Source organism: Pristis pectinata, chromosome 7 (genome assembly GCF_009764475.1).
Source record: "Pristis pectinata isolate sPriPec2 chromosome 7, sPriPec2.1.pri, whole genome shotgun sequence".
NCBI classification, from domain to species: domain Eukaryota; kingdom Metazoa; phylum Chordata; class Chondrichthyes; order Rhinopristiformes; family Pristidae; genus Pristis; species Pristis pectinata.
This window is the reverse complement of record NC_067411.1, coordinates 11,212,313-11,281,163: the sequence shown is the minus strand read 5'-3', so window position 1 is coordinate 11,281,163 and position 68,851 is coordinate 11,212,313. Positions and strand designations below refer to the sequence as shown.

Genomic DNA, 68,851 nt, shown 5'->3' with positions numbered 1-68,851 from the left:
ATTTGCACATTGCAAGATTTTGCAGGATCTTGTCTATCACCTCATAACCGATGTTTGACTGAGCACCCTTCAGGTACTCCTTAACCGGGTAGAGATTGTGGGGGAAGCAGGGAAACCATTTTCAATCTGACTGATATTCAAGGGGTTGACCTCCAGGTGGCAGTTGCGAGCAATTTTTTAAACTCTGCGTTCATATGATGTGGACATCATAGATTCATAGAGAGATGCAGCATGGAAACAGGCCCTTCGGCCCACCGAGTCCATGCCAACCATCAACCACCCTTTACACTAATCCTGCTTTAATCCTACATTTTTTTTATTCTCTCCACATCCTCATCAACTAACCCCAGATTCGACCACTCACCTACACACCAAGGGCAACTCACAGTGCCCAACTAACCCACCAACGCACACATCTGTGGGGTGTGGGAGGAAACCAGAGCACCTGGGGGAAACTCACGTGGTCACAGGGAGAACGTGCAAACTCCACAGTCAGCACCCAAGGTCGGGATTGAACCTGGATCTTTGGCGCTGCGAGACAGTGGCGCTACTACCATAATGATCTGTATGGATGGCATGCAAAACAAAGTTTTCCACTGTACCTCAGTACTTTTGACAATAATAAATCAATTTAAAAACATTGGAAAGTGCCAAAGGCCACAGCGCCAGAGACCCAGGTTCAATCCTTTGGTGCGGACCATGTGGAGCTTGCATGGTTCACCCTTGTGAGTGGGAAGGTTAATTGGTCACTGCAAATTGTCCCCAGTTTATTGGTGAGTGAGGGGAGTTGATGGGAATTGGGGAGAATAAAATGGGATTAGAGCAGGATTAGTGTAACTGGGTGGTTGATGGTTGGAGTGAACCAAAGGGTCTGTTTCTATGCTGTATCTCTCCATGGCTTTAAAACCCCTCAAAAACCCCTCCATGAGGATAGGTTGAGTGAGCTCGGGCTTTTCTCTTTGGAGAGAAGGAGGATGAGAGGTGACTTGATAGAGGTGTACAAGATGACAAGAGGCATAGATCGAGTGGACAGTCAGAGACTTTTTCCCAGGGCGACAATGGCTAACACGAGGGGACATTTTAAGGTGATTGGAGGAAGGTATAAGAGGGATGTCAGTGGTAAGTTTTTTTACACAGAGAGTGGTGGGTGTGTGGAACACACTGCCGGCTGAGGTTGTGGGGGCAGATACATTACGGCCATTTAAGAGACTCTTAGATAGACACATGAATGATAGAGAAATGGGGGGCTACGTGCGAGGGAAGGGTTAGATAGATCTTAGAGCAGGATAAAATGTCAGCACAACATTGTGGGCCGAAGGGCCTGTAGTGCGCTGTAATGTTCTATGTTCTATGAATATGACTGGCCGTGCATTTCAGATCCTTTTACTCATTCATTCACAGGACATGGGCACTGATAGCAAGGTTAGTATTTACTGCCCTTGGGTTAGGTCCCATTATCAGTTCATTATTAGTAATGATCATGTTTGCAATACAGGATTAAATCCAGTTTCTGCAGAATTTTTTGTGTCTCTGTTATTCTAACTTCCGGTAACCCCACTCCTTCTTTTTCTTCCCGCCCCCCCCCCCCCCCAACTCCTTTGTCTTCCCTTATTCCTGTGGTTTCCTTCCCCCGCCTTGATGACCTGCCCATCTCCTCTCCTCCCCTCTCCCATCCTTTATTCCATGGTCCACTGCCCTCTCCTACCGGATTCTTTCTTCTTCAGCCCTTGGCCTCTTCTACCTATCACCTCTCAGCTTATTACATCTTCTCCCCTTCCCCACCCACCTACCTTCCCCCTCTCACCTGGACTCACCTATCCCCTGCCTGCGTGTGTTCCTCCCCCCCTCATTCTTTCCGAGAATGACCCGTTCTCCCACCTCTAGCCCTCTTCTTCCAGCTGGACTCCCCCGCCAGGCCTGTTACCTTCCCTGGACCTATTCATAGCCAACTGTCAGCGCGACATCAGCCGTCTTGACTTTCCTGCTCCCCTCACCTACTCCAACCTGACCCCTTCTGAACGCTCTGCTCTCCACTCCCTCCGTACTAACCCTGACTGTGTCATCAAACTAGCCAGTCCTGAAGAAGGGTCCTGACCCAAAATGTTGACCGCCTGCTTTCCTCCACGGATGCTGCCTGGCCTGCTGAGTTCCTCCAGCATCATCGTGTTTTTCATCTAGATTCCAACATCTGCAGTCCTTTGTTTCTCTTCCCCCCCACCTTCTTATTCTGGCTTCTGCCCTCTTCCTTTCCAGTCCTGATGAAGGGTCTCGGCCCGAAACGTCGACTGCTTATTTCCCCTCCATAGATGCTGCCTGACCTGCTGAGTTCCTCCAGCACTTTTTGTGTATTGCTCCAGATTCCAGCATCTCCAAAACTTTTTGTGTCTCCTTAATGACTTGAAGGAGTTTTTCCCTCTATGTTCAGCAAAGATATGCATTTCTCCATTCAAACTTCTGCAACTTAAATGCAAAAGGATAATGTTAATGTGAACTAGACACTATGGACACACTGTATTACTTAGGTTTTTATTGTTCAAACTGTGAAAATGAAATTAGGAAGGGTCCCATTTTTTTAAGACAGAGTTAAAGCCAATGATAAAACCAAACACATGGTGGCGCCAACTCCTAACTTCTCACACAGTTCATCGCATCAACAAACAATCTGCTGGAGGAACTCAGCAGGTCGAGCAGCGTCTGTGGGACGAACGGAAATTGTCAATGTTTTGGGCCTTGACCCAAAACATCGACAATTCTTTTCCTCCCACAGAGGCTGCTCGACCTGCTGAGTTCCTCCAGCAGATTGTTTGTTCCTCTATATTCCAGCAACTGCCGTCTCTTGTGTCTCCACTGGGTCAAGATTGACTTCCACTGTGGACATCTCATGTTAAGAGAGATCTCACAAGGGCAACTTCCACTCTCCAAAATAATGTTTGTGACCTTAAATGTCAGAACCCCAACAGTGACAGACCCAAATGTTGCTCTACTGTCGGCTGGGTATTCAGAAACTTTGACATTGACGTCACTGTCCTGAGTGAGACATGATGTCCAGTAGGTGGTCAGCTCAGGAAACAGTGATGGGTGTCCTTTCACTGTAGTGTAGCGCTTAGCGTAACGGTCTACAGCGTCAGCGACCCGGGTTCAAATCCGGCCACTGTCTGTAAGGAGTTTGTACGTTCTCCCCATGTCTGCGTGAGTTTCCTCCGGGTGCTCCAGTTTCCTCCCATGTTCCAAAAAAGACATACGGGTCAGGGACTTGTGGGCATGCTATGTTGGCGCCGGAAGGGTGGCGACACTTGCGGGCTGCCCCCAGAACAATCTACACAAAAAGATGCATTTCACTGTGTGTTTCAATGTACATGTGACTGAAAAAGAAATCTTATCTTCCTGGGACTGGTTTTGCCATTGGGAATGAAGCATTCTGCCAACTACATGTCTTCCCCTGTGGGACAGGCAAATATTTATTGACCATCTGGCTCACTCCAACACAGAACCAACAAATTTTGACCAGCAGTGTGTACACCCCAACCCTGGAAGTGACAGACAGAGCAATGTTACAGACTCAGTGAAAGTCCCTTTAAGATAGAGAGCGTGTGTGTATGTGTGTGTGGGGTGTGCTTACGTCAATAGAAGATAAAGGACGTAATGACATTGTTGAAGAAGTTAGAAGAAGAAGAAGGAGAGAGAGAGAGAGAAGGGAGAGAGACACCAGCCTGCTAGTTTTCTCTATTGATGGATGAGAAACAATAACTGTGTCTGCCACTGAAATCCATGTATGGAAGTTGGAAGTAATCTGGTGGAGTTCACTTTGTTGCTGACCTGTAAAAGGAAACAGATATTTGTGTGTGGACGACCACGATTCGGACGCTTTTCGGGGTGAGAGAGTCACTACCGAGTAAACACTGAAGTGTCATTTGGGGTTCCATCGTGGAACATTTGGATTTCGTATTTACTCTCTCTATGTTTCTCTACGTCTACGTCTTATCTTCAGACAACGGTGGTTGTTGAAGAAGCCCTTGCTCATGTTTCACCTTATGGCTTGCGGAACTGAACTTTAAGAACCATTCCGGAACTTGGAGTTTGGGACTTTGTCAGACACACACACGAAGAGTTTAGTTTTGGGGTTAACGTTCAAAGTTTAACATTTTTGAATTCTAACATACTAACATTTTTACTTTTATTTTACATATTATCATAAGTAGTGATTAATAAAATAGTTTTTAACACTGAATCATGCTCAGTGTGTTTCTTTTGTTGCTGGTTTGTGACAGCAAAGAGACTTTTATTCTGACCTTGGGCAATTCCTGGCCCAGCTCCTGGTGGAAAACAAGCTGAATCTCCTCGGCAACTTCAGTGCCAGAGTCAGAAAGGAACTACGGCACAACTGGCGGGGAAGGGAGGTTTAAAGAAAACACCGGCAGAGTTCTCCTGACAAAAGCATCACCTGTTCCAAGAGAGAACCAAGTCTGAAGCCTCGTGGCAGCACTGCCAATTCTGACATGGGCACCTGAAGGATGTCACCTGCGCCATGACAGGAGTGGATGACCTGACCAAACACCACCCAATGCATACTGTCAACTCCATCAACCTGGCCTCCAAACAGCAGCGGCAGCAAGAACATTGCCACAGGAAAACCAATTCAGAAGGTTTCCAAAACCCCCCAAAGAAAGCTCAACTCAGCTATCACCTCAGGCAAACCAAACGACTCTCAAACCTCAGTGTCTCCATAGTGCCTGAAGTCCAGCATAATTACCCCCTGTGAAGGGACTCTCAGGGTGTCCACCTGAACACAACGTAACTGATGAGAATGACCAGGGGATCCAGGAGCACACATGGCATTCTTGGATTGGAAACACTGTCAACTCTCACTGGACTATCAAGCAGTTACAGTCTATAAGATTCACACAGTTTACCACAATTACAGGAGTTTCATTGCTACATCCCTCAGTGCTTCAACATTCTCTGCATCTGAGCACCGTCTGCACTTATGTTATTCTCCTGTTCACGTCAATACCCAGCCTCTTCCTCCTCTTTATTCATCTGCCTCCCCCAACCCCACCCCCAATTGACTCAAAAGATCCCATAGCAATATTGAAACACCTGAGAAAATCTCTCCCTGTCTCTCTACTCTGTCAACCTCTCTTTCTCCCTCTACCACACACTCTCCCTCCCTCTCTCTTCCTCTCTCCACCACCTCTCCCTACTGGTCTCTCTCCCACTCTTTCTCTCTCTCTTTCTCTCTCACTCCCTCCCTCCCCACTGCGCTCTCTCCCACTCTCTCTCAAGTCAAGTTTATTGTCATGTACACAAGTACATGTGTGCACAGGTGCAATGAAAAAACTTACTTGCAGCAGCATCACAGGTACATAGCATCAGATGAGCAGCATTCACAAGAAAGACAAAAATTAAACATTTATTTTACACAATTTTTACAAAAAAGAACACAATTAGAACAAAAAAAAACAAAGTCCATTTTAGTGCAAAGTGATCAAAGTGGTCATAGTGTTGCTATACTGAGCTAGTGATCAGGGTTGTGTAGGTTTGTTCAAGAACTGAATGGTTGAAGGGAAGTAGCTGTTCTTGAACCTGGTGGTGTGGGACTTCAGGCTTCTGTGCCTCCTGCCCGATGGTAGCTGCAAAAAGATGGCACGGCCTGGATGGTGGGGATCTTTGATGACAGATGTTGCCTCCTTGAGGCAGTGCCTCCTGTAGACACTACCGATGGTGGGGAGGGATGTGCCCGTGATGTATCGGGCAGAGTCCACTACTCTCTGCAGCTTCTTATGTTCCTGCTCATTCGAATTGCCGTACCAGACCATGATGGAGGCAGTCAGGATTTCAACACTATATCTGTAGCAGTTTGTTCAGGTGTTCGGTGACAAGCCAAACTTCCTTAAGCTCCTAAGAAAGTAAAGATGCTGGCACACTTTCCTTATGATTGCATCCATGTGCTGGGCTTAGGACAGGTCATCTGATATGTTAACGCTCAGAAATTTAAAGCTGTTGACTCTCTCCACTGCCAACCCCCCAATGTAGACTGGCGCATATTCACCATCTTCCCTTTCTCTCGCACACACTCTCTTGCCCTCTCACTCTCTTTCTCTCTTCCCCCCCCTCTCTCTCTCACTCTCTCTCTCACTCTCTCACTCTCTCTCTCCCTCTCTATCACTCTCTCTCCTCAATGTCCTAGCCAATTTTTAGCACTCACTCAACTTGGATGATCTACTCACAATGTCATAACTGTTTTTGAAAGCTTGTTGTGGGAAAATTGTTTCTTCCTAAGTTGCAGCAGCAAATACTCTTCAGAAATGGACTTTATTGGCTGTAAAGTGTCGTCTTATAAATACAGACACAAGGTCAGTTGGAAAGGCATCGTTGGCCATGCCTACAACACCCAGATCCCTTGGGAAAGGCTGCCATAGTGAACATTATAACCAGCTAAAGGCTTGATAGAAATGTATAACTGTAAATTCATGAAAATTAAAAAAAAACTGTAGCTGCTGGAATCTGAAATTAAAAGGAACAATGCTGGAAACACTCAGCAGGTCAGGCAGCTTCTGTGGTAAGAGAAGCAGAGTCAGTATTTCACGTGGAAGACCCAGTGTCAGATCTGGGAAGGGAGAAAACAAGTTGGTTTAAGTTGCAGAGAAGGTGGGAGGAGGATGGGTAGGACAATGGGAATATTTCTGATGGCGGAGGTTGTGGTTGCTGTGGGAATAAGTTGTAACCTAAAAATAGTGGTCTAAGGTGTCTTTTGTCTTGTAGCTTTATTTTGAAAGCCAAGAAGTACAAAGGAATGGAAATTATGCCGCAACTTTACAAAGCCCTAACTTGACCACATCTGGAGCACGGTGAGAATTCTGAGCACCACAACGTAGGAAACACAAGAGACTGTAGATACAGCAATCTGGAGCAACAACCAATCTGCTGGAGGAACTCAGCGGGTGAAGCAGCATCTGTGGGAGGGGGAAGGAACTGTCGACATTTCGGGTCAACAATTTGACCTGTTTCAACCTGAAATGTCGACAATTCCTATCCCCTCCCCACAGATAGTGCTTGACCCGCTGAGTTCCTCCAACAGATTGTTTGTTGCTCCACAACATAGGACATTGACAGAGGCACCACAATGTTCATTCACCGGAATGATACCTGAATGCCAAAGGTTAAGCTATGAGGAGAGATGACACAACCGAGAACTATACCCATGGAAGGTGGAAGGCTCAGAACCAATCCAATCAGTTTCAAGATGCTAATGGTAACTGGTAGAGAAGGAAAAATTTCCACTGATTGGCGAGTCTGGCACAGGAATCTCAGCCTAACAGTTTTTCAGCCATCAGCTATAACCACATTGAATGGTGGGGCAGTCTTTTGGGTCCAAATGGCCTACTCCTGCTCCTATTTTCTTGTATTCTTGTGTTGTGTTGTGTGTATGCGGTTAGGAAAAAAATTCTGCTAGTATAGTGTGTTTTAAACATGGAACTTAGTTCCAAATATACCAATTGACGCTGGGTCAATTATCAACTTTCAGTCTGAATCTGGTGGAGTTTATTAACCAAAAATGACAAAGCAGATAGGACAAAGGCAAGAAGATGGTGCTTGGAAGCAGATCTGCCATGATTTGGCGGGCACAGTAGTGTAGTGGTTAACATAACACTATTACAGCGCCAGCGACCCAGGTCCAATTCTGGCCACTGTCTGTAAGGGGTTTTTTTCCTCCCACATTCCAAAGACGTACGGGTCAGGAAGTTGTGGGCATGTTATGTTGGCGCTGGAAGCGTGGCGACACTTGCAAGCTACCCCCCAGAACACTCTACGCAAAAGATGTATTTCACGGTGCGTTTCGATGTACGTGTGACTAATAAAGGTATCTTATCTTATTTCATAACAGGCTCGATGGACTAAATGGCCTCCTCTCATACAGTCATAGAGTCACACAGCACAGAAACAGGCCCTTTGGCCCAAACAGGCCCTTTGGGCCCAAGCTAGTTCCAGTTGCTCGCATTTGGCCCATATCCCTCTGAACCTTTCCTATCCATGGACCTGTCCTAGTGTCTTTTAAATGTTGTTAATGTACCTGTCCCAACCACTTCCTCTGGCAGCTCGTTCCATGTATGTACCACCCTCTCCTTCCTATGTTTCTGGATGTTAGTTCAATGAAATAAATAAAACTTTTCTTTTTATTAAGGATGCACCAAGGAGAGTCTTTAATGTTCAATGTGTGCATACATCAGTGGTGAGACAAAGAAATGTCAGGTTATAATTTTGGCCTCTTGCTCCTCTCTGCGTTTCATCCGTTACCACTGACGGTAAGGCACTCAGCTGCCTTCGCCCTATGATGTGAAATTTCCTCCCCATACTTCTCTTATCCCCCCTCTTTAAAAGCAGCCCTTAAAAACTACCCCTTTAACCAAATTTTTGGTCACCTCTCCTTATGATGCTCAGTGATAAATATCCGCTAATTGCACAATACTTCATGATATTTTGCCAGGTTACCTCAGCCTGGAACACTACGGACACTTGTTGTACTACTATGAACTTGCCTCTGATTGTGTTTTTATTGCACTAAATGTCTTGTCTTTTTGTTTCACTTCACTATCATGTATAGTTTATGGATTATTTATGTGTGGTGTGTTGTCTGTACCTATGTGCCTGTGATGCTGCTGCAAGCAAGTTTATCGTTGTACCTGTACCTCACTGTACATGTGCACATGACAATAAACTCGACTTGACTTGACTTGAGCTGTATAAGTGCGAGTTGTTGTTTTCAATGGAATCCAAGTCAATGTCCAACAAGCAATTACTTACCTGGTGTGGTAGTGATCACTCTGCCAACAGTGATTAGCTGCAGTAGTGTCACCAACGATCGAAACCTTAAAAAAAACATAGAACCATAGAACCATACAGCACAAAACAGGCCCTTCGGCCCACCGTGTCGTGCCGTCCATCAGACCACCCTCACACTACCTAACCCCTTCCTCCCGCATATCCCTCTATCTCACGTTCCTCCATATGCCTATCCAACAAGCTCTTGAACCTGTTCAATGTATCTGCCTCCACCACCACCCCAGGCAGTGCATTCCATGCACCAACCACTCTTTGGGTGAAAAACCTCCCTCTGACATCTCCCCTGAACCTCCCACCCATAACCTTAAAGCCATGACCTCTCGTCTTGAGCATTGGTGCCCTGGGAAGGAGGCGCTGACTGTCTACTCTATCTATTCCTCTCAATATTTTATATACCTCTATCATGTCTCCTCTCATCCTCCTCCTTTCCAGTGAATAAAGCCCTAGCACCTTAAGCCTCTCCTCATATTCAATACTCTCCAATCCAGGCAGCATCCTGGTAAATCTCCTCTGCACCCTCTCCAACGCCTCCACATCCTTCCTATAATGAGGCGACCAGAACTGAACACAGTACTCTAAGTGTGGCCTAACTAGAGTTTTGTAAAGCTGCATCATAACCTCGCGGCTCTTAAACTCAATCCCGCGACTTATGAAAGCCAACATCCCATTGGCCTTCTTAACTGCTCTTTCCACCTGTGAGGCAACTTTCAATGAACTGTGAATATGAACCCCCAGATCCCTCTGCTCCTCCACACTGCCAAGTACCTTACCATTTACTCTGTACTCTGCCCTGGAGTTTGTCCTTCCAAAGTGTACCACCTCACACTTCTCCGGATTGAACTCCATCTGCCACTTGTCAGCCCAGCTCTGCATCCTATCAATATCCCTCTGTAAGCTCCGACAGCCCTCCACACTATCCACAACACCGCCTATCTTAGTGTCGTCCGCAAACTTACTAACCCAGCCCTCCACCCCCTCATCTAAGTCATCTATAAATATCACAAAAAGTAGAGGTCCCAGAACCGATCCCTGCGGGACACCACTAGTCACTGCCTTCCAATCCGAGGGCACTCCTTCCACCACAACCCTCTGCTTTCTACATGCAAGCCAATTCCTAATCCACACAGCCAAGCTTCCTTGGATCCCTCAGCATCTGACCTTCTGAAGAAGCCTACCATGAGGAACCTTATCAAATGCCTTACTAAAATCCATGTAAACCACATCCACCAGACTGCCCTCATCAATCTTCCTGGTCACCTCCTCAAAGAACTCTATCAGGCTTGTGAGGCAAGATCTTCCCTTCACAAAGCCATGCTGGCTGTCCCTAATCAGTCCATGATTCTCAAGGTGTTCATAAATCCTATCCCTTAGAATCCTTTCTAACAGCTTACCCACCACAGACGTGAGACTCACCGGTCTATAATTCCCTGGCCTATCCCTATTACCTTTTTTGAACAAGGGGACCACATTCGCAACCCTCCAATCCTCCAGCACCACCCCCGTAGACAACGAGGACTCAAAGATCCTTACCAGCGGTTCAGCAATCTCCTCCCTAGCCTCTCAAAGCAGCCTGGGGAAAATCCCGTCAGGCCCCGGAGATTTATCTGTCTTGATATTATTTAACAACTTCAACACATCCTCTCTCTTGATATCAACAACCTCGAGAACATTACCCCTACCAGCACTCCCTTCCGCATCATCAAGACCCCTGTCCCTGGTGAATACTGAAGAGAAGTACTCATTCAGAACTTCTCCCACTTCCGCCGCCTCCAGGCAAATTCTCCCACCTTTGTCCTTAATCGGACCTACCTTCACCCTAGCCATCCTCCTACCCTTCACGTACTTGAAAAAGGCCTTGGGATTTTCCTTAACCCTACTAGCCAAAGCCTTTTCATGTCCCCTTCTAGCTCTCCTCAGCCCTTTCTTAAGTTCCTTCCTCGCTACCCTATATTCCTCACGGGCCCTGTCTGAACCTTGCTGCTTATACCTCATGTATGTTACCTTCTTCTCCCTAACAAGTCGTTCCACCTCTCTCGTCACCCACGGTTCCTTCACCCTGCCATTCCTTCTCTGCCTCACCGGGACATATTTATCTCTAACATCCTGCATAAGATCCCTGAATATCGACCACATCCCCATGGTACATTTTCCTTCAAAAAGGACATCCCAATTTACGCTCCCAAGTCTCACCAGTGAGATTTCATTGGTAGAAATTTGAAGGGTTCCTGAATTTCTCCAATAGCTAAATGTATCTCTGTGAGCTACAAGCACATCTGTAGCAGAGTCATGTTAGATATAGGGTCATGCAGCCCTTCAGCCCACCATGTCTATACCAACTATCAAGTACTAATCTACACTAATACCATTTACCAACACTTGGTCCATCGCCTTCTATGCCTTGATGATTCAAATGCTTGTTGTGAGAGAACCTGTCTCCACCATTCTCTCAGGCAGATTGCATCCACGCTCTGTGTGAAACAAATTCTTCTTCAGATCCCCGTAAACCTCTTACTCCTCACTTTAAACCTATACCTTCTGGTCCTAGACACGTCTGCCATGGGGAACAGTTTCTCACTATCTACCCTTTTTATGCCTCTCATAATTTTGTATACATCTGTCGGGTCTCCCCTCAACCTCCTCTACTCTAAGGAAAACAAATCCAGACCATGCAGTCTCTCCTCATAACTGAAACATTCCATCCTAGGGAATCTCCTCTCAGAATCAGAATCAGACATTATCACTGACATATGACGTGAAATTTGCTGTTTTGCAGCAGCAGTACAGTACAAAGACATAAAAATCTATAAATTACAAAAATAAATAAATAATATGAATGAGGGACAATGAGGTAGTGTTCATGGGTTCATGGACCGTTCAGAAATCTGATGGCGGAGGGGAAGAAGCTGTTTCTGAATCATTGAGTGTGGGTCTTCAGGCTCCTGTACCTCCTTCCCGATGGTAGTAATGAAAAGAGGGCATGTCCCAATGGTGAGGGTCCTTAGTGATGGATGCCGCCTTCTTGAGGCACCGCCTCTTGAAGATGTCCTCGATGGTGGGAGGGTTGATAGAGCCGACTGAGTCTATAACCCTCTGCAGATATTGCGATCCTGTGCATTGGAGCCTCCATACCAGGCTGTGATGCAACTAGTCAGAATGCTCTCCACCATGCATCTACAGAAATCTGTAAGAGTCTTTGGTGACATACCGAATTTCTTCAAACTCCTAATGAAGTAGAGTCACTGTCATGCCTTCTTCATGATTGCGTCAATGTGTGGGCTCAGGATAGATCCTCCGAGATCCTGACGCCCAGGAACTTGAAGCTGCTCCTAATTTCCACAGCTAATCCTTCAATGAGGACTGGTGTGTGTTCTCCTAATTTCCCCTTCCTGAAGTCCACAATCAATTCCTTGGTCTTGCTGGTCTCTGCACCCTCTCAAGCACTATCACATCCCTTCTATAGCGTGGTAGCTTGTACACAATATCCCAGCTATGACCTAACCAATATTATACAGTATAGAATTCTACCAAGACCTCCCTGTACTTATATTCTATGCCTCAACTAACTAAGGAAAACATCTCATACACCTTCTTCACCCCCCTATCTACCTGTGCTGGTACCTTCAGGGATCTTTGGACTTTAGACTTGATTCTTAAAAATTAAATTGTCAAAGTTGATCAGCCACTAGATATTTTCCATGTGCCCTTCAACACTGTCTCATTCATTTGTTAATGAATTAGAAACTGGAATTAGATATGACCAGAGCACTGGACATATGCCCAAGGTGAAATCTGAGATACTAAACTTCATTCCCAGAGAATTAATGCTCTCCCAGGAATGAAGCTCCCTTTAAGCCCACATAGCTTTTTACTAAATATTCAACCCACTGCCAATGTCTCAGGCACAAATAAGAACAGCTGTTTCATAGTAGACGGGAGGAGGGTCTCCTAATTGGCTGACTTCATTTGAACACATTGTGGCCTGGTGGTTAAGTTACTGAACCAGAGGCGAGATTTCTGGACTGTGGCAACAGGGACGTATTTGAATCCCAGCACAACAGGTGGGGAATTTAAGTTCAAGTAACTAAATAAATCAGGAATTTTTTTAAAGAAACAAGACTTATTTCTAAAAGAAACATGAAAGCAACAGATTGTTGTACAAACCCATCTGTTTCACCATTTCCTTCAGGGAATGAAATCTACTATCCTTACCCTGTCAGGCTAAGGTTGAATCTTAACTGCCTCCATAGTTCAGGGGGAATTAGAGATGACAATAAATGCTGGCATTGTAGCAACATCCACATCTTGTGAGTCCTTCCCTCCCCACCTGACTCCATGTGCCAGTCAACCCCTCTTCACCTGGATCCACCTATCATCGCCCACTCTTAGAACATAGAACAGTACAGCACAGGAACAGGCCCTTCGGCCCACAATGTCTGCCTCACCCCTTCCCCTCACCTCTTTGTACTGGCTGTCTCTCCTCTACTCAGTCCTGATGAAGGGTCTCGACCCGAAACGTCGACTGTCCATTTCCCTCCACAGATGCTGCCTGACCCACTGAGTTCCTCCGGCACCTTGTTTATTTTTGTTTCACAAAACTAGTTTGCTTCTTAAGGAAACAAAGTATTACCTTCCAATTAAGTTAATTAGCTTCCAAGTATGTTAATGAAAATATCCAGGCTGGATATTTAATCCTGAAATAATATTCATCCAATATATGTGTCAGGGAATGATCATTTCAAACAAGGGATACTCCCATCATCTGGCCTTGGTATTCAACAGCACCATGACTGAAAGTGACCAGAAACTTACCAAGACCAAGACTGAGTATTTTATGAAGACTAACTCACCTCCTGATTCCCAAAGACTTTTCCCAACTACGTCAAGAGTGTGGAAGGCGGCTCTCCCCTTGCTTGGATGGCTGTAGTCTTGGCAACACTCGAGAAGCTTAAAACCATTCAGGACAAAGCAGGCCAGTAGCTTATCTCGCAATCCAGCCTGTCAAGGAGAATTCCAAGTGCAAACTTGAGGAACGGCACCTCATTTTCCGTCTTGGAACTTTGCAGCCTAACGGCATGAACGTTGAATTCTCCCACTTTAAGTAATCCCCACCCCCCTTCCCCACAAACACCACCCCCCCCCCCACCATGCTTCTCTTCTTCCCTTTCCTAGCCTATCTCTCTTTTTTCTAACCCCCTTTTTTCCTTTTCTCTCCTTACCTTTGACCCATCCCCCGGTGGATCTGCCCTCCCCTCCTCCCCCACACCTGCCTATCACTATCTCTTACCTGCATCTACCTATCACCTCCCTGTGCCCATCCTGCCTCCCCTCTTTTGTCCACCTATCACTGCTCTGCTTTTCCCTCCTATATATTGGGCTTCCCCTTTTCCTATCTCCAGTCCTGAAGAAGGATCCTGACCCGAAACGTTGACCGCCTGCTTTTCTCCGCGGATGCTGCCTGGCCTGCTGAGTTCCTCCAGCATCATTGTGTTTTTTTCATCTGTCAAGATTTTACTTGGTGTACTATGGTTAACTATAGAATATCTACATGATGCTTCACTTGAAGGCTTTACAAACCTGCAACTTCCACGACCTAATAAGGGAAGGACACCCAGTGCTTTAGAAAACCAAGCTGCTCTCAAAAGGCACATCCTACATCCTACTTAGGATATTTAGTGCGTTCTTTCATAGTTGCTGGGTTGAATGCAGCATACAGACTACAATGGTCAAAGTAGTACCTTCTCGAATGGACAAAGGCAAATGCTGGTTTTAGCAGCAACACCACATCCTGATGATTAACTTTTAGGAATAGACTTTAATTTGGTTTTAATTTTCCCTTACCACTTAACAATATAAGCATTCAATATTGGGCACTGTGAGTTACCAGTAATCAGCATGTGAATACAAGAATCATAGAAATTTACAGCACAGAAGGAGGCCATTCAGCCCTTTAAGCTTGAGCCAGCCAAAAATTGAACTGCCCAAACTATTCACACTTACAACTCTCAGCCCTGTGGGTTACAGCAATTAATTGATCATCTTTCCAAATTTCTGTCTCCACAATCCTTTGAGGCCGTGGTTCCAAACCCCACTCACCTCCAGATTCTTTTTCTCGTTCTCATTTCTCCTCTAATTATTTTCAATATATGCCCACCCCCTCCCTCCAGTGGTTGACCCTTCTTCCGAAAGAAGTAGGTCCTCCCTGTGGAGGCCTCCAGAAGTTTATACACCTCAGTTAAAATTCTTTGGTAGCTGCATTACAGGAAGGATGTGGAGGTTCTGGAGAGGGTGCAGAAGAGGTTCACCAGGATGTTGCATGGACTAGAGAGTAGTAGCTATAAGGAGAGGCTGAACAAACTCGGATTGTTTTCTCTGGAGTGTCAGAGGCTGAGGGGTGACCTAATAGTAGTACATAAAATTAAGAAAAGCATAGACAGGGTGGACAGAGTCTTTTTCCCGGGGTGGAAGTGTCAAATATTAGAAGTCATAGCTTTAAGGCGAGAGGGGGATAATTTAAAGGATATTTACGAGACAAGTTTTTTTACACAGAGAGTGGTGGGTGCCTGGAACGTGCTGGCAGGGGGGGTGGTGGAAGCAGATATGATAGTGGGGTTTAAGAGGAATTTAGCTTGGCACATGAACAGGCAGGCAATAGAGGGATATAAATCATGTGCAGACAGGTGGTATTAGTTACAACTGGCATCATGGTCAGCATAGACATTGTGGGCTGAAAGGCCTGTGCTGTACTGTTCTATGTTCACCTTCATCTCCAACCAAGCAAGCCCAGTCTATTCAATCCTTCCCCCATAATTAATCTTCATACCACCTACGCTTTCTTCAGTGACACAGTTGTTTACACATGATAAGATTTTTGTATCATCTGCAAATTTTTTAGTCATGTCATTTAGCTCTAAGTTATTACTATATTCTAAGCAAAGGATTTAGTATCAACTCCTGTGGAACCCTATTGTAATCTGCCTTTCAGTCATTGAAACACCTGTCAGCTATCACTCTTTGCTTCCTGACACAGATTTTGTCAAACACCCTGCTAAAATCTATGTAGATAATTTAAAAAATGCTACCTTCATCAATAAGATAAGATAGATATATTTATTAGTCACATGTACATCGAAACACAGAGTGAAATGCATCTTTGGCGTAGAATGTTCTGGGGGCAGCCCGCAAGTGTTGCCACGCTTCCGGTGCCAACATAGCATGCCCACAACTTCCTAACCCATACATCTTTGGAATGTGGGAGGAAACCGGAGCACCCGGAGGAAACCCACACAGACATGGGGAGAACGTACAAATTCCTTACAGACAGCAGTGGGAATTGAACCCGGGTCGCTGGCACTGTAATAGTGTTACGCTAACCGCTACACTACCGTGCCTGCCCATACTCCTAGTTCCTACCTCAACAATTCAATCATAATGGCCACAAACGAACACTTAACATATCTACGCTGATAGACTTTGATTGTGCTTTTCTAAATGATGATTAATGCCATCAGTACTTTTTACCAAAAAACTTTCCCAACAGTGACGTTAGGCTGACTGGCCTCTTTCTGCAACTTTAAACAAGAGTATCACATTATCAGACTTCCTGATTTCTGGTACCACAGCTGTAGCCAAAGGCCATTGGCAAATGATCCTCAGAGCCTCATCTATTCTCTCCCTTGCTTCCCCTAACAAGCTGGAGTGTATTTCATTTTGGCTCAGTGATTCATCTACTTCCAAAAATGCTCATACAATTTCCACTCCCTTTTGAGGTATATTGCATACAGACTAGACAGCAGTACCAATAGGTATCTTCAACAAAATTTCCCACATAAATAATCCTAGACTGACCTCCTCAATTCCCATCATCATACGTATCTACATCCATGGAAAATGACCCTCCAAAGCCACCCCAACCCTCCAATACCACTAAAAGGCTGCTTTGCTCACAACACAAATTTCCAGGCTGAAATGCAGAAGACATTATACTCAAGTAAATATAGCACAGAAGGAGGCCATACAGGCCATTGAGACAGTGCTAGCTCTGTGGAACAATCCAGTCAGGCCCATTCCTGCTCTTTTCACATAGAAAACCAAGAGGGCTTTGGGGAACAGTGACCATAATATGATTTTACACAAAGATAGAAAGTGATCCTTACCTAAAAAAGGATAAGCTAGCATTGGAGGCAGTCCAAAGGAGATTCACTAGGCCATGTCCTGGGATGAGAGGGTTGTCCCGTCAAGAGACACTCTACAGTTTGGCTCTATATTCCTTGGGCTTTAGAAAAACCTTATTCAAACATATAAAATCCGAAGGGGACTTGACAGGAGAGATGTTGAGATGTTTTCACAAGTGGGAGAGTCATTAACAAGGGGACTTAGCTACAAAATAAGGGGCCAGTCATTCAAATATGAGGTGCATAGAAATTTCTTTTCTCAAGAGGGTGGTGAACCTCTGGAATTTCTACTGCTGAGGGTGGTGGAGGCTGGACCATTATATATATTTAAGCTGGAGATAGATAAGCTGGAGAAGAGTTGAGGCCAGCATGGGTCAACCATGATTAACTTGAGTGGCAGGGCAGGTTTGAGCGGATGGTGGCCCACTCCTGCTCCTATTGTTTTGTGTGCTCGTGTATTTTGTTCAATCTGAATCCAGGTCTTAATTCTGAATAAAGCAAACTATGAAGGCATGAGGCATGAGTTGTCTAGGATAGACTGGAAAGCTATATGGTATGACAGTAAACTAGCAATCTGAATCTGAATCAGGTTTATTATCACTGAAATATGTCATGAAATTTGTTGCTTTGTGGCAGCAGTACAGTGCAAGACATAAAGCCATAAAAACTACCAAAAGTTACAAAAATAAATAAATAGTGCAAAAGAGGAATAACGAGGTAGTGTTCATGGGTTAATGGACCACTCAGAAATCTGATGGCTAATAATTAATGAATTAATACATGGTTTCCAAGTAATACATATCCAACAGTGAAGTAGTCCAGTCATGGATAACAAGAGAAGTTGATGTTAATATTAGATCAAAGGAAAAGATTTAATACCTTTGCCAAAACAAAACAGTAAGCTGAAGTTTGGGAAAAATTCAGAATTCAGCAAATGAGCAGAAAGGCATTGATAAGGAAAGAGAATGTAGAATGAGATCACAGTAGTTTCTTTGAGTATATGAAAAGGAAAAGATTAAAATTTGTTAATATGGTCCCTTACTGAGACAGGAAACCATATGTTGGGGAATAAGAAAATAGTGGAGAAATTTAACAAATATTTTGCATATATCCTCAAACATAGAATGTAGAACAGTATTGCACAGGAACGGGCCCTTCAGCCCACAATGTAGCTGCTGACCAGGATGCCAAATTAAATTAAACCTATCTGCCTGCCCATGATCCACATCCCTCCATTCCCTGCATGTTCATGTGCCCCTTAAATGCCACTATCATGTATGCTTCCACCACCACCCCCTGGCAGCCCATTCCAGGCACCTGCCACTCTCTGTATAAAAAGCTCAGCCCACACATCTCCTTTCAACTTTCCCCCTCTCACCTTAAAGCCATGTCCTCTAGAATTTGGCATTTCTACCCTGGGAAAAAGACTCTGACTTCAGAGAAAAGGGCACAGAAAACCCCCTGAAATTAGGGGAGGACCACAGGGCTAGGGTAAATGAGGTGCTCAAAGAAATTACCATCGTGAAAAAAGACTAGCATTGGAGAAAATAATGGACCTGAAAAACAATGAATCTTCATGACCTGCGTTCTGGGATTTCAAAGGAGGTGACTGTGGAGATAGTGTATGCACTGATTTTCATGTTCCAATATTCCATAGATTCAAGAGGAGTTCATACAGGTTGTAAGGTAGCAAAGGTAAGTCTACTATTTAAGAAAGGAGGGAGAAAGACCTTTTTTTGTTCTAATTGTGTTCTTTCTTGTATGGTTTTGTATAATTTAGGTTTGATTTTTTTCTTGTTAATGTTGTCTCTCTAATGCTATGTGCCTGTGGTGCTGCTGCAAGTAAGCTTTTCATTACACCTGTGCATACATGTACTCATGCATATAGTGGTGTTGGTATTGGTATTGGTTTATTATTGTCACTTGTACCGAGGTACAGTGAAAAACTTGTCTTGCATACTGATCGTACAGGTCAATTCATTACACAGTGCAGTTACATTGAGTTAGTACAGAGTGCATTGAGGTAGTGCAGGTAAAAACAGTAACAGTACAGAGTAAAGTGTCACAGCTACAGAGGAAGTGCAGTGCAGGTAGACAATAAGGTGCAAGGTCACAACAAGGTTGATTGTGAGGTCAGAGTCCATCTCATCATATAAGGGAACTGTTCAATAATCTTATCACACTGGGATAGAAGCTGTCCTTGAGCCTTGTGGTATGTGCCCTCAGGCTCCTGTATCTTCTGCCTGATGGGAGAAGAGAGAAGAGAGAATGACCCGGGTGGGGGGTCTTTGATTATGCTGGCTGCTTCACCAAGGCAGCGAGAGGTAAAGACAGAGTCCAAGGAGGGGAGGCTGGTTTCCATAATGCGCTGGGCTGTGTCTACAACTCTCCGCAGTTTCTTGCAGTCCTGGGCAGAGCAGTTGCTGTACCAAGCCATGATGCATCCACTCGACTTTGACCTTGACTATAGACAGGTAGCCTGACATCAGTGGTAGAAAAAAATGCTCAAATCTACTATTAAGAAGTCATCAGAACACTTGGAAAATAATAATCAGAATCAGGTCTATTGTCACTGACTTAAATGACTGAAATGTGTTGTTTTGCAGCAGCAGTACAGTGCAAAGACATAATAAAGTACTATAAATTACAAAAATGAATAAGTAGTGAAAAAAAGGGAAAACGCAAGGTAGGATTGGGCAGAGTCAACACGGCTTTATGAATAGGAACTCATGTTTGACAAATCTATGGGAATTTTTTTGAGGTTGTAACCAGCAGTACAGATGATGTGATGTTCCTGGACTTTCAGAAAGCCCTTTGATTAGGTGCTACACAAGAGATTATTGAACAAAATTAGAGTGGATGGATTGGGAATTAATATATTACATGGATTGAGGATTTGCTAACAGGCAGAAACAGGAAGCAGGAATAAACATTTTCACGTTAGTAGGCAGTGACCTATGTGGTGCCTTAGCGATCAGTGCTGGAGTCCCAGCTACTCACCATCTATATCCTTGATATGGAGAAGTGATTCATGTAATATTTAAGAGGAAAGTACACAGTACATGGCAGGACCCTTAACAGCATCGATGTACAGGGTGATGTTGGGGTGCAAGTCCATAGCTCCCTGAAAGTGGCAAGACAAGTAGATAGGGAGGTAAAGAAGTCATACAGCAAACTTGCCTTCAGCAGTCAGGGTGTTGAGTATAAAGGTCGGGAAGTCACGTTGCAGCTGTATAAAACTTTGGTTAGGCCACATTTGAAGTGTTGTGTGCAGTTCTGTTCACCACACTATAGGAAGGATGTGGAGGCTTTGGAGAGGGTGCAGAAGAGGTTCACTGGGATGTTGCCTGGATTAGCTATAAGGAGAGGTTGGACAAACTCAGATTGTTGTCTCTGGAGTGTCAGAGGCTGAGGGGGTGACCTGATAGAAGTTTATAAAATTATGAGAGGCATAGATAAGGTAGATAGTCATTGTCTTTTTCCTGGGGTGGAAATGTCAAATACTAGAGGGCAAAGGTTTAAGGTGAGAGGAGAGAAAGTTTAAAGGAGATTTATGAGACTTTTTTTTACACAGAGAGTGGTGGGTGCCTGGAACGCGCTGCCGGGGGAAGTGGTGGAAGCAGATATGATAGTGGAGTTTAAGAGGAATTTAGTTCGGCACATGAACAGGCAGGGAATGGAGGGATATAAATCATGTGCAGGCAGGTGGTATTAGATAAAATTGGCATATTGGTCAGCATAGACATAGTGGGCTGAGGGCCTCTTCCTGTGCTGTACTGTTCTATGTTCTATGTTTAATATCTCCAAGTCTGCTGATGATATTAAGGTTGGTATCAGTGTGGGCTATAAGGAGGATGCAGATAGGCAGCCTTAATGGATGGACAAGAACAAGGCAGGTGAAATACAATGCACAAAAATGTGAGGTTGTGCACTCTGGTAGAAAGAAAGGTGGAGTGTTGTTTAAATGATGAGAGACTGAATGCTGTTAGTGTACAGAGAGACTTGGGTGTCCTTGTGTATGAATCACTGAAAGTTAATATATAGATTCAGAAAACAATTAGGAAGACAAAGGGTATGTGGGCCTTTCTGCAAGAGGATTTGGGTACAAGAGAGGAGACATCCTGCTTCAATTATACAGGGCCCTGGTGAGGCAATGGTGAATGGAGGTGAACGCGGCATACATCCAGTACTCTGGATATTTGTAATCCCCATTTCTAATTCATTAACAAAATGAATGAGACAGTGTTGAAGGGAACATGGAAAATATCTAGTGGCTAATCAACATTGATAACTAATTGTTAGGGAGCAAGTCTAAAGTCCAAAGATCCCTGAAGTTGGCACCCAGGGTAGAGAGAGTGGTGAAGGTGGTGTATGGGATGCTTGCCTTCATCAGCTGGGGCATAGAATGCAGGTACACAGAGGTCTTCATACAAGTTTATAAGACATTGGTTAGGACACAGCTGAAATATTGTGTGCAGTTCTGCTAACCACACTATAGGAAGGATATGTTTGCACTGGAGATGGTGCAGGAGAGGTTCACCAGGATCTTGTCTGGGATGGAATGTTTCAGTTATGAGGAAAGACTGGATAGGCTGGCTTATTTTTCTTGGAGAAGAGGAGGCTGAGGGGGAACCCAACAGAGACCTACAAAATTATGAGAGGCAGAGATAGGGTAATCAGCGAGAATCTTTTCCCCATGACACCGGTACCTAAGATGTCAGAGGGCATACGTTTAAATCGAAGCCGAGTTTATTGTTATATATACAAGTCTGAGTATGCACAGGTGCAATGAAAATCAAGGTGAGGAATAAGAGGTTTAGAGGAGATCTGAGAAAGATTTTTAAGCCAGAGGGTGGTGGCAATCTCAGAATCAGAAGCAGGTTTATTATCAACACACACAAAATGCTGGAGGAACTCAGCAGGTCAGGCAGCATCTATGGAGGGAAATAAACAGCTGACGAAGGGTCTCAACCCGAAATGTCAACTGTTTATTTCCCTCCATAGATGCTGCCTAACCTGCTGAGTTCCTCCAGCATTTTGTGTGTGATGCTCCACATTCCAGCATCTGCAGAATCCCCTGTGTCTCAGGTTTATTATCACTGACTTATATGTTGTGAAATCTAGAACACACTACCTGAGAAAGCATAGACAGGGTACTCTCACAAAATTTAAGAAGCATCTGGTCAAGCATGTCAGTGTGCTCTCTGGCCAAGACATAGTAGGCTACAGACCAAGTAGAGGTAAATGGGATTAGTACAGATAGGTACTTAATGGTCAACCAAAGTGCCTGCTTCTGTGCTGTTTGATTCTATGATTATAAAATATCACATACAATGTAAAAATTAGAGCAGACCCTGGCGTCCAGGCCCAAAACCTATCCCTCAATCAACACTTATTAAAAACAATCTGGTTACTTGGTCTTTGTCACATTACTAGTTGCCCTACTGCAGGCATTCCAGGCACTAGAAAAACACCACCAAGGTTGCCTTTGCAAGATCATCCAAATTCCCTCGAAGGACAAGTGAATCAATGTCAATGTGCTCTCCCAGGCCTGTGTTACTCTAAGCCGGTTGTGTTGGATAGGCCACATCGCAGAGTCACAGGGGGATACAGCAGGGAAACAGACCCTTCAGCCCCCCGAGTCCGCACCGAACATGAAGCAAACCATTTTTACGCTAATACCACCCTAACTCATTTTATTCTCTGTACATTCCCACATACTACTTCCAGATTCTGCCACTCATCTACACACTGGGGGAAATTTACAGAGGCCAATTAACCTACCAACCGCACATTATTAGAATGTGGGAGGTGTGATGATATTGAGTGTACCATCCAAGACCTCTAAACTTGTCAAGACATTAAGTTCTATGTGGCATAAGTATCTACGAGTACCCTCACTATAGGGAGATTATACTGTATTAACCTGCACTTCAAGGACTAGTTTACTTCACTACCTTAATCTCTATGGAAGGGTCTAGCTGTCAATAATCATTATTTCGAACGGTGGGTCCCCCTCCCAACCAAGGAGAAGATACTTCCAACTAACGAAGCAGTTTAAACACAGTTTATTTTATTTTGTGAGACACGTTTAATTCTAATAAGTAATTCTTAACAACAAACTTGTAACTTACAAAGGATTTCCAAGCACAAGTACAATTCTTACAAGCTAAAAAGTCATACCAACAAGTTGCAGAAGAACAAGTCATCCGTTGCAAAAACCAAAGGCTGAGGAATGAATTCTAGATCTGTAACCCCCTTCTCTCTGTCATTTTCCTCCTACCCTGGCTGCCTTCTAACATTTGTACTGTTTTTTCACTTAGTTGAAATCATTGGCATGCAATGTTTTTTCAATCACATTTTCAGGCCAGGTAACTGGAGGGTTTAATTAAGTAAATGTGGACCCCATTGTTCTCTTGTTTATGTTAAGAGGCTGAGCAGGGAATATTGGTTAGAAGTTTAACTTAGCAAACAACAAACATCTGGAGCTTTGGACAATTTCTGCTGTTTTCACAAAAGGGATTTTAGCTGAATGAGCAACCACTTCTTGACCATGCTGCTGTGCTAAAATGCTGAGGTTAGCAATAAGACTTTTTGAGGCCTGGAAAGTGAATATCCATTACAGAGGAAAGTGGAGCATCCAGAGGAAATCTATGTCAGCACAGGGAGAAAAGATGAAAAACACGATGATGCTGGAGGAACTCAGCAGGCCAGGAAGCATCCGTGGAGAAAAGCAGGCTGTCAACGTTTCAGGTCAGGACCCTTCTTCAGGACTCACAGAACATGCAGACTCCCCACAGACAGCACCGGAGGTCAGGATCGAACCTAGCTCGCTGGAGCTGTGAGGCAGCAGCTCTATCAGCTGTACCACTGTGTCGTCCCAACACCATCAATTGCAGGCCTAACACCAGACTCCCGAAATACACTCTATTGTGAGTTCGGTTACGGGACGAGATCTCCAGACAGAGGAAAAGATTCGAGGATGTGCTTGAAGCCTCAAAAGTGCAACATTTCCCACTGACTTCTGGGAATCTCCGGCCCATGACCACTCAAAGTGAGAAGGAGCATTCAGGATGTTGTGGAGAACCTCAAGACCATGCATTGAGACACACAGAGGAAGCAGCACACTGCCCTACAAACTACCCAACCACCTGCCCCATCACCCACCTCCAGCCTCACTTGTGGAAGAGTTCCCACATTACCCTAATTATCCACCTCAGAACCACAAAGATGGAGTGGGGGGGTCACTCTCAATCCCAAGAGATTTCCCTAGAAGAAGCTAGTTGTAGGAGCTCAACCCGAAACATCGACTGTCCATTTCCCTCTATAGGTGCTGCCTGACCCGCTGAGTTCCTCCAGCGCTTTGTGTGTTGCTCCAGATCCTGGCATCTGCAGCCTCTTGCATTTCTCATTGTAGGAGCTGTTTATGGACAAATTTGCTGCTGTGGAGACACAAGAGACTGCAGATGCTGGAATCTGGAACAACAAGCAATCTGCTGGAGGAATTCAGTGATTCAAACAGCATCTATGGAGGGAAATATACAGTTGACATTTCGGGTCAACATCGTTCACCTGGACTGAAAGAGTAGAATTAAAATTGGAATTGGTTTATTATTGTCATGTGTACTGAGGTACAGTGAAAAACTTGTCCTGCATACCATTCATACAGATCATTGAGGTAGTACAAGGCAAAACAATACAGAATGCAGAATAAATTGTTACATTTACAGAGAAAGTGCAGTGCAGGTAGACAATAAGGTGCAAGGTCACAACGAGGTAGATTGTGAGGTCAAGAGTCCATCTTATCGTACTAGGGGACTGTTCAATAGTCGTATAACAGTGGGGTAGAAGCTGTCCTTGAGCCTAGTGATACATGCTTTCAGACTTTTGTATCTCCTGCCCGATGGGAGAGAGGAGAAGAGAGAATGTCCCAGGTGGGAGGGGTCTTTGATTACGAAGTGTAGACAGAGTCCATGGAGGGGAGGCTGGTTTCCGTGATGTGCTGAACTGTGTCCACAGCTCTCTGCAGTTTCTTTCTGTCACAAGGGGAGAGAGCCAGTATAAGGAGGCGAGGGAAGGGGTGGAGCCAAAGCTGACAAGTGATAGGTGGATCCAGGTGAGGAGGGGTGATAGGCAGATGGAGGAGGGAAGAGCGGATATAGCGACAGAGTCTGGGAGGTGAGAGGTGGAGGCAACAAAGGGCTGGAGATGGTGGAATCTGATAGGGAAGGAAGGTGGAGCATGGAATCAAGTAAGGGAGGTGGGGTTGGCGGATCGGAACAGTGGGGGAGTGGACCCAGTGGGAGGAGTGTGTGTGTGGTGGGCAGATGGAGTGGGGGAAAGAAACAGGTTGAGGGGAGTGGAGGGGAGGCTATAGCGGGTGGGTAAATCAGGAGGCGTTCAAGTTCCTGGATGGCAACATCTTGGAGGATCCATCTCGGGCCCAACACATTGATGCAATCACAAAGAAGGCACGCCAGCGGCTCTACTTCATTAGGAGATTTGGCATGTCACCAAAGGCTCTGGCAAATTTCTACAGATGTAGGGTGGAGAACATTCTGAGTGGCTGCATCACCATCTGGTGTGGAGGCTCCAATATGCTGGATTGAAAGATGCTGCAGAGGGTTGTAGACTCAGCCAGCTCCAGCACAAGCACAATCCTCCCCGCCATCGAGGACCTCTTCAAGAGACGGTGCCTCAAGAAGGCAGCATCCATCATTAAGGGCCCTCACCATCTGGGACATGCCCTCTTCATATTACTACCATCGGGGAGAAGGGACAGGAGCCTGAAGACCCACACTCAACGTTTCAGGAACGGCTTCTTCCCCTCCGCCATCAGATTTCTGAACGGCCCGTGAACACTACCTCATTATTCCTCTTTTACACTATTTATGTTTGTAACTTATAATAATGTCTTTACGTCTTGCACTGTACTGCTGCCACAAAACAACAAATTTCACGACATATATCAGTAATAATAACCTGATTCTGATTCGGAGAAAGGGACGGAGGGGGAGCAGTTTACCTGAAACTGGAGAATTCAGTTTTGTTGTGTTTTCCAAGCTACAGTGACTAGACTTCAAAATTACTCCACTGGCTTCCAAATCTGAAAATAAAATTGATTGGAAAGGCTTTGCTTGACCTCAGTCTATAGTGCCTGTGCTGCCTGGGTCATGTTCTGTGAGCTTATTCTGCATCTTGCACCGCCAGGAGGCAGCACATCTCTCCAACCCCTCCCCCATTAATAAAAACACAACTCAGCTTTTCCGATGTCTTGCTGAGTTTTCTTTAAGACCCCTTTTCTTCGGAAGATGTCAAATGCTGTATGCCAAACTTTTTTTCGACGGTCTCCGTGCAGTTGGTTTGCGTACAGTCAGCGCTGCTGAACTAGTGCAGTGAAAATGTCCGCACACAAAGCTGGTGTTCCAATTATTAGTTGAACCCAGTGAAAATTGGTTTCTCTTTGGGCTCCATTCTCTCGCTTGTTCAGCCATGAATGGTACCAATTTCCAGCTACTGCCAGAATCTTTTGTTTTTAACATCTGCACCGTAAAGCCTTGAAAATCCAATTCTCCAGTTTTGCTTCGGGGATACAGTTCAAACCCAGCTAGAAGCAGGAATCAGTGGTCATACACACTGGGGAGAAACTTGCAGAGAGGAGATGTCGGAAATTTTAAACCGAAAACACGTGGGCAGTAGGAAACTTCCCCTTTTTCGTTAAAATTGCATTTTTGTTTTTTTTTCCGTTGCAATACAGAAATGTACAATCATAAGAATGCAGGAAGGACATTCGGCCCGCAGGTGGGGTTTGTACTGGCTCTCTGCTTCCTCCTGAAACTATCGTCACTCCCTTGAAAATATTTTTTTTGGTAATTTTGTTTAGATAAAAGTTATCGGTGGAGGAACAAAGCCCAGCTTTCAACTGGATGGATTTTAATGCTGCTTTTAAAACTTAAGCACAACCATGCTTTAAGCAGAAAATACTACATGGCAGCAAGTGGGCTATTCGCAGGGGAGTGGGGTGAGTTTTATATTAGTCCTACTGGTTTTCTTCCCAAAGTGAAGTAATTCTGTCTCTCTGCACACGTATTGCCCCCTCTGAATCCTGACTGTTGAAATGAACTGGTTATTCTAATCCCTGGATAGCTTGGAAGGGGAGGGGGAGTGAGAGACTGGCTGCGAGACTGGGCTACAAAGCACAAAGCCCCGTTTGTAGCTGTGTCTTCGTAAACCAAGCCACAGCGAGAGGTTATAACAGCGAGTTCATAACTAGACGACTCAGCTACCGACTCGCATCCCTTCAGAAAGGTAAGAGACCTCTAAACCACATATTATTTTACTACTTATAAATAAATATTCAATATACTGAATTCAGTTTTGGAGGGGGTGGGAGGAAATACCATTTGCAACAATACATGTTGGCAGCTGAATTCAGATCAATATTACTCCGCTAATTTTCTATATATCTAATTAAGGACTTCTAAATGTTAAAAAAGCAATGATATTAATTATTTTCATTTAGAAGGAGATTGCTGTTAGGGATTTACTGTGTTTCTTTAAAGAAATCTAATATCTGAGTGGCCTTTAAATGTGTTTTTTCTTTTAAATTTTCCACAATTTAACTAAAAAATATTTAAAATACCTAATATTTTATATTTCTATAAATGTGGATTTCTAGGTGAATCGGTTACTAACCCGGGCTGATTTGGATTGACTATCGATTAACCCACAGATCCACTTGGGTGCCAAGACAATTCATCTTTAAAGGGTCTGCTTTGAGTTAGTAATATATAATTCAAAGACATTTTAATACATGCGCAGATAAAACCTTGTATCTGAATCAATAGTGGGAGTTTAATTCATTAATAATGTTAACATTAAAAAATCAATTTTTAATAATTTCTTAGGAAAACAGAAAAGGGAGAGCAAAATGAGCATATCTTTGCATTCAGACTGCTCATTGCATTTCTTTGTGTCTACGGATATACGTGTCGATGAATACTTTGTCTCGCTCTGCAGGCTGTGTGAAGAATGAAGAGATTCATTGTTCTAATGATCCTGAGCTTCTTGCTTGCTACCCAAGCCATGCCTTCTAATCGTATGTCGTGCTACAAAAAGATGCTAAGAGGTCGAAGCTGCCATAATATCCCCCAAGGGACTGATCACTTGCGACCCATTGACCAGGGTCTGGTGGATCACTTCTGGGATGGAGATAGCTGCGAGGTCGTCTGCTACTGCAGCTTTCGAGAGTTGCTCTGCTGCCCCAAGTAAGTCAGTTAGCTCAGCGCCTGCTGTGCCTTACCCTGTGGAATAGTGCACTGAACTGTGTGTGCAAACAGCTTCAGGAGCCACTGAAACCAAGCACTTGTTCCATGTAATTTCATCAATGATATACACCAAAAACTAGAGAACAATAAAGACAATGGATATTTATCAGATCACGGTATAGGCAGTGGCTTCTCTGGAGCCTTGCACCCAGGAATCTTGTATACATTGGATCATCTTTGTAAAAAGATAGAATTTGCATTTCAAGTCAAGTTTATTGTCATGTGCACATGTATGGTGAGGTACAGGTACAATGAAAAACTTACTTTATTTCTTTATTAGTCACATGTACATCGAAACACACAGTGAAATGTATCCTGGGGGCAGCCCGCAAGTGTTGCCGTGCTTCCGGCGCAACATAGCATGCCCACAACTTCCTAACCCGTACGTCTTTGGAATGCGGGAGGAAACCAGAGCACCCGGAGGAAAGCCACGCAGACATGAGGAGAATGTACAAACTCCTTACAGACAGCGGCAGGAATTGAACCCAGGTCGCTGGCGCTGTAATAGCGTTACGCTAACCACTACACTACTGTGTCTGCCCTACAATACTGTGCCTGCCCTCTACTCTACCATGTCTGCCCTTGCAGCACCATCACAGGAAAGTAGGTACAGACAATACAGAATATAAATTATACATGAATTATATTTATCTAGTGCCTTTCATGACCTTTCCTTTTTACAGTCAATGACATACTTCTGAGGCTTAGTCAGTTTTTCAAAATGACAGTCCATTTCCACATGCTAAATCTAATCCCATTATTGGGGTCAAAGGTTGGATGAAAATATATATTAAAAAAACTGCAGATGCTTGAAACGTAAAATAAAAACAGAAAATCCTGGAAACACTCGGCAGGTCAGGCAGCACCTGTGGAGAGAGAAGCAGAGTCACTGTTTTAAGTACAAGACCTTTTGTTAGGATTAGGGTTATGGTTATGATAAACTCCCACAAATAGCATTGTGATAATGATGAGGTAATCTGATTATAGCGGTGTTCGCTGAAGGATAAATGTTAGCTAGCCTGCCAGGAAGAATCTCAAGCTCTTCCTCAAAACAGCCCCAGGAGACCTTTTACAAGCACCAGAGAAGGCAGCCCAGGCTCCAGCTTTATTTAGCAAATAATTCCCATTGTAGGTAAAGGTGAGAGGAAAGCAGTGGAGATCCATGCAGACCTGGAAGAGGGGTGGGGATAAGGGGAGGGGGTGCATGGTGGTGGCTAGTCAATTTACTTATATTATCATGGAATGATGCAGAAAATAAGTAATAATTGGTCATAATAATGACTGTCACATGCCATGAAAGATGCAGTGAAAAGATTTTATTTGCATGTTATCCAGACAGATCATTCCATTACATAGGTACTTCGAGGTAGTGCAAAATGTTAAATAAACAGAATGAAGAATATGGTGTTTCTGTTACAGAGAAAGTGCACTGCAGAAAAAGGTTAATGCCTCACAGGCCTTTATATCTAAAGGGCTGGAGTAGATGCTGCAATGTGACTATATAAAGTCTTCAGGTTGACCAAACCCGGACAACGGTCAGCAGTTCTGAACACCATGTTAGGAAGAAATGAAATGTAGATTTACTGGAATAACACCAGAATACCAAGGGTTAAATTTTGAGGAATGATTACAGAAGCCACAAGGTATTTCCTGTAGTTTAGGTTCAGGGTGGATTTGTTTGAAGTTTCCAAGATATTAAAGTAAAGTGGTAGTTTCCATTGGTTTGGTCATCAAGGACTCAGTAATAAAGTTGGGAAAGATTTCCACATGCAAAGGATAATAGAAATGTCAAACTCCATTCCATGAAGATGGATATCAATTGTTCATTTTAACCATGAGGTTGATAGATTTGTGTTGAGGAAAGTTATTAAGGGTGGGTATCTGGTGTTGGGTTACAGCCATGAGCTCATTGAATAATGAAACAGGCTAAAGGGGTAAATGGTTTCCCGCTGTTCCTATGTTAATGGTTCTTGCTGTATACCAGAGTTGCTTTGCTTATCCATATAAAGACACAGGCTTGGATTCTGCAATCAATGGGAAAAGAACAGCAGTCATCTTTAATTACACTTGCGACTGGCCAAGGACTTTTTGTTGGCTTTTGAGTGGCAATCTGTGGTTCCTAGGCAATGTTTTCAGTGAGGACCCATCTTCAGTGATCCTCACCAATTAGAATGAAGAATCCTCCCCACAACAATTAGTCTTAACCAGAAATTATTGCAAAGAATATTTAATCCATTGTAAAATAATGTACAGAAATAAAGGGAAAAGGAATAAAGAAATATAGAAAAGAGACAAAGAGGAAGTAAATAAATAGCTTTTATTTTTTTTAAATGAATTACAGATCATGCTGGTAAAAATTCACTTATGTTTTGAACAAATCAGAGAATCATTGCAGCACTGGAAGAGGCTGTTCTGCCCATCATCTGTACTAGTTGTGCTCCATCCCATCACTTCCATTCCCTGTCCTTTCCCCATAACTCGCCGAATTATTGTCTCTCAAGTGTTCTATGTTCTAAGTGCCTATCCGATGCACCTTGAAAAGCACTGATTGATTCTGTTTCCACCAGCCCTACAGACAGCGAGTTCTAGATTACAGCTATTCTCCTCGCATTCCCACTCTCTCTTACTCCCTGTCACTGTGTACTTTAGTTCCCTGGTGCTTGAACCATCTGTTAGTGGAACTGCTTCCCTCTATTCACTCGGTATAAACCTGCCATTTGTGCCCCTCTTACCAAAGGTTCACAAGCTGTCATCTATTTCTCACACCAGAGGAGGAGGCCAATAGGCCAGTTGAGTCTGGTTGTTGGCTCTCGTTGTAACACATTCCTTCACACATGCCCATTGACTGCATCGTCCTGCACTTGGTGCAATTTACAGTAGCGATTAACCCACCAACCTGCGTGTCTTTGGGATGTGGGAGGAGACAGGAGCATCCGGGGGAAAGCTGCATGGTCAAAGGGAGAACATGCAAACACCATACAGACAGTAGTGGGGGTTAGAATCAAATCCAGGTCGCTGGCAGTGTAAGACAACAGTACTACCTGCTGCACCATTGTACTGCCCAGTACAGTTCTGGTTCACCTTGAGTGTTTTGTGGGTAAATGCTACAGCCTCAGCCCTCACATTTTTTTAATTTCAAAAATAAACTTTATTCATAATAAAAAATATATATACAAAGGAAGAAACAGTGCAAAAGCAAAACCTTAGCATTCATGGTTGTTACATTCAGGAGTGTAAACTTTAAAGAGAAAAAAACAACAAACAAACATAGCACCATTGTGACTCATGTGGCTCCCTGAGGTGATGCCCCTTTCATTGTTAAAGGGAATTCCCCACCAAGCTCAGCCCCTCCATGTGCGGTAGTGAAGGAGCCCAGACTGTGGTCCTTCCCCACAGAGCTGTGCATTGGCTGCACTGAGCTTCAGTGCGTCCCTCAGCATGTACTTCTGCATCCTGGATTGTGCCAGTCAGCAGCATTCCCTTATAGACATCTCGCTGTGCTGGAAGACCAACAGGTTTCGGACAGTCCAAAGGGCGTCCTTCACTGAGTTGATGACCTTCCAGCAGCGCTTGATGTCTGTCTTGGTATGTGTCCCAGGGAACAGCCTGAAGATCAGACAGTCCTCTGTCACACATGGATTTCAATACATTAATTGCTGAGGTAGTGGTGGGGCAGAGATTGTGCTTGGGAAATTCAGATATCACCACCTAGCTTTTACTTCTAGGTTATATTTACTGGTTTAGATTCCTTACATTGGGATGAAGATTTGTATTTGACTTTGGTCGAGGATACTTGCAGATTCCTGCAGAGAGATTGCTGAACACTTTGACAAGATTTTGCATAGAGAATAATAGCGATCAAAGAATTTCACAGCCATCAATATACTTATTCTCTGATCACTAGTTGTTTATGAGTCCTTCATTTCATCTATCCCTTCAATGATTTGTTCTCAAACTCTTTCTCCAGACCTCTAACTTCACCTCTGAGCCCATTTTTAAAGCACATCACCCCACATCACCTTGCCTTCTGCTCATTTACATGTCATTACTTATCCTCTTCCATCTCCTCTGACAAAGTGCCTTGAGACATTTTCAACATTAGACATGCTGCATGCATGCATACTATTGCAAGTAAGGCATTTTATGACATTTTTGAGAGACAGCGACAAATTTAATAATATATTTTAAATTGCCAGATCATTACAGGTAAAATATTATTAATGATAGTGTCAGCAATAAGACCAGTTAAGACCGTTCCTTTAAGTTGAGTTAGAAGAATGTGAAAACTTTTTAAAGAGTGGGTAGCAGCTGCTGAACAGTGGCAGGTTCATAAAAACCCTCTAGTTAAGGTACAACTGCCACGTATTCTGTATAACAATACAGAGAAATCACAATGCAACACAAGCCTGGGAAGCCAAATGAACCACACAAGAAATAGTTCCTCTCCATTGACTGGAGGCAGTCAAAATCAATCCATGAAATCATTCTATCCTTGCTAACACTGCACTGCTTTTGAAGGAGGTGATTTCTATCCTGAGCAAAAAAAGGATTCAGCTTTCACCTGAAGTAAACAATATATCAGAGTTCACCGTGGGAGTTAGCAGCCTGTCCCTTAAGGTCTGGGAATGGTGCTTAGCAAAGAATACTCAGGTAGTCTGACTGTGACTTGCTACCACCCGCTTCTATAGTTTCTAAGATGACTGATTTCCGTGGGAACTGCAAACTCTTCCACAGGACGAGTTGCCTGATGGGGTGGGCAGGTAGATATTTTTGTGAGGTACTGCCCTCCTCCCACCATTTATGCAGAGCTTCCGTGTGCTCCTGATGCACGGACAAGAGGTTCTTAGTACCATCGAGAATGCTCCTCCACTCAGTAGTCATAGGCCAGAGATTCCCGTGTCGGTGGAGTTGTTGCACATTTTTCGAGGAGGTTTTGTGCATTTCCTTGGATCTTTTTCTTTGATCTCCTGGTAATCTCCTCATGACAGAGCTCAGAGTGCCTGTTTCAGGAGAGCAGTGTCAGGTGCGAATGATCCGGCCTGCGCAGTAGCACTTACTGAGTGTAACTAAAGCCTTGCTTCTGGTGACGTTGGCCTGGGAGGGGTTGATCCACTTATCCTTCGAGTGAATCGTGGAGCCCCAGAGAGTGTTGTAGAACAGAAAGACCTACAGGCACAGGTACATGGTTCCCTGAAAGTGGAGACCCAGGTAGACAGGGTGGTGAAGGAGGAATTTGGTACACTTTCCTTCATTGAGTACAGGAGTTGGGATGTTATATTACAACTGTACAAATTGTTGATGAGACCACACTTGGAGTACTGTGTGTTGTTCTGGTCATGGTAAGGATGTCATTAAGCTGGAAAGGGTGCAGAAAAAATTCATGGGCATGGCTGAAGGGCTTAAGTTATATGGATAAGCTGGGACTTTTTTTCCCTGGAGCATAAGGGGCTGAAGGGTGACCTTAAAGAGGTTTATAAAATCATGATGTGCATAGATAAGGTGAATGCCCACAGTCATTTTTCCCAGGGTAAGGAGTCTAAAACTAGAGGGCATAGGTTTAAGGTGAAGGGGGAAAGATTTAAAAGGGACCTGAGGGGCAACTTTTTCACACGGAGGGTGGTGAGTATATGGAACGAGCTGCCAGAGGAAGTTGTAGAGGCGCGTACAATTACGATGTTTAAAGATATTTGGACAGGTACATAGATAGGAAAGGTTTAGAGGAATATGGGCTAAGTGCAGGCAAATGGGACTAGCTCCAGTAGATGACGTGGTCGGCATGGACGAGTTGGGCCAAAGGGCCTGTTTCCATGCTGCATAGCTCTGACTATGGATCTGAAGGAATTTGTGGGGGACTGATTGCTGGTATTTATCCAGTGGCTTAAGCGCCTGCTATAGATATTCCAGGTCTCAAAAGCATACAGGAGGGCAGGGATCACTGTGAGTTTTGTGCCAGGTCTGAGATCTTGACCCACAAACAGCCTTCTCACCGACTGAGGACGGGCTGTGCAGGCAGTGGTATATTTCATCACAGATGTGGTTCCCAAGATATGAGAAGTGGTCCACATCTTGAGTTGCCTTAGTGACAGAAAGGCTGAGCATTTGATGAAAGAACGTTGGGCTCTACGTGACTGCATAATCCAAACTATGATGACAAACCACTGTTTAGTTATACCCAAGAGAGAATGGTGTCGTAGAGCTTGTGCAGAGATTTATAATTGTTCCCCTAGTCACTGAATATCATCTTGCTGCCTCACTGTCAAACCTTGTTAGAAGTTCAGATGAAGACCTTGGGGTATTTTAACACAGGAGTAATGCTGTATAAATGCAAGTTGTTGGACAAAACGTCCACATGACTTTTAATGGTTTCCCTCTTATTGGAACACAGAGATGTGTTACTGTCTAAGCTTGAACCGGGTACATGCTCACATCCAGGACACTGTGTTCGTTCATTGCTTTGCAAGCTTTTGTGGTTTCCTGTGAGTAATGTTTTGTCTGTACTGTTTTGCTTCCATGATGGATGGCTTTGCTTGGACAATCTTTAAGAAAACCAGTGAGAAATGTAATTAATGAAAGAAAGTCTTTTAAATGAAAACAAAATACGGTTCTGGCTACAGATTACAGTTTGTCAGCCAATAAAATGGAGAAAAATGAGTCTGTTTTTTTGTGATGGTAAGTATACAGAAAGAAAAGCATTTCCATTCAATTATGTTTTTACTTTATTTTAAAGGGGTATGTGGTTGAAATTAAGTTCAGGCTGCATTATTAATGGATCTAATTTAGTTCACATCACAGAAATTCATAGTTTGGTTGAATGTTCTCCCTTGTACACCCATCTTCTGGTGTGATTACTTTTGGCATTGTCATTGAATGGCTTATATGGGATGACACGGAAGATGCACCACAGAAACAGACCATTCAGCCCAAACCATCCATGCCAACGTTTGTGCTGAATTGAGCCTTCTCCCATCTTTCTTCATCTATATCTATCAGTGTGACACTTGATTCCTTTGTTGCTCCAGACCTCTTAAATACATCCATCCCATCAACCACTTCCGCATTCTCACCACTGTTTTGGTTCACATTTTAAATTTAAATTAGAAGTTGCTTCTAATTTCCTTATTGAATGTTGCTATTGCACTCCTTCCTGCTGTCTTAATTTTCAACTGAACTGTAAAAAATGAAGAATAGATTCACAAAGAAAACTTAGATCCTCACTACAAACTTCATGTCACACCATTGGACATATAGCAATAATGGGGGGGGGGGGGGGGGGGGGGGTCATTATACCCATTGAGCCAATCCAGATTCTTTGGAAAACATACCATCCTTCCTCCCAGCTCATTACCAAATGTTTTCTTTCTGTTATTTACATTTAACCAGTTATAAATTACTAAGTGGCACTGAATTAAATCAAATGAGCATTCTTAAATCAATCTGATGCCTTTTGTATATTCATCATGTTGCATTGCATTTACTTTTTTCACTCATGGGATGTTGGCAGCATTTAATCCCATCCAAAATTCCCTCGAGAAAGCACTGTGGACATGTCGTGTTAAAGTACAACAGCCTTTTGTAAAGAAGTTGCTTCCTCAGTTCTGTTGGGCAAGTTTAGCAGCTTGGTAAAACTGAATAGATCATGAAACCATATCAGGGGGCCTTTAAGAGTCAACCACATTGTGGGTCACATATTAGCCAGATCAGGTAAGAACAGCAAATTATTCTCTCTAAGATACAACAGTGAACCAGACTGGTTTTTACTTCAGTCTCTTAGTCACCATGGTTGACACCAGCTTTTCAATTCCAGATTATTTATTTAATGTAAATATCTAATTGCTCTGCTGGTATTTGAACTTTTATTTCCAATTGTTAGGGCAGGTTTCCAGATCAGCGGTACACTAACTTAAATTCTACAATACTATTTGTTGTTCTACTGAGGGCAGCTGTTGGTTTCACGGTGGCATTGACTCAAAAATGTAGCTAGTTCAACAGATTCCATTCTATCAACTCTCATGGTGTAAAAGGTAATTGGTTTATTATTGTCACACGTACTGCAATAGAGTGAAAAGTTTTTGTTTACGTGCTATCCAGACAGATCATTTAGGTAGTACAAAATTGGTTGTTGGTTTATTATTGTCACATGTACCAAGATGTAATGAAAAACTTTGTTTTGCATGGCATCCATACAGATCATTTCAAAACATACGTACATCGAGGTAGTAAAAAGGGAAGAGCGGTAACAGAAAGCAGAAAATAGTATTACGGTTACAGAGAAAGTGCCGGTAGACAAACAAGGTGCAAGGGCCATGATGAGGTAGATTGGGAGATCAGGAGTTCATCTTTATTGTGCAAGAGGTCTGTCAAAGAGTCTCATAAAAGTGGGATAGAAGCTATCCATGAGCCTGGTGGAGTGAGCTTTCAAGCTTTTGTATCTTCTACCTGATGGAAGTGGGGAGGAGAGAGAATAACTGGGGTGGGAGGGATCTTTGATTTACATGGGTTGCTTTTCCAAGGCAGTGGGAAGTGTAGACAGAGTCAAGGGGGAAGGACAGTTTTTGTGATAGACTGGGCTGTGCTCACAACTCTGCAATTTCAAAGGAAATTTGCAGAGGAAAACCAATAACAGAATGCAGAATATAGTGTTAAGAAAAACAACATTGGCATGATAACTAGAAACAGTAGCACAAATGAATCTTTTCCTGGTCTCAAGATGTAACAATTAGTGTGTCAAAGGGATCAGTGCTGGGACCTCAACTTTTCATAATTTGTACAAAGGACTTGGCTGAAGGCATGGTTGCTAAATCTGTTGATGACACAAAGATAGGAAAGTTGTGAAAAAGAACATCATAAGGCTACATGGAGGAAAAGAGAGGTAAAATGATTGGGGGAAAATTCTGGAATATAATTTAGGAAAATATGAAGTTGTTCATTTTGATAAGAAAAATTTAAAAAAACATCTAAATGGTGTGGTATTGCAGACTTTTGATACGGAGGGATTCTCATGGTTATACTTTCATTTTCTTCAACTCCATCCTCAATCCCCTCTCACCCACCTACATTAGAGAGAATTTACAGTAACTTTCTCCTACCAACAAGCATGTCTTTGGGATATGGAGGAAACCAGACCTCCTTGGGGAAACCCACGTGGTTACAGGGAGAATGTACAAGCACCACAGATCAGTATTGAACCTAGGTCACTAGAACTATGAGGCACTGTGCACACTGGTATTCACAATAGGCTAGGACGTGAATGCTGCAAGTAATTAAAGCTAACAATATTGTTGTCATTTGCAACAGGACTGAATACAAAAGAAAGGAGCTTGTACTTCAGTTATACAAGGCATTGGTGAGACCACAGCTGAAGTACTGTGTACAGTATTGGGCTCCTCATTTAAAGAAGGATGTTGACATGTAGGAAGCAGTTCACAGGTTTACTAAACTGAGCCGATTACCTTATGAGAAAGAAAAACAAAGGACTACAGATGCTGGAATCTAGATGTGGATTACTTAAAGTGGGAGAATTCAAATGTTCATGCTGTTAGGCTGCAAGATTCCAAGACTGAAAATGAGGTGCTGTTCCTCCAGTTTGTGCTTGGAATTGTCATGGCAGTGGAGGAGGCTTATGAGGAAAGGTTGGATGAGCTAGGTTTGTATCTGCTGGAGTGTAAGACAGGGAGAGGTATCTTTTCTCTTAACTATCTAGTATAAGATGTATAACTTATATTCTGTGTGTTGTCTGTACCTGCGTGCCTGTGATGCTGCTGCAAGCAAGTTTTTCATTGCACCATACTTGTGCACATGACAATAAACTTGACTTGACTTCATTGAAACATACAAGATCCTGAAGGGTCTTAACAGGGTGCATGCAGAGAAAACATTTTTGTATGTGGGAGAATTCAGAACCAAGATTCCAGTTTAAAAGAAAGTAAGGGGGTACCTATTTGAGAGAGAAATGAAGCCAAAATTTTTTATCCTGTGACTTTCCTTCCAAAAGTATAGTAGAAGCAGAATCCAAACATTTGTAAGCTACATGTAGACAGATAGATACAGTGAGCAAAGGGATGAAAAGTTACTGTGGGTAGTCAGGAAAGCAAGTTTGATCCTAACATATTCCAATATAGGAAGTTACTTGCAAATCACATGAATGTGCACCAGCAGGGTACAGGTTTACTAGAAAATCCAGCCTGAGTACATTTCCTTACAAGTTATACTTCACCACTTTTTATTATTTTCTGACCATAAATAATTTCTCCTCCAATACCTGTTAGATCATGCACCTCATATAGTTTTGAGAAGAACCTGAAGTAAGATGGTCTTGGTACAAAAGTAATACAGACTTATGACCTGTATTTGAACACACCAAAATAATTTGGGGTGCCCCATATAGTGACCCCCCCCTCCCCCCCCACCGATTGGTGGAGCCACATGTTAATGCCTTGGAGCAGGTCACAGGACTTAAACCTAGTCCTGCAACCTGCCAGTGTTCACTGGCCCCCTTCGTTGAACAGGGCCACACATTGATTGACAGATTAGCACCACTCTACTACTTACTGCCAGACACGTCAGTCAAAGTTTTAACACAATCTTTGAAGGAACTGCCAACTTTAAGTGAGTGTGCCAACCTTGTTGTGTTTCAGGGACATTTTCTTTGGACCAAAGATTTCCTTTGTGATTCCTTGCAACTCCCAAAAAAAGGAAATTTAACAGCAGAGGGGAAATAGTTTACCACCTGGAGTCAGATGGAGAATAAAGTGCTTTCATGTATATATAATTTTTTCTTAAACATTTGTAAAAATGTAACCAATGCCATACAATATAAAGGATGCTACTTTCCATGACTTTCTACATCTGTTGATTAACAAAATAATACAATGTAAATGAAAATATACACATTTGCATCATCTTTCTTTCAGTTAACCTGAATCCAGTCTTTGTCTACCCTTTTAAAGACCAAAATATTTTACATGCTTGCTTTATAGAAGTACAATTTTTCCACTGAAAACACATGTTTTTAAAAAGACTTTATCCAAATGAATTACACAGAACCATAGAAATTTACAGCACAGAAGATGTTCACATGGCCAATCATGTCCACACAGGCAACAAATGTACATAGGCTATTCCCAGCTCTTAGACCATATGGTACAGTTTTGCAAGTACTCAACCAGATACCGTTCCAAAGAAAATTATATTGGTGGGGTTTTGGCCTCTCCAAACTTTACAGTCAGCAAGTTCCAGATGGCTCATCATTCTAAAAGGTGAAAAATTTCTTTCTTCTACTTCCCTCAAACTCTTCTGCCAATTGCTGCAAATCGATATTCCCAAGCTAATGATCTCTCTGCTCATGAGAGTAAATCTTTCTGCAACCTAGCTAGGCTTCAGATATATTTATTCACCAGTATTACTTTTGTTCTAATGTTGCACACACTACCATTAGCATCAAGTAATTATTTGAATGCTAAACCTAAGTGATCTATATAAGTTCTGAATTTAAATGTTTTAAATGCAGCCTTCAGGCATAAACCTAGGAAACCATTTATCCATCAAAGGTTTTAATGTTCTTACAATATAATAAGTTTTTTGTATTGTAGTTGTTTTATGATTAAATAAAATTACTGAATGAATTCCAATTACTCTGTTTAATTTATTGCACAAGCATCCCAACTCCAGTTAGTTCCTACACAGTTCATATCAGGGGCATGAATAAAAACACTGACTACAGCTCCCACAACTCTGCAGTGGATTAAGAACTATGTTGAATGTGGAGACAGGACAAAATATAACCAAAGCCTTTCAGAAATAGAGCACATGCTTTAAGTTGGTTTACCATTGTCACACGTACTGGAGGTACAGTTGAAAAACTGACTTGCATACAGTCCATACAGATCAATTCATTACAACAGTGCATTGAGGTAGGTCAAGGGAAAACAATAAGAGCACGGAATAAAGTGTTACAGTACAGAGAAAGCGCCAGTGCAGTAGACAATAAGGTGCTAAGGTCACAATGAGGTAACTCGTGAGGGTCAAGAGTCTATTTTATTGTATTAGGGAAACCATTCAATAGTCATAACAGCGGGATAGAAACAGTCCTTGAGCCTGGTGGAAATACTCAACACGTCAGGCAGCACCCAAGAAAGGGAAACACGATTAAAATCATAGGTTAACATCAGAACTGAGGGAGCTTAGAGATGAAACAGGCAGAGATAAGTGGGGGAAAGAGCAATGTGCAGGTCTGTGACAAAGCAAAGGATAGGAGAGATCCAATTACATTAGTGGTAGGTGTTGATTAGGAGAGCGTGCTGAGAGCGAGTGAATAACAAAGAGTTAACCCTTGGGGAGGTGTAAATAGAAAGGGCTGTATTCAATCTGAACTCACCAGGAGAGGGAAAAAGCTATAGATGCTCCCAACACAAAGCTGAAATGGCTGATTATCTAGCATTGTTACTACTGGAATAAAGTCTTGCTGTGTTTGGAGGCAACACAAATCAAAGAGAGAAAAAAAAAACTCACGACAGACACAAAGCCTGTTGGAAGTTATTATAGAAGTGGAGAAGTACACTTCTTTGCTCCTTTGTCTCCACATTCACCTAATTTTTGTTCCAGCTTTATCCTTTATAGCACTCATCTCCAAGCCAAAGATTGAGGATTCAAGTCTTGCTCCAGAGATTTATAGTTATAGAGTCATGCAGCACAGAAACACACCCTTTAGCCCAACTGGTCCATGCCTTACCAAGACTACCTATCTAAACAGTTACCCATGTTTGGCCCATATCCTTCGAAGCCTTTCCAATCCATGTTCCTGTCCAAGTCTCTTAAGAGTTGCCCCTCAGGTTCTTATTAAATCTCTCCCCTCTCACCTTAAAGCTTTGGCCTTAAAGCTTTCCCTCAACCCCTGGGAAAAAGACCAAGTACATTCACCCCATCTATGCCCCTCATGATTGTTACACACCTTATAAAGCTCAGTGAATGAAGTCCCAGCCTGCTCAGCTTCTCTCCGTAACTCAGTCCCCAGAGTTCCAGCAGCACCCTCGTAAATCTCCTTTGCACTCTTTCCAGCTTAATGGCATCTTTCCTATAGCAGGATAACCAAAACTGAACTAAATATTCTAAATATGGCCTCACCAACATCATGTACAACTGCAACATAATATCCCAACTTCTATACTCAATGCACTGACTGATGAAGGCCAGCGTGTGACACTACTTTCAGGGAACCACGTACTTGTACTCCTAGGTCCCTCTGTTCTACAACACTCCCCAGGGCCCTACTGTTCACTGTGAAAGTCCTATACTCATTTGCTTTCCCAAAGTGCAACACCTCACACTTATCTGAATTAAACTCCATTTGTTATTCCTCAGCCCACTTTCCCAGCTGATAAGGATCCCACTGTAATTTCTGATAACCATCTTCACTGACAATAACACCATCTATCTTAGTGTCATCTGCAAACATACTATGTCTTGTACGTTCTCATCCAAATCGTTAATATAGATGACAAATAGCAATAAGGAACCTGGGGCCGGGGAACACCACAAGTCACAGGCCTCCAGTACAAAAAACAACCTTCCACCATCGTCCTCTGCTTCCTACCATCAAGTCAATTCTGTATCCAATTAACTAGCTCTTCCTGGATCCCATTCGATCTAACTTTCCAATGGCAGCCTACCAAGTAAAACCTTGTCAAAGGCCTTATTGAAGTCCATGCAAACTACGTCTACCACCCTGCCCTTATCAACCTTCTTGGTTATTTCTTCAAACCAAAAATTTATGAGACGTGATCTCTTATGCACAAAGCTATGCTATCCCTAATCAACCTGTCTTTCCAAATGCGTGTACATCTTATCCTGCAGAATCCCCTAAGATAACTTACCTACCACAGATGTTAGGCTTGCTGGTCTATAGTTCCCAGGTTTTTCTTTGCAGCCCTTCTTAAATAAAGGCTCAACATTAGCCACCCTCGTCTTCCAGCACTTCACCGGTCGCTCAAGATGATGCAAATATCTCAGCCAGGGCTCCCACAATTTCTTTCCTAGCTTCCCATAGAGCTCTTGGATATACTTGATCAGACAAAACCCAGGTGACGCTCCCGTGCTGCAGAGAGACAGCTACATTGTTGGAAATACCATTCTTTGGGTGAGATATTAATCCTTGGGCCCTGTCCAATCTATCAGATGGCTGTTAAAGACCCCACAGCACTATTTTGACTAATTCAGGACAGAGGGCTGGGATACTTTGTCGGGGTGCTGAAAAGCAAAAAAAAACTGAAATGTGAAATAAAAACAGAAGCCTGGGGATACTCAGCATATCAGGCGGCATCTGTGGAGAGAGAAACGAGAGTAAATGTTTCAGGGTCGGTCACCCTTCATTAGAACAGTAGTGATGGCGTCACCTGCCTCACTCCTAGCTCCTGCACCCTTGTCTAGGGAATGATTCCTGGTGTCCTGGCCAAAAACATCCCTCAATAGCACTCAAATTATCTGTTCATTATATTAGTTTTTTGGTTGCTTCCTGCATTGCAATAGTGACCACACTTTAATACTAATTCACTGACTATAAAAACTAACTTGCGGCTTCCCAAGACCTTAAAAGATGCAATAGCAAATATAATTAGGAAGTGAAATCATGGTGCTCTCTCAGAGAAAAAAATATAAATCGGAAGCAGTTGTGCAAGACGGTATTGTGTGGAGTTTTGGTCACCCTGTTACAGGAAAGTCATCATTAACCTGGAGAGTGCAAAGAAAATTTATGAGAATGTTGCCAGGACTCAAGAGCCTGAGTTATAGGGAGAGGTTGGGCAGGGTAGAACTTTATTCCTTGGAGCATAGGAGACTGAGGGGTGTCCTTATAGAGGTGTATAAAATCATGTGGGGTACAGACAAGGTGAATGCAGTCTTTTTCCCCCCCCGAGAAAGGGAATCAAACACTGGAGAGCATAGGTTTAAGGTGAGAGGACAAAGATCTAAAAAGGGACCTCAGGGGCAATCCCTTCATGTAGAGGGTGGTGAGTAAATGGAATGAGCTGCCAGAGGAAGTGGTTGAGGCAGGTATCATAACATTTAAAAGCCACTTGAACAGGTACATGGATAGGAATGGTTTAGAGGAATATAGGCCAAACACTGGCAAATAGGACTAGATTAGATGGGCATTTTGGTTGGCATGGACAAGTAGGGCCGAAGGGCCTGTTTTGCTCTAGGACTCCAAATTGATTGCCCTACATTCTAACTCACTGGACCAAATTGAACTGGATGCAGCTTGTTGCCCACACTCAGGTGGTCCAGGTGCAGAGGTATTGGTTAATTATTGTCACTTGTAATGAGGTACAATGAAAGACTTACCTTGCATACCGTTTGTACAGATCAATTCATTACACAGTGCAGATCAATTCATTACACAGTGCATCGAGGTAGTACAGGGTAAAGACAATAACAGAATACAGAGTAAAATGTCACAGCTACAGGAAAGTGCATTGCGGGTAGACAATAAGGTGCAACCTGAGCACCCTCCCAGCCCAAAGCACCTGGGAGAGGTTCAGCGAGATGCAGCATAGCCTCTGGTCATAGATTGCTGAGGTCCCACCCCGCAAATCCCGAGAGTCCATTAGCAGGAAGCAAGGCTGGACGAGAAACCAGAGTCTTGTCTAGCTTTCATAACAGTTTTTACATGCTGGATATTCATTTAAAAATAACCAGAATTTCTTTAAAAATAAGAATACAAATTATGGTAAAATACAGGTAAAACATTAATATACAAACAAAAACATTAAAATTAAGAAATAATTAACTAAACTTACTGCTCTTTTCCTACTCCAGATCAGGAATCACCATTCAGAATAAATGCAGACTCCATTTCAATGGCAGGTCTGATGGGCATGGAATGTCAGAGCAGATTTCCTGGCAGAATGGGTGGAAGGAGAAAGGGTAGGGGCAGGGATCCTACATCTGTACTGCAGTGACAGATGCCTAGTGTAGACATCTGACCCTTGAGTATTGATCATTGCAACACACTACTGTTTATACCCTTCAGTTACAAAAATTTATTCCCGTTTTCTGTCTCTTAATCAGTCCCAGGAGATCTAATCTTGAGTAATTACTTTGATAGCCAAATATACAACATCTACTGGAATCCTTATTGATCCCCATTATGTACACCCACAATGGTACTCATGTCAAACATTCAAATTCCTTTTGTAAGAAGAGAATGTAAGAACTTGCTTTTAATCTGACGCTTTAGGGTCAGGCACCAGAATGGATTTTGGACATTTTTATTGCAATAAATTAATTTGAATGAAGATATGGCACCAAGAACTGCAACTGATTGGTCAATGCAAACCAAAGCTCAGTTATATTCCTGTGTACACTTTATTCAGTCAACCCAAATTTAACAGCAGGGAAAATAGTGCCACTTAAATTCCACAGAACTGGTTTGTAGGAATTAGTAAAGATCCCTGATGCTGATTTCTCTCCAATGATTCAAATTTTAATTTAAAAAAAATTATGAAGCAGAATTTAAATATTTCAGGACATCCTCAAATTGACTACAACCAAAGAAGTATCTTTGATCAGAAAATGCTGGAAACACTCAGGTCAGGTAGCATCTGTGGAAAGAGAAACAGTTAACGGTTCAGGTCTGGGACCCTTCATCAGAAGTGGGGGAGAGAGAAAACATATTAGTCTTATGTAGCAGAGAAGGTAGGAGGAGGATAGAACAAAGGGAGTCTCTCTGATGGGGAAGACCAAATGACAAAATGGTAGATGGAAGCTCATTTTCCTTCTGTTTGTGCTACGTTTTCTCATAGTAAGGCTGTAGGACATGCCCAGCAGGACATACTATACTAGTGAGAGAGAAAAATATTAGACCCAAATTACGACAGAGATGACCAGTTCTGATACAGAGAAAAAAGCAAGTTAGCTAAAGTTAGAGAATTTATTTAACAAGGAGTTCAGAAGGCTGCAACATGCAGAGAGGTGTTTTTCCTCAAGTTTGCATTGGGCAGGAGGCCACAGGCAGAAAGTTCAGAGTAGGAGTGTGAATTAAAGTGCCAGGAAAACGTAAACTCATGTTCACTCCTATGGGCTAAATGCAAATGTTCCGCAAGGCAATCACCCAACCTATGTTTGATTTCTCCGATGTAGATGAGACCACATTGTCAACACCAAATGCATTATACTAGATTGGAAGTGCAAGCAAATCACTGCTCAACCTGGAAGGACTGTTTGGTGGGAAGGGAAGGGGTGCAAGGGCAGGCCTTGCTTCTCTTGTGGCCACACGGGAAGGTGTCGAGAGGAATGGAAGAGTGGATTAGAGGGTTGCGAAAGGAACAATCCACTTAAAATGCTTAAAGAGGAGGGCAAGGGAACGTGATTGGTGGGGAGATCACGTTGGAACTGGCAGAAATTGTGGATGATGATCTGTTGAATGGAGAGGCTGATGTCTTTGTCTGGGGGAAAGAGTATGAGTAGAGGTTCAGGAAAAAGATGAGACGCAATCAAGGGTTCTGTCCACAAGTCAAGAGGGGAAGGCACATTTCAGGAAGGTGGTCACTTCAGAGGCACCTGCTCAGAATGTCCAATCATTGGAGCAAATGCAATGGAGGAACTGGGAGAATGGAATGGGATTGTTACAGAAAGCAGGGGTGGGAGGAAGTATGCTCAAGCTAGCTGTGGGTGTCTGTAGGCTTGTCATGGATGATTGTGGCTAGCCTATCCCCCAAGATCAAGACAGACAGATCAAAAAAAAGGGGAACGATTCCAAGGTTTTCCCATGTGAATCTGAAGCTTGATTAGATTAACCTCATATCCTGTGAGGAAGTTTGACTAGGCTTTCTACTTCAAACTGCTGTTGTATGACCTCTACTGGAAATGGAGAGGACTGTTTCATGCTTGTTGGAAACTGGTTGAACGACAAAGTATGATAATTAATAATGGACTGAAGGGGCACAAGCACTCGTTAGTGTTGGGTCCAAATATTCCCCGGTGTGCAACAATCATCGTAACTTGAATAAAAGGGGGAATAATCTTTCTTCTTTCTACCAAAATGCATTGATGCACAACTATTTTAATTGAATTTTGACATCACAGAATCACATGTGCAAAGAAAGTTGATAGCATTGAGCTGTGCAGCACCTTCCCTTCTTTTCAAGCCAACTTACTGAGGCATGTCAACTTTTACCAGATAGTTACATACATTAGTGAGTACTTTCTCTCCCCCACCCCCACCACAAAGCATGAAGAGCAGTAATTTATATTTCCAGTATCACATTAATAGTACAAGGCAGGAAATCTGGACAAATTTTCCTCAGAGAATTCAACATTAATTTTAGCACTCATGGCTTAAATCAGCAAACTCAGCACAAAGGGAAAACTTGCAATCTTGACTTGAGCCCCAGTTCTTGACTTAATCTTACTTCAACTTTCAAGAGCCGAATTCTTGAATCTTTAAGTGCACCATAAATTTCACAGCTGGAGTCAATAGAAAAAATGTTCATAAATGCTGTAGTAATTTGACTCATACAAGGCACTAATTTATAGATTCAATTCAAAATAATAATCAACTCATGCCCCTAATTATGCAGAACTCAAGTACAATGTCATTTACACCAAGGACAAAGTTAAGGTTTCAGTACACTGTCTTTCAGATATTCACTTTTTCTATACTTGCATTACCTGATACAATGTTATTGTTCCAAGACACCTTGTTCAAGTAACTACCACCATGGTGAACCGGGCACAGAGGTAACAGCAACCATAGGTGACAACAACTTGATCACAATCCTGCTCCCTATGCCTATACAGGGACACTTCTCATCAAGGATCATTCAACATCAGTTGGGAATAAAACCCAAGATGGGCCTTTCTCCTCTTTAGCCCCAGGTGTGGTCACTTCAGCTCAACTTCACAAGATCACCTAACACACAGAAATCCAGGATCATTTGGCTTTGTAGGGCTCAGTTTAACACCATAAGATTACATCTCAGCTCAGAAAATACTCTCAATACCTTTTTGCATAAAGATGCATTTCAAGAGAGGCATTTTTGTTTTAAAAAAAAGACCTGCGACAACTTACTGTAGAAGAAGCCAGGTTAGATTCTCAGACTAGAGAAACAAAGGACTGCAGATGCTGGAATCTAGATGAAAAACACAATCATGCTGGAGGAACTCAGCAAGCCAGGCAGCATCCGTAGAGAAAAGCAGGCAGTCAACGTTTTGGGTTGGGACCCTTCTTCAGGACTGAAGATAGAAAAAGGGGAAGCCCAATATATAGGAGGGAGATTCTCAGACTATGAGTTAGATCAGCAATTTGACAGGACAACTAACAAGTCCACAGCAACTGGCCAGTCAACACTGAGTACCATGGTTCACAATAGAAGGAAAATAAATGGTAAAATATCAAGAGGGCTTTCACCACTACAGCACTTCCAACATGAGAGGGAGCAACTTACTTGGTCTTTTCTTGGCCTATTTCATCTGTTGAAATTGTCACATGGTTGATCATCCTGGGCACATAATAACGTCTCTCATGTCATACAAAAGGAACATATTCAATCCGTATGTGTATCATTGTAGGGCAAATACACTTTGCAGCTCATTATGTACTTCCACCAATATTACTTACTGAATCATTGACTCCAGTAATTTTGGAGTTTCACCTCAACGTGTAATTTGAAGGAACAGAGTGGCTGTAAATATACCAACATTGAATGCTTTGAATTTAACATTGGCAGCTGCCTCCTTTTCTTGAATTTGTCAAGTAACAAATAGCAGAGAATTTGTGCACATTTGTTTAATGCAAAATTGACAATGTCTTAAAGGTACAGTAGTAACAAACCTATACCTCTGCAACCACACCCTATGAAGATGACAAGTGTAAACATTACAAAAATTGAGTGTCATTGTACAGTACGTTGTATATTTATATGCACAGGAAAAATATTAACACTGTAATCAATCTTAAGAGAATCCCGGTGCACACAAAAGTTCAAACTTTACAATCGATCACCATATTGCAGACAGGACAGTGTTTCACCTCCCACAATGATAAATGTTTAACAGCATAAAAAAAATGGATTAATAAGCACTACAAAATTTGATGGTGTGCCTTCATTTTCCACAGCTGGATTTTCTTGCTGCAAGGTCCCATTAAAGGCCAAGTTAACAAAAATAGAACAAGTTATGCAGAGATCCTACCACGTAGATGACCTGCCACAACTCTGCAACATTGTCCATCTTCTGCATACAGAGGCGCATCAGATCGTAGCCACGTGGCTTCCAGTAGGAAGGAACAAGAACATTTAGAGCAATTCCCAGCTCTTAGAAACATAAAAGCCCTGTTTTAAAGAATCAAATTCTTTCAGAGCCAGACCTCATACAAGAATAAAATACACAAAAGGGAATTTTGCTTTCCTGTAGCTCTTATTTAACTATAGCATACTCTAGACATTAAAATTCTGAGACTGGAAATCATAATTGCAAAATGAATTTTATGTAAAACATGCTAATTTTAGCAGATGCTTTCAAACAATAAAATACTTAAATACAACTGACTTTAGAAGTGGAACTCTTGTCACTGTGCGATCATGTGATCAATAAAAGCACAGATAATGTCTGTTTCAGTGAATGCTGCTGTCTGGTTTTTGATCATGCCTGATTTTGTCATTCTTCACCATGTAGATAAAATAGGCTAGAGTTTCCTTCTCATTGACTGGAATGGTTCTAAAATGACGACTGATTGTCTGGAAAAGAAGTTTGCAAAAAAAATTACTTGGGCAAAGACAAAATATTATATTTCAAGCTCATCTCAAACACAATGTAATTTTGCTTTCATAGGCAAACCTTTAAATCCCTTGAATCCAAACATCACTCACTGTGTGAGATATCAATACATGATTTTTTGTAAAGCAAAATTACTAACATACATACCAAGAAAAGTGCTGGATCTCACTAGAAGTTCCATCACTCAGATATTTATCTCCACTTAGCAGGACTAAACTTGCTATGCAGTTGCATCAGCACATCCACAAAATTCATCCTGTTTAATTCAATGGAACTGAATGTGGGAGATGGAGTACAATGGGTTGTTTTATTTATGTTTGTGTTTAGTGTTAAACAGGGATGAAGTAGGAGGAGTGGCATGGTGGCAATCAGTTCTGCTGCCTTATAGCTTCAGGGACCCGAGTTTGATCCTGACCAGTGGTGCTGTTTGTGTGGAGTTTACACATTTTCCCTGTGACTATGTAGGGTTCCATTGGGTATTCAAGTTTCTTCCTAGAATCTAAAGATGTGCATAATCCCAGATAAAATTAATAATAATTTAGATGTGTGTGTATTAATGAAGGACAGCTGGCACAGATTTTAAGTCAAATTGTTTGAAATTTTTTAATTAACCATTGGATAGCTAACAAAAAGCATCAGACGTAATTCAAATTGATTTTCATACAATGTTTGAAAATTGTTTCAGCAGAGGCTTATCAGACATATGGCATCAGGAAATGTAACAGCATTGATTGAAAGTTGGTTGATAGACATTCAGCGAGCTTACTGGGTCCATAAATGTTTCAGAATAGTACACTAAAAGTGTTAACTAGAGCAAGCTCTATTTCTGCTCGGTTTGAATATAGACGGCTTGGGTGTGAGCACAGGAAGCATACAAAGTTTTGTTCAAGAGATGTGGCAAAGGAGGCAGATCTCAGCAAGGTGTAAGGAAAAGAAAACTGAAGGGAAGGACGATGTAACATGAAGAAATGCATATATAAATCCCTAATCCCCTTAAAATGCAACAACAGTTGTATAAAGTCATGAAAAATGGCAAACAACAATATGGATTTTAAAATAAGAACACTGAGAACAATGAGTAACTATTTTTGATATCAAGAAAGCATTCAACCAACAAAGGTTTAAAAGAAGCCAAGTAAAACCAACAGCAAATGAGGATGCAAACTTCTGAAGCCACTCAGTGACCCCAATCCCACCCACCACTGCCCAGAAGTCTCTCTTTGCTGGCCACATCCTCTCAAGCCTGTGCGAGGTAGCAACAGACAGTTCAATATGATCCAAAGATGAGCTTCAAGCTCCATGGCTATCTAAGCCAAACCCAACTACCTACTTTGGATTCAGGTCAGGTGAATTATCAAAAAAATTATGTTCTCTGACTGGGGTCAGATTCAGTTTATGGTTGGATCAGAATCAGATTTATCACTGACTTGTATAACGTGAAATTTGTTGTTTTGCAGCAGTTCAGTGCAAAGACAAAATTACTATAAATTACAAAAATAAATAAATAGTGCAAAAAAAAGGAATAACGAGGTAGTGTTCATGAACCATTCAGAAAACCGATGGTAGAGGGGAAGAAGCTGCTCCCGAATCATTGAGTGGGGTCTTCAGGCTCCTGTACCTCCTCCCCGACGGTAGTAATGAGAGAAGAGTTAAATCAGGTTTTAATTTTACACCTGAGTAAATCTCTAATCTGCTTTTAATGTCAACATCACTTACTGCACTTTGCCTGTTATCATTGCTAAATACAGGAAAATAGATATTTTGGGATTCACAATACCTCAGCTAGTTGAGCTTTATTTAGGCCAGGTCTGGTCTGTAGTTTGAAGTGTCTCTTATAACGCCTCAGTGTATTTACTTGCAATTGAAACAAATCGACCTAAGAAAAGAAAAAGGTTGAATGCCTTTTGGTTAAATTACATTGGAGATTGCAAAACACAGACTAAGAAATCTTAAAGTGCAGAAACAATGACTGATAATTAGTGCAGATTATCTTAAAAAAAAATAAGGGCTGAAATAAAGTAGAAACTTCCCCCAATTTTTCCTTTGCATGCATCCATAGGCCTGACCCAAGTTGATACATACTCTCACCCATGAGTTATTACATAGGCAGATACAGAGCACAACCTTGGAATCAGAAATACAGAAATTGCTTCTGCTTGAAATGTATTAAACCTGCATGCTAACAATTTTCTATGAGTTAGAAGATTGTTAGGTTATCTTACTCAATTACAATATTTATCCACTTGTAGAATTGAGAAAAAAAATATTTGGACAACTGTAGTGGAAAATGGCAGTCGTGAAGGACTAAATGGATAGTTTTACAATGAGCACAAGGAGGCAAATAACTTCCTTCTGTGCCATTATTGTTGAATAGTCTACTTGATAGTTTCTTCCTCTGAAGACTGCAACTCACATCAAGATCAGTTCCATGGGTACAGTTGGCTCTCCAAATGACTTGCAAGAGTAGGCATTTTCTCTTCCAAGTTTGAACAGGAATTGCAATGAAAGCAGACTGGAGAGCATTTAAGCAAATCTGATATATCTTCACCCAGTACCTGCAAACCAAGCTGTCCCTGGTGTAAAGGTCATAAAGAGCTGGAAATAAAAATTATTTTTGGTACAAGTACCTGACTCATTCAGCATGTATCAAAGGAACAATTACATTCCTTGATACTAAACCATAAATCCTTCTAACAGTGCCTTAGTACTAATATAATGCCATGGATTTAGATATTGAGCTAGTTCTAGTGTGTTTCTGAATTATTGCCAATTGGGCTGAATGTATCAGTTTTCACCATCACAGGATGTCGCAAAGCACTTTACAAATGGCCACTGTTGTAATGCAGGGAACTGTGGAGGCCAATTTACACACAGCAAGATCCTAAAAACAGCAATGTAATAGTGACCAAATAACCTATTTTTAGTGATGTTGAATGCAAAATAATTATTGCCCAGGACACCAGAGTGAAACTTCCTGCTCCACTTTAGTGTAGCACGTAGAATCTTTCTTTGGTAAGTCAGACAGCCTTGGTTAAATTTCTCATCCAAATGATGTTATCTGACAATGCTATTTGGAAATATTGTGTGTCCTATTTATCCCTCTCCCCATCCTCTCTCTCTACAACTTAAAATCAACTTCTTTTCTTTCTGAGCAAGGGTCTTTGACCTGAAATATTAACTTTAGAGTCATACAGTATGGAAAAAGGTCCTTTAGCCCAAACTATCCATGCCGACCAAGTTGTCTACCCGAGCTAGTCCCATTCGCCTGCATTTGGCCCACATCTCTCTAAACCTTCCCTGTCCATGTACCTGTCTAAATGTCTTTTATATGTCATTGTAACTGCTTCTACACCTTCTTCCGGCAGCTCGTTCCATATACCCACCACCCTGTGTGTGAGAAAAAGATGCCCCTCAAAGCACTTTTAGCTTTGTTTTTCTTTCCACAGATGCCAACTATCCTGCTGAATGTTTCCAGTATTTTCTGCTTTAAAGAAAAGTAAATGAAAAGCAAAATAAAAACTGCAGATGCTATAAACCTGAAATACCATTTTCCTATTTTTATTTTTGGATTCCCTTTATAGTCTGCTAGAATGTCAACCTTGAATTTTATGCTCAAGTCACTGGGGTGAGACTTTAATCACTACCTTCTAACTAGGAGCAGAAGAGCAACTAAAGGACAGAATCACCTCCCTTCACCTACACCACATCACATGAAACTTTTGTCTGCTTTTGGAAATGTAATGATTCTGACTAATGTTATACAAAGTAAAATTGTTCCAATTTTAAGGATAAATTTGGGTTTAATCTATTCCTTCATCATGATGCAACTCAAAAACATTGTGAAAAGAGCTCAGCCCTTACACTGGAATAAACTAGAGTGTTCTCTGGAAGAGTCGTTCTGATTAGGTAGCAGCACACTTGTCTTAGTCAAGAGTTCATGGAGTAGCAATAAATCTTTTTCTGGTTGACAAGAGGCAACAAGTAGCCTCAATTTTTTTTTTTACAATTTATATAAATGGCAGATGAAGGCATTGAAAATATATTTGCAAAATTTGCTGATGGCATTAAGTAGGAATAATGACAGGGATATATGGGAGGTTACAAAGGGATATAGATAGGTTAAGCGAGTGGGCAAAAATCTGGAAAAAGCAGTATAAATGTGGAAAAAAGAAAAATTGTCCATCTTGGCAGGAAGAATGAAAAAATATCTAACTGGTGAGAGATTGTAGAGCTCAGATAGAGAGATCTAGGTGCCCCAGTGCATGATACACAACAGGCTAATGTGCAGATGCAACAAGTCAGGAAAGCTAACAGCATGTGATAATTTGTTGCAAGGGAACCGAATATAAAAGCAGAGAGGTTATGCTTCAGTTGTACAAGTCACTGGTAAGACCACATCAGAAGGACTGTTCAGTATTGGTCTTCTTGTACAGGAAAAGATGTTAATGCATTGGAAGCAGTTCAGAGAAGGTCTATTAGACCAATTCGAAGAATGCATGGGTTGTCTTACAAGGAAAGGTTGGATAGGCTAGACCTGTATCTGTTGGAATTTGGAAGTGTGAGAAGAAAATTGATTGAACGTTTAAAATCATGAGGGATTTTGATAGGATGGGCATGGAAAGGATGTTTCCTCTCAAGGTAGAATCTGTAACTTGGGATTACTGTTTGAAAAGAAGAGGTTGACCTTTTTAAAAGACAGATGAGGCAAAATCTTGTCTATCATAATCATAGAGTTATACAGCACAGAAACAGGCCCTTCCACCCAACTAGTCCATCCAAGCTGATCCCATTTGCCATCATTTGGTCCATAACCTTCTAAACCTTTCCAATCCATGAAGAGGTCAGTAAAAGCAGACATGGAATATTGTTAGGATAGAGGTAGATAGATGTACTGGTAGAATGGTGGGTGTGGTATACAGTATTTGGATTTTCAGAAGATTTTTGATAAAGTCCCTTACAAGAGATTACTATGCAAATTTAAACACCACGAGATTGGGGTAATATATTGGCATGGATTGAAAATTTGTTGACAGACAGAAGAGGGTAAGAACAAATGAGTTGTTTCAGGGTGCCAGGTGAGGTATCACGGGGATCAGTGCACAGACTCCAGCTACTTCCAATACAGATACTCCCTGATATACAAAAATTCAACTTACAAATCCCTGCACTTACGAGCAGCTGAAGAAATGTGTGCCTTTATGCTTCAGTCATTTCTAATGCAGGTGTTAACACTGAAGTTACAACATACAGCAATTTAAAAAACATGAATAATTGTGACAACTGAGTGAATGTGACAGGCTGTGTTTAGTTCAGAGACTTAATTGCAGGTAAGTGACCCTGGGCACTGAGGTCAGATCAGTGTCCCCAGGCACAGAAGACAAGCTGATGGCTCTGGGAACTGACGTCAGTGACTCCAAGCTTTGAGGGAACAGGTCAGTGAGGGCATAACAGCCTCCCCAGGCAAGGAGACAGAGTCAGTGACAACATTAAGAACATTCTCCAATTTGCAAACGAATCAACTTATAACAGGTTTCAGGAATATAACCCATTCACATGTCAGTATCAATGTTTTTGATCAGAGAATCAAATGTAATACTTCCAAATTACTCAGTAACACAAAAATGGGTGGGATTGAACAGCCTTAAGGTGATGGAAAGAGGCTTTGCGGTGATTTATTCAACTTGAGCGAGTGGGCAAATATGTGGCAGACAAATAGGCAAATGTGCAGTCATCTACTTTGGTGGGAGAAACAGACAGAGTACTACTTAAGTGGTGATAGATTGGGAAGTTTGTTGCCCTTGTACACAAGCCACTGGAAACAAATAAGTAGGTACAGCAAGCAATTAAGAAGTCCTTCATTGCAAGAAGTTTCTAAAACAGGAGCAAGCATGTCTTACTACAATTAAACAAGGCCTCGAGTATCGTATACATTTTTGGCCTCCTTGACTATAAAAGGATGTATTGCTATCCAGTGAGTGAAACAAAGGTTCACCAGACTGATTGCTGGGTTAGGAAAACCATTATATGGAGAGATTTTTGGTCCAGCAGGCCTGAATTCACTAGAAGAATGAGACAACTAAGTTTTTCCACTGTACCTCGGTACATGTGACAATAATAAACCAATTTACCAATTTTATCTCTACAAGCCCATAAGAACTGGAAACAAGTGCCGGTTATTCAATCCTCGAGCCTGCTCTGCCATTCAATAAGATCCTCTGTGGCAAGGAGTTTCAAAGACTCACAACCCTCAGACAAATTCTTCCTCAACTGTCTTAACGGGGTACCATCTTATCCCAATACCATGCCCTCTGATTCTGGAATTTTCCATGAGGATACATCCTTTCAGAATTTATCTTGTCTAACCCCCTGTAAACAAAAACACCCAATGAATTTTCTCTGAATCCCTTCCAATGAACAAATATCTTCCCTTAAGTAGGGAACCAAAATGGTTTCCAATGCACGAAAATGGTGCATTTCCAATACTCAGATCTGGCCTTACTAATGTCTTGTATAGTTGAAGAAAGACTTCCCTACTTTTATACTCCAACCCCCTTGAAATAAAGGTTACCATTCCATTTGCCCTTCTAGTTATCTGCTACACTTGTGTGCAAACTTTCTTTAATGCACAAAGATCCCCAATGCCCTGTTCATTTTCTCCATTCAAATACTATTTTCTTCCAAAATGAACATTTTCCCATATTAGGTTCCATTTGCCAATTTTTTGACCACCCACTAACCAACAATATTTCTCTGCAAATTGCTTGTAGCCTTTTGCAAATGTCCTTCTCACATATTTTTACATCGTCCACAAATCTGGCTACTGCACATTCGCTTCCTTCCTCCAAGTCTATGAATATATATTTTGTAAACAGCTGTAATCCCAGCAGTAAGCCCCATTATACCCTGATGGTCACCAGTTGCTAACCTGAAAATGACCTCCTTATCCTTACTCACTGCTTTCTGCCCGTTAGCCAAATCTTTTTATCCATGAAAACACATTACCTCCAATACTGGTAAATTGGTTTATTATTGTCACATGTACCGAGGTACAGTGAACAACTTTGTTTTGCATGCCACCCATACAGATCATTTCATCATATCAGTGCATTGAGATAGTACAAGGGAAAACAATAACAATGCAGAATAACTGAGAAACAAAGAACTGCAGATCCTGGAATCTAGATGAAAAAACAACAAGATGCTGGAGGAACTCAGCAGGCCAGGCAGCACCCGTGGAGAAAAGCAGGCAGTCAACATTTCAGGTAAGGACCCTTCTTCAGGACTGAAGATAGGAAAAGGGGAAGCCCAATATATTGGGGGGGGGGGGGAGGGAGGAGAAGGTGGGGAAGCACAGCAGTGATAGGTGGACAAAAGAGGGGAGGCAGGGTGGGCACATGGTGGTGATAGGTAGAGGCAGGTAAGAGACAGTGATAGGCAGATGCGGGGGAGGAGGGGAGAGCAGATCCACCGAGGGATAACGTCAAATGTATAAAGGCAAGTGGCATGGAGGAGAGGGGAAAGGGGAAAAAATGGCAATGAGAAAACAAAAAAGAGTGGCTGGGAAAGGGAAGAAAAGAAGAGGCAAGGTGGGTGGGTGGGTGGGGGGAGAGAGGTGGGGGTTGGCTTATTAAAGTAGGAGAATTCAACGTTCATCCCATTAGGCGGTAAGGTCAAGACGGAAAATGAGTTGTTCTCCCTGATATCTCTCTCTCCATCTCAGGAGATTCATTATCCACCGACATCTTCTACAAACCCACTGATGCCCACAGCTCCTCTCACCCTGTCTCTTGCAAGGACGCCATCCTTTTCTCTCGATTTCTCCACCGCATCTGCTCCTACGATGAGGCTTTCCACTCCAAGACATCAGAGATGTCCAACTTCCTTACTTACCGTGGCTTCCCCCCTAATGTGGTCGAGAGAGCTCGCACCCGCATCTCTGCCATTTCCTGCACCTCTGCTCTCACCCGCACCCCTCCCAGACCCAACAGGGATAGGGTCCCCCTTGTCTTCACATTTCATCCCACCAGCCTACATATCCAACACGTCATTCTCCACCACTTCCGCCATCTCCAATGGGACCCCAACACCAAGCATATCTTCCCCTCTCCACCCCTTTCAGCCTTTCGTACTCCACAACTTCCTAATTCACTCCTCCCTCCCCACCCATCCCACTCCGGGGATTTTCCACTGCCCCTGCCATAGGTGTAGCACCTGCCCCTACAACACCTCCATCCAGGGACCTAAACAGTCCTTTCAGGTGAGGCAGAGATTTACCTGCACCTCCTCTAATATCATCTACTGCATTCGGTGCTCCAAGTGTGGCCTCCTCGACACTGGAGAGACCAAGCACAGACTAGGTGACCGTTTCATAGAACACCTGCACTCCGCCCATAACCGCGATCTGAATCTCCCCGTTCCCAGTCACTTCAACTCCCCCTCCATCACTGATATGTCAGTCCTCAGCCTCCTCCACTGCCAGGAGAAGTCCAAGTGCAAACTGGAGGAACAACACCTCACTTTCAGTCTTGGGATCTTACAGCCTAACGGGATGAACATCGAATTTTCCCACTGTAAATAAACCAACAGCCCCTCCTACCTCACTTTTCTTTTCCTATCCTCTTTTTTTCTCATTTTCTTTTCTCTCCTCCCCTCCCTTATGGGGCTTCTGCCTCCACCCCACCTCCCCTCTGCTTTTCCCTCCTATATATTGGGCTTCCCTTTTTCCCATCTTCAGCTCTGAAGGAAGGTCCTGACGCGAAACGTTGACCTCCTGCTTTTCTCCACAGATGTTGCCTGGCCTGCTGAGTTCCTCCTGCATCTTTTTGGTTTTTTTCCCACAATGTAGAATAAAGTGTTACAGTTACGGAGAAAGTGCAGTGCAGGCAGACAATCAATAAGGTGCAAGGTCATAACAAGATAGATGGAGGGGTCAGGAGTCCATCTTATTGTACTCGAGGACCATTCAATAGCCTTTAAAACAGTGGTAGGTGCTTTTGGGCTTTTGAATCTTCTGCCCAAAAGGAGGGAGGAGAAGAGAAAATGTCCTGGGTGGGAGGGGTCTTTGATTATGTTGGCTCCTTTACCAACACAGCAAGAAGTGTAGACAAAGTCTGTGGAAGGGAGGCTGGTGTCTGTGATGTGCTAAGCTGTATAGATACTGTGGATTTAACTTCTTGTGAGGCACCTTGTCAAATTCCTTCTGGAGTAATTGAATAAGCACCCTGCATTAGATTAAAAAAAAACCTGAGGGGGCTCAATGGGCTGGATGTTTCTCCTGTTTGGTGGTGGTGGGGGGGAGGTGGGGGTGTGACAAGAATCAAGAGTCACGCTTCATCCTCAGTCCTAAATGTCAGTGGGGTTCTCTATTTATAGGGCTGTGAAGGCAAAGTCACTGGATATATTTAAGACAGAGACAGATTTCTTGACACAAAAGGCATCCGGATAGGGAATATGGCATTAAGACAGTATCAGCCATGATGACCGGCATCAATGAGCCAAATGAATACTCCTGCTCCTATTTTTCTACGTTTACATAAGACAGTACAGCACAGGAACAGGCCCTTCGGCCCATGATGTCTGTGCCGACCATTATGCCAACCGAAACTAACGCCAAGTGCCTGCACATGATCTATATCCCTCCATTCCCTGCCTGTTCATGTAAGAAATCAGTGTACTGAGGAATACCTAGAAATTTATCTGTGATAAATTTGCAAATATAAAATTTAAAGCACTTATGAAGAAAAGAACAATTAATTTTTTTTTAACTACAAAATTCACTCTTAAATAGGAACTACTGATACTGGACATAATTACCTCTGGGGATTCAGCATCATGGTCTGGTGAATCGCCCCCATCATCATCACTACCCTTTCTCTTTCTCTTATTTCGCACACTTTGTATGAAACTTTTGTGGAAGTCACATATGTACAAATGTCGGACCTGTAAAATAATCCAAAAAAAGTACATTACAATACATTAATATCAGAACTATGATTTTAATGGGACTGGAGGGATATAGATATTCAAGGAGGGATTGGATAGGCTGGGTCCTCCCCCCACCCCCCATAGAGCACTGGAGGCTGAGGGGTGACCTTATAGAGATTTGTAAAATCATGAGGGGCATAGATAATGTGGATGGTCAGTCTTTTTCCCCCCCCACAGGGTAGGGGAGTTGAAACTATGGGCATAGGTTTAAGCTGAGAGGAGAAAAATTTAAAAGGGGACAGGAGGGGCAATTTTTCCCCACATACAGAATGGTGGGTACGTGAAACGAGCAGAGAAAGTGGTCGAGCAGGTACAATTACAATGTTTAAAAAGGCACTTGGACAGGTACATGGATAGGAAAGGTTTAGAGGGATGTGAACCAAATGCAGGCAAATAGTAATAGCTCAGGTAGGCAACGTTCAGCATGGATGAGTTGGGCGGAAGGGCCTGTTTCCATGCTGTATAACTTTACATGCATTATAAAAGACTGAAGAGACAGTCTCTACACCTCTCTACCCCTTGGGAAGGGGCAAAAGAAAGGCCAAGGGGTGACCTGATAAGGGTCTTTAAAATAATGAGAAAGTTTTGATAGGGGACATACTAAAAGACTATTCATGCTTATAAAAGAAAATGTGAAACTAGGAAGTCACCAATAGCAGATTATCAGCAAAAAAAAATCCAATAGGGAATTCAGAAGAAACATTTTCTTTCACTTGGCATGGTGAGAACCTGAGTCTTGGTAGAGTTTGAAAACTTAAGGGAAAACAAGATGAGCACAGAAGGACAAGGGAAAACATTAGAAGGTATCGCTGAGAGTTAGACAGGGAGAGGCCTGAGTGGATCATTAGTCAAAGTCATAAATATGTACAGCAGAGAAATGGGCCCTTTGTCCCACCATATCCATGCCAACCTTTTTATCATGCTACACCAACCCCATTTGGCTGTATTAGGATCCTAATCTTCTATGCCTTGGCTATTTAAGAGTCTGTCTAAGTGACTCTTAAACATAATATGCTTAAACACATTAATGCTGGTAGAAAATGGTCACTTGCATCTATGTAATTCTACATAATCAATTCAATATGGAATGATGGCAAAGCCAATGAAGAAAGACAGAATTCAACTCTCAGTTTGAATTAAGACAAGTTTTCCCAAGTTCAAAAGGCATGAGATCCCATAATTACAGGCGACCTCTGCATTACAGCCACTGGGGTAATGTAAATTTGCCCTTACAGAATTGACAAATCACCACCCAAGAATTTAAGATATGGTGTAAAATTTACTCACAGAATTTATGTAGGAAAAAAAGTAAATAAATAGAACTTTTTTAAAAACTCGATTCTTGATACATGCAGATGACGTGGCTTTGCGTTATGGAAAATCTCGATACAGATCATTTTCTCGGATCACAACTCCCCCATAATGCAGGGGTTGCTTGTAATGTGCTTCAGCTGACTCACGACTAACTGGGGACCACCTTGTTCAGGCTGAGAAAGAGATACAAGGTTGGGAAAAGTGGGGAGCTAAGGCAGCTAGTCCACTTGGGAGTGGGTGCAAATTACGTACCTGGCAATTCACAGCACTCTCAACATTGAAATATCTCAGCAATGATCGCAGATCAATGTGAATCATTAACAGAAGTGAAAGGATAGACTCATCTTTGGAGACTAAAGACTGCCAGTCCCCAATGACTGAGGTACTGCCATAACCAGTCACTTGCATTCCTACATACTGTATATTTGTGCACTTCTTGCCAACCTATGCCTGGTTTCTTAAGCAAGTGAGCTGTGAGCACTGAGTAGAAGTACACACAACTCTTAACCAGAAAATAGAACTACCTGAATATCCAAGCAAATTACAAGGCTCTTGCAGCTTACGACGTGTGATCTGTTACACATAAACATACACACACTCTCATGAATAAAGGAATCCAGCTTTTGGTTAGAAACCATATCACTGATTTAACAAAAAAAATTGGTTGAGTCTTCCATAAAGCTTCTGGCAACTTGCAAATCAGTGCAGAGCAACTGAGCAAATGTACGGCCAATGTAAGATCTACATTGTAAGGTAGTGGTGTCTCTAACACGGCTTGGAGGAAAATACAAGTCCCAGTCAGATTTGCAAGGCCACGTAGCAATAAACTACAAAACACACTTGATGCAATAAAGACCTGAAAAAAGTTAAGTGAGAAAAGAAATGGGAGTTCAGGGGAATTTATCTTTTACACAGCGAGTTATGATTTGAATTATACTACTTGAAAGGGCGTTGGAAGTGATTCAATATCAATTTTCGAAACCAAAGTAGATATACACTCAAAGCATTAAAGAGTCATGGGGAAAAGGTAGGGAAATGAGACTAACCAAACATCATCAGGGAGATTACACATGCATCATAGACTAAAAGGTTTGGTTCAAGGTCAATTATCTAGTACTTGACCAACAGCATTACAAAATAAAGCTTTTCATTAACTTTTCCACTGATACAGATAGATGACAAACAAGAAGTGAAGTTTAAGGATTTAATTTATACACCATTCAAGAGTTAAAATTATCAAAAAATTGTCATAAATCAGATTTACTCATTTTAAGAGATCCAGGAAATGGGACTTTATTTCAAGCAAATACCGTGTGTTATGCAATTTGAGGTCAAGTATACGGGGATCATTTGGGGTCAGTCTTGGCTGATAGTGCTCTCAGAATTGGAATATGGTGATTGAAATCACTGGCAAAAACCTTGCTCTAACACCTGGCTCCTCCTCACATTACCAGCCGGACTACCAATTATCCCCGCAACACTACAGTTATGATTCGATTTATATTTTGATCACATTTGCACTTATATAGCATTTTTAACTCAGTCGGATGTCCCCAGACTGGTACACAGAAATAAAAGTAGGTAAAATTTGATAGAAAGTCACAAAAGGAGACACTAGAACAGGTAACAAAACGCTTGGCAAAGCGAAGGGCTTAAGGAGAGGTCGTGGATTACACATGGCACTTCAGAACTTTAGGCTTAGAAAGTCAAAGTCACAACTGTTGAGAATGTGAAAATATAGGTTACCTGTGGGCCACAATTGTAAAAGTATGGAGAGTTGTTAGGAAAGAGGAAATTACAAAGACAGAACTGCTAAACTGTGGAATAAAAGGGACAATCTGTGATCAGTCATCGCAGCAAAAAAACTGAAACAGTACTGTGAGAAAACTCATGGCGTTCAATGCAAGCACTCACCAAAATATCTATAAGGGGCCAATTTTCTCTTCTATACTTCACAGATTACTTCCAAAACTAAACAGCTCATGTTTGAAGGCAGCTGTTCCTGTATTATAATAAAAGGGGATCTAGTCCACTTGAAGCAGAAGTTAACTTCAGGGTGCCACACTGTTCAAGGAATCAAAACTAACAATAATTAATTGTCAGCTTCACTCACTGATTCAGCTACTTTACCTGAAACTAATAAATACTGGAAAGTTAGGGCGCAAAATTTTACAAAGGAAATTCCCCCAACTTTTATGTTTAGGAATATTAGAGGGTCCTTGATGGGCAGTGCCTGAGGAAGACCAATCTGATCAAGCTGTTTTCAGATTTGATAATTAATCTCTGGTCAAATCTTATCACAGAATCATAGAATTGTCACGAGACAGGAGGGAATTCAGGCCATCAGGTCTCAGTCAGCAACTAATAGAGCAAAATCCCATCAATCCCATTTCCATGCTCTTTCCTCAAATTATTCCCTCCTTAGTACTTATCCAGTTCCCTTCTGAAGGTTCTAATTATGTTACCTCCCTCCCCGACATAGTGTTCCAGATTATAACTAATGGTAAATTGTCGTCACATGTACCGAGGTACAGTGAAAAACTGGTCTTGCATACCGTCCATACAGATCAATTCATTACAACCGTACATAGAGGTAGTTACAAGGTAAAACAATAACAGAATGCAGAATAAAGTATAGAACGATAATACAAGTAATGAGTAGATCTGCAGAGAGCAGCTTGCAATGAGTCGCCACGCTAGTTTTGTAACATCCACCTTGAATCTTTTTGCCAAAACTTTGAATTTGTGCCCCTAGTCCTTAACCATCGCTAAGGAAAGAGCTTTCCGATATTTACCTGAGCACTTGTGAGAAGTTGGTCACAAAATTCAGAGGAAGAGAACAGGAAGAGAATTGGCATCAGTTGGACAGGTCAGCAAAGATCAAATGATCCTCTCGTGTTCTACAAGTGACTTTAATAACACTCATGTTGCAAAATGACAGAAGAATAAATAGCTGTAGTTTACATTCTTGATCACTGTTCAATGATGGAAACTGTAAAGCTTGGATGGGTTCATGTTTTGCTGTGATAACCACTATGTTCTTTATTTATAAGATTTCTTTATTAGTCACATGTACATCGAAACACACAGTGAAATGCATCTACTATACCTCTGAGGTTCAGTTATTGGACTAGCAATCTAAAGGCCACCAATGGCTGCGAGGACATTTGAATGAATTAAGTTCTGGAATAAACCATCAGTAATGGTGATTATAAAAACTACTGAATTATGGTAAAACCCAACAGGCTCACCAACATCATTTCTGGTCTACACATAGCTCCAGATCAATACCAATACGGTTGGCTCTTAACCACCTCCCAATGTGGTCCAGCAAGCCAAGGAATTGCCAAACACAATTCGCGATGGATATTAAATTCTGAATTTGCCAATGACACCCACACTGTGAGAATAAGGATAATTTTATGACCAAATAGCTTGACCTCACCAATTTCCTCAGCTTATAGATCAGAACCTGCTATTGCTCTGCTTTTGAGGGCTTTAGTTACCCAAGGAAGCAGGTGCCAGCTCAAATCAACACTTTTAGAAAAGCAACAGAAGTCTCCATTCTCAATGTTCTAAAACACACTGCATCATGTCACTCACTGAACATGTAAGATAATACCATAATAGGCCACTGATGGTTCATTCTTCTTCACTCAAAGAATATTTGAACTGGCACTTGTTGATAATTCAACAAGAACCAAAAATCAGTTGGTAGCATACGTGTCTCTGCACCAGCATGTTGTGACTTCAAACTACACTCTAGACACGCTCACCAGCACAGGACTGAGGGAGTGGCACGACACTGCCTCATTTAAACAAGCTCTATCAGGCGTACAAGGTGGCTAAAAAGAAACCATGGCATTATTCAACAAGCCACAACAACTGGTTTTGATATAAAGAAACACCCACGGCACTTGATCAGAATACTTACAAATTTTGGCACTGAGCAATATTAGGGAAAGTAAGCAAAAGTTTGGCCAGACACACAGATTTTAAGGAACAAGGAAGGGTACAATCATGGAGAGGTTTAGGAATTCCAAGAACTGTGATCCTTGGCATTTGAGATTATTAAATTCAGAGATGATCCGAAAGCCAGTGCTGTTGGAGAATGGATTATTTCAGAAAATGGGGAGAAGAGAGAGAGGTCCAAAGCAATAGCAGAACTGGGCAGCACAGTGGCATAACCGCTGCTTCCTCACAGCTCCAGCAACCCAAGTTCAATCCAATCCTCCTCTCCAGTGCTGTATGTGTGGAGTTTGCACATTCTCTAGAAGACCACGTGGGTTTCCTCTGGCTAGTCCAAGTTCCTCCCATTTCCCAAAGATGTGTGGATTGGTAGGTTAATTGGTTATTGCAAATTGCCCATCATGTATAACTAGAATCTTGGTGGGAGGAGGGCGCTCTGTGGTCAGTAAAGATTCAGTGGGCCAAAGGTCCTGTTGCCATGCCATATGACTATCACTGTGAGAATTTATAAACAGCGGTATGAATGTTAATGTCAAAGCATTGCATAAACAGGACCAAGTTATGGATCAGCAAGCATAAATGTGATAGGTGACGAACTTGGAATGAGGGAGTGGACACACAATATTTGAATGGCTTCAGCCATACAAAGGGCAAGTCGAGGGAAGTTAGCCAGAGAAGCATGCACATTACAGAGGCATGGATTAGAGTTTCAGGTGTTCAGAGGTAGGACAGAGTCAGGCAATGTTACAAATGGTGGCAGTAGTGGATAGGTGGCATGAAGTTCATTGAGATTAAATAAAAGGTTGTATACTGTCTAGGGCAGTTTCAGACAGCTAGCGTGGAAATAACTCTCGGTGACTAGAAATTGTTTTATGATGGAGACCAAAAGCGATAGCTCAGTCTGCCTCATGTTGAGTTGCAGAAAAATTCGGCGCATGTTCCACCGGGTGTTAGATGAGCAATCTAACAGTTCAGAGAAGTGAAGGGGCTCAAGAGCGAGGCATCATCGGTGGGTACATGGAAACTCGTGCCGCATTTCTGGGTGACGTTTCCATGAGTCACCACAATGATGTGAAAAGCAGGGAGTCAATGACAGATCCTTGTGGGATGCCAGAACAAACAATGCAAGCTTGAGAGGAGAAGCCACTATGTGTAATTATGCTACAACTAGGATGGATAATAATGGAACAGGCAAGTTGAAAACTACCAGCTAGATAAAAAGAGAGGCAGAGGGGAAAGTTGGTAAGGCAAATGCAATGGTATAGTTCAAATACTAAAGGACGTGCATTTAAGGTGGGAGGGAGAAAGTTTAAAGGAGATGTGCGGGGCAAATTTCTTTTTTAAAAACACACAGTGGTAGGTGCCTGGAACACGCTGCCAGGGTTAGTGGTGGAAGCAGATACAATAGTGGCGTTTATGGAGCTTTTGGATAGACGTGTGAATATGCAGGGAATGGAGGGATCTGGATCATGTACAGGCAGACGAGAAATAGATTAATTTTGCATATTGTTCGGTACAGACATCGTGGGCTGAAGGGTCTGTTCCTGTGCTGTTCTGAGAGTTCAGGATGGACAATGTGGGATGGTTTAGTGTTGTCAGATTTGCGTTGGATGTTGCACTTGATTTTGGTATTGTGGCAGGGATGGAAACCCAATTGGAGGAATTCAGTCAAGGAGTTCTGGTGCTCTCAGTGTCCTGGCCAATATATATCTCAATCAAAGTTGCAGTAACAAAGTCACCTTTCTGTCTGTAGGACTTTGTTACAAACTGGCTGCCACATTTCCCAGAGATCGACCATGGACATTTAAAGAAACTACTTTAGCGGTTGAAAAAGGAGCTATAAGAGTGTATAAATGCAATTCCTATTGTACACTGCTTTGTAATAGTCGCTTTCGTTTAATATCTCCCGTGATCCAGCTTTCTACCATCAGCATTTAATATTATGAAGGCTGTCAGCTCAAGTGCAACAAACAGGCAATTTTCACGGGTCCGCCTAGATTGTGTGTCAACGGACCATTTGACCATTTAACGCAATCCTAAAATATATTCTCGCTCGATGGTCGTACAAAGACATTAGAGTGAGTCACTGTGTAGCTATCAATAATCAGCCCTGGCGTTAACTCGAAGCAGCCTCTTTGGTGAATAAAACTAAAATAGCACAAGTCAAGAATGGAAGCTTTTCTGGTCTGAATAGCAAACTGGACTGCATAGTAACCAACTCTACAGTGCTATTTACCATCCTTGCCTGGAAGACTACTTTACTCGCCAAGTCTTTTGCCACCAGCTCACCAATGTTAAACTGTAGGTCATACGCGATATACGGTTTACGTGAGTTTTTACCATCTCGCCAAGCTTGTGAACATGCTGGTCGTTTTCCAACACACAAAAAAAGATCTAGGATAATCGAAAAATCCGACCGTGTTTTAATTTTTAAAGGCGACTCTGTTGGCAAGTTAAGTGGTTATAGGGTGTTGAAATGCACATTTCAGGCCTCATGACAGTCCGTTTCACATTTGCTAACTGCTGAGTTGCAGATACTGAAAATAGTTTATTCCCGCCCCCCTCCCCTTTATTTACAAGATAACTTGGGTTACTCCTGGAGAAATAGGACTGAAGTGGAAAATGAAGGGAATTTTTAAAAAATCAGACTCACGTTCTTGTCGGTTTCCAGTTTGAGTTTCTTCTGCGAAATACTTTTCTGAATCCTCTTGCTGAAGCTCGCGTTGCCGGCAGGGCGGTTACACCTCTCTCCATCGTCAACCAGACAGCAAATGTGGCCAAAGCCTGGAGCCCCGGCGCCGCCATCCCGGCTGTCTTCTTCGGTACTAAAACCGTTCATTCTTTTGTTACCCCTTTTTTCCTTTGCTTTCTTCAAATCCCCTCCCCCTTCAGAGCACGGGTCTCTCAACTCTGCGTCGGTTCGAGACCAGCGGTTGTACTCCCACTTCCACAACAAAAAAAAGAAACTCTTTCTTTTAAAAATATATGTATTTAAGAAGAGAATTCAATATGGCAGAGCGTGTTCCTTTAACGGCGGGTTAAAGAACTCATGCTGTAACTTTGGCAGTGGGCTTAATTCCTGCAATTTGAACAAAAATTGAATTCTCTTTCCCCCAACCACCTCACAATGGCCGTGCAAACCTCTCTAACAATCTTGCGGCGTTAATGCGCGTCTTTGAAGAAAAATAAAGGGGGCGGGGACGAAAAAAATACACACACACAGCTACCGGGATTGAAGTATGGTGTTTTCATTCAGCCTTGGACACACGTACAATACAAACCTCGAGTTTATGGATAGTATTGCACACACTCTCTCTCTCAAGAATAGTGGGGGTTGGGGAGGTAAAGAGAAACAAAAATTATAAATTACACTGCGTCTGCCCGCTGCAGGCAGAAGCTGGCTGCAATACACAGGTCCAGCCCAACAGCTGTTGCCATGTACAACCCTTCCAAAAGGAATCAGGAAATAATGCCCCTGCACTGATACATTGCCAGCGTTCCAAACGCACACAGCTCTGGGCGCTGATTGGCGGCGGCTTGTAGCGACTGCGACTGCCCGGTGCACGCCGGGAAACGGAGTCCGCCTCCCGGCACGCTGCCGCACTAGTCATTCGGCGCGAACTACAACTCCCAGGATGCTACGGCCGCTGGGGCGGGCTGGATGCGGAAGGAGTGTGGAGACAATGGGCGCCGGGGGTGGGAGTTTTGCACAGCGCTTTGACGCCTCGCTTTCGGTGCCTGAAACAAATGTACAACGTGCAACAAAAAAATTGCACACGCGGTTTAGAAAGAAAGTGATGTGGGTTCAGCTAGCAGAGCTTTAATTATAGCCAAGTTGCAAATAAAAGTGTATGTTTCTCAAAAATAAAAATCTTATCTATGTTCTGACACTTGGGAGATTTGTTCCGACAATGTCGGGGTGAGTTTAATTTTTTCTACGCTACTGGTGGAGTTTAAAGTACTACTGAATTATGAGTTGTGCAACGCATTCTGCATTGCACGTCGTTTAACGTTCTTGTTGCTGCTGTAGTCATTCTACAGTATCGCTTCCTGTTTACCGTGCTTACCACCAGACGAAATTTTAAACCCGGAAGCTTGAAATTTTAACAGGTAATAAGTCTCAAGAGATTGTGAAATTATCTGAATAAATTCTGTGCCAAATCTACATGTTTTGACAACTATAAAGTATCATACTGTGCAAGCTGGATGTATTACTGTTGATGGACCACCAATGTAAAAAAAAAGTTAAACATATTCTACTCCAGAGACGCAGTTTATGATTCTTTTAAAGCAAACTACACTTAAGCTACAAACCAGCGAAAGTCAACGCAACCGAGTAATGGCAGACTAGTAAAACAGCAAGCGGATTGGGCCTAAACTGTACAATAATAAATTACAGTCTTTGGTATGATGTGAAGAGGAAGCGTTGAGTCCGGGAGAGAAAAAAAACTTATTAGGAGATAGTCACATAATAGTGGG

General features: G+C 42.5%; 2 protein-coding genes across 2 annotated transcripts; one reads left to right on the top strand and one right to left on the bottom strand.

The window, feature by feature from the left end:
- The first annotated feature begins 26,472 nt into the window (after window positions 1–26,472).
- Window positions 26,473–39,878, top strand: LOC127572699 (scrapie-responsive protein 1-like). The gene is made up of 3 exons (XM_052020219.1): window positions 26,473–27,320; window positions 28,032–28,279; window positions 38,974–39,878. The coding sequence occupies exons 2-3, from the start codon at window positions 28,044–28,046 to the stop codon at window positions 39,038–39,040; spliced, it is 303 nt and encodes a 100-aa protein (XP_051876179.1). The 5' UTR covers window positions 26,473–27,320; window positions 28,032–28,043; the 3' UTR covers window positions 39,041–39,878.
- Window positions 39,879–48,104: 8,226 nt separating this feature from the next.
- On the bottom strand, window positions 48,105–67,883 carry sap30l (sap30-like). The gene is made up of 4 exons (XM_052020217.1): window positions 67,026–67,883; window positions 58,919–59,044; window positions 50,883–50,981; window positions 48,105–49,065 (listed from the first exon to the last, which is right to left on the bottom strand). The coding sequence occupies exons 1-4, from the start codon at window positions 67,209–67,211 to the stop codon at window positions 48,943–48,945; spliced, it is 534 nt and encodes a 177-aa protein (XP_051876177.1). The 5' UTR covers window positions 67,212–67,883; the 3' UTR covers window positions 48,105–48,942.
- Window positions 67,884–68,851: the final 968 nt, after the last annotated feature.

What these genes read in the sequence shown, in the direction of transcription:
- LOC127572699 (XM_052020219.1), top strand. Translation starts at nt 28,044, where the DNA reads ATGAAGAGATTCATTGTTCTAATGATCCTGAGCTTCTTGCTTGCTACC. An exon ending in GAGTTGCTCTGCTGCCCCAA is followed by an intron (nt 28,280 to 38,973) that starts GTAAGTCAGTTA and finishes GTTGTGTTTCAG; the next exon opens with GGACATTTTCTTTGGACCAA.
- sap30l (XM_052020217.1), bottom strand. Translation starts at nt 67,211, where the DNA reads ATGAACGGTTTTAGTACCGAAGAAGACAGCCGGGATGGCGGCGCCGGG. An exon ending in AACTGGAAACCGACAAGAAC is followed by an intron (nt 59,045 to 67,025) that starts GTGAGTCTGATT and finishes ATTATTTTACAG; the next exon opens with GTCCGACATTTGTACATATG. An exon ending in ATGATGCTGAATCCCCAGAG is followed by an intron (nt 50,982 to 58,918) that starts GTAATTATGTCC and finishes TTCTTTTCTTAG; the next exon opens with GTCGATTTGTTTCAATTGCA.